Here is a 58607-nt window from a genome sequence, read left to right on the forward strand (position 1 = left end):
CTGTACTTCTTACTTCATCGTGCCTTTCTGCAACTCCGATAGTTGGCTAACCTCCCTCCGTGCTACCTTGATCTTAGCCTCTAGCCTCCTTCTCCATGGAGGGTACTGCCCCTTGTGGCTGTTCAACTTGTAGCCAAGCATCTCACTGATCACTGCTGCCGTATTGTAGATCAATGTTGGTAATCGTGGCTGTAAGTATCGTCCGTAGTGCTGCATTAACATCATCTAGCAGACCTTCTGAGGGTACTTCACGTAATCTTGGTAACCGGCTACGGGGGGTCCAAGTTTCAAGCTTGGCCATGATCCTATCTTTCAGGTCAGTTCCTCTCACACTCAACGATCCTTCTCCTATCCAATACCCAATCTTGGGTGGGGGTGATGATATCTCCCCCCTGACCTGGCGTCCTTGCTCCCCCTTGCCGTAGCATTTATGTTGTACCTCGTCAATCTCTAGCTGTGAGAGCAGTCCCTTCTTTCGAATGTTGGAACACTGAGCTACTAGTTACTAGGCCATTTATATGGATACACTGTAATAACATGGGAATGGTTGGTGATATTAAAGTCCTGTTTGTGGCACACTAGTATATGTAGGGAGCAAACTCCTCAAGATGGGTGGTGACCATGGTGGCCATTTAGAAGTCGGCCATCTTGGATACAACTTTTGTTTTTTTAATAGGAAGAGGGCCATGTGACACATCAAACTTATTGGTAATGTCACAAGAAAAACAATGGTGTGCTTGGTTTCAACGTAACTTTATTCTTTCATGAGTTATTTACAAGTTTCTCTTTGTTCACAGCCATTGACATGTCGAAGAGGTTAACACGTGAGGAGCGGATTGAAATTGTGTTGATATTGTGTGAACGCAGTAACCGGGTCATTGCAGCAGATTTCAATGCAAGACACCCTACGAGACCACCCATCTCACATGCTACAGTTAGCAAACTGCTTGCTAAGTTTTGTGAAACTGGTACAGTGTGGGATTTGCCAAAATGTGGACGCAAGAAAACTGTCACTAATGAAGAAACATCAGTGGCTGTCCTAGCTTCATTCAGCAAGAGCCCACAGCGTAGCACTCGCCGCATGTCACTGGAGAGTGGCATCAGTTGAACATCCCTTCGGCGGATATTAGCTACTCACAAATGGCACCCTTACAAATATCTTTTTTCTTTTACTACATCTTATTAATATTTTGCTCTTACTATTTTTTCTATTTATTTTTTATTATTTTTATTTTATTTTTTCTACTGTACCATTCTGCTGAGTGACTGTCTTCTACTCGTCAAATACATTTCATTGCGATGTTGACCCTGTGCTAACTTGCATATGACAAATAAAACTGAAAACTGAAACAAACTCCAGCTACTGCAGCATCTCAACGAGGATGACCCAGATCGGCACAGAATTTGAAGAATGGGCAAAACAAAAATTGGAACAGGACCCTCAGTTGACGCAGAAGATTTTGTTCAGTGATGAGGCACTCTTTTATGTGAATGGTGAAGTTAACAAACAAAACCACCGCTATTGGTCTGACACTAACCCACATTGGATGGATCCCTCCAAGACTGTTGGAACAACAAAAGTGATGGTTTGGTGTGGTATATGGGGTACAACGATAGGGGGTCCATTCTTCATCAATGGAAACCTCAAGGCCACTGGATAATTGAAATTGCTACATGATGATGTGTTTCCCTCTGCACTGAAGCTGGCACGTTCCCTGAGTTTTTCTAGCAAGATGGTGTGAAGATACGAGATGTGCAGCACCTGAAACTACGGATACTGGATGCCTGTGCTGGCATTTCTCCTGCGGTGTTGCTATCAGTGTGTGAAGAGTGGGAGAAGAGGGTTGCATTGACAATCCAACACAATGGGCAGCACATTGAACACATTTTACAAGTGGTCAGAAACTTGTAAATAACTCATGAAAGAATAAAGTTACGTTGAAACCAAGCACACCATTGTTTTTCTTGTGACATTACCAATAAGTTTGATGTGTCACATGGCCCTCTTCCTATTGAAAAAAACAAAAGTTGTATCCAAGATTGCAGACTTCTAAATGGCCACCATGGTCACCACCCATCTTGAGGAGTTTGCCCCCTCACATATACTAATATGCCACAAACAGGACTTTAATATCACCAACCATTCCCATGTTATTACGGTGTATCCATATAAATGGCCCACCCTGTATATTGAACTGTTGCACCTTTGCCTCACTGTAAATAATTCCACTGTCTTCTTCAAAGGAGGTTTGCATACGAGTCCTGTTTTACCACACCAACCATGACAATAACAGTGATGAGAGATGAGATAGCCTTTATTTGTCAGTTGCAGGTCTTTTGCCCACAACCGAGATGACAGACCTTGCCGACCATACATACAATACACAAACATCACATTGGGGAGACAGGTCAGGCTAGGTAGCGAGGAAAAAAAACATTGAAATGTGTAACACAGAAGGATAATACAGGAATGCACAGATATCAACACACCATAGCACAATAAACACAGACAGCAACATGGGAAAGAGTTTCAGTGTGTACATCTGATCTGGGACCGCTGCAATCTTTCGACTGCGCCTCCAGCTGACCCAATGTCCACATCAGAGGGGAGGTAAGCGTTGGAGGTGACGTTGGATCCGGGGTAGGGAAGGTGATGCGTCAGTGAGTGCTTATCAGCATCAGTATATGTATGTGTGTGCGTGTCCATAGTTCAGCTGAGAAAGTGTTCTTCGCCCTGCCAGGCTAAGTAAACAGTCTTCCAGCCAACCTAGGTGGCCTTGCATGGAATGGGAAGGAACAGACTCAACACTGTCGTTATCAGGGAGTTTTTGTTCAGCTCCAGCCTTGAGCCCACAGCTGGCGCCGAAGGGGTAGCCGAATTATGATGGTAATTTTTCTTTGCGACAACTCATGAGAATTTCAAAGCTGTTCTTTAACACTCCGACACTGGTCTCTCAATCTCCTGTTGGAGAACCGCGAGCTTCCCGATGATGGTATCAAACTTACTTTTCATTCTTTTGCCCAAACAGCCGATTCTGAGAACTCACAACTGCAGTGAGCTGTTCCGCAATGCAATCCAACTTTCGCTCAAGGGTGTTATTTTGAGCAGGCCTCTCCTTGATGTATCCCAATATACGTTCAGAGGTGTTATTCTGAGTATTTACGGCAGCTGTAAGCGTCTCCAAGGTCTTAATCATTCTGCTTTCGAGCCCGTTCTGAGAAGTCGCGCCTCGTCCCATCGTTTGAATCCCAGCGGGCAGCCTTGGGGGGGGGGGGGGTTTGAACAGCCGGTTCCGCTGTCTTAATTCTCCGATAAGCCAGGGCCAAGCCAGCTCCGATCAGCAAGAACCCTGTTATCATGGTTCCGAATAGGTAGATATCTTCAGCGTCCTCGATCGACAGTCCCGCCAGGCACACGACCCTCTATTTCTGCCACCCGTCCATCGTGTATCCGGCAGGGAAAGTCCCTCCAGGGCACTCAGGCTCTCCCGAGCCCAGACTTCTCATTGAGAAAAGGGTGTCAATAGCATTCAGAGACCAGCTGATCAAATCCATAATTCTCTTTAGGGTTTAAAAACAGACTGTGAGAGTGTGTTCCAGGGAAAGCAATACAAAAAAACACGAGACTAGACAAGGACATAAGCAAGGAAGATAAGGGAGAGGAGAAAAAGTGTGTCCGCCTCCTCCGAGAGCCAAAGAAGAAAGGGACTGGGCAGCTCTTTCCAACTTGCTGGGAAAGACACATGACACGTGAGATAAAAAAAAAAGTCCCTGCATGGTTGCATCTACCCACCCTGCCACAGCAATCCAATGAAATGCCAAGGTTGGCACACTGGCCGTGGCTGCACCACTGAGAACCACCAACGGCCAGACACCATATAATCACTGGGACAGGAGAGAGACCATAGAAGTGAACAAGGTGCAGGATGTAGGGTACTAATGTATTTATTCTCACTCTCTCTATTCAAGTACAGTGCCTTTGTACTTGTATTTAGTTTATCTATTCTGTATTCTGTAAAGTTGTATATATGTATAATTTAATTTTTCAATTTTAGTTTTACAGTTTGCACCTTTGATCCAGGAGGACAATATTTTATCCCACTGCATACTTGAGTATATATTGACAATAAAACTCAACTTGACCACACCAACCTCAAAACATTTGTCTTTATTTAAGCCAAAAAAAATGAAGCACACACTTAGTTTTACATTACATAACACACCTTTGACTCTAAAGTAGGAAAATGGGTTATAAATTTTGTTTTGTTTTTTATTTATTTATAAGCAAAAGGAATTCAGTCATTGTCTTTTGTTCAATTTTCATTATGAACTGTACAAATTACTGCTGAATGGGATAAAAGTTCCTATTTACATTGAAATTGGGGGAAGGGAGGGAAATGGAAACAGATGGGGAACACAAGCAGTAGACTAGACAGAGGGAAGCAAAACTGAACCCGCTGAACGCAGGGTGCAAAATAAAACAGGAAACACACTGAGCCGCAGACTAAGACACACAGCTTGACACTAGGTTCGTTGAAGAAACAGACATGGATTCACATGACATAGAGGGGAGAAGAGGAATGAAACACAAGGAGGGGAAGCATGGTAACAAAAGAGGGAGACAGAAAGATAGGACACGACTAAGAGCTGAAGGGCAAAGAAGACACACAGAGAGGGAGCGAAGGACACATAGATGAAGACAAAGGTAACCTCATAAACAAAAGCACATAAACTAGAAATTCGCAAACATACTCAGCAACGTAAAATGTAATACTAAATTGTATAAAACTAAATCATTAAATCATGTGAGCCAAAGAGCCAGAACCATATGAACAACATTTGAATTTGACCACAGAATGGTTCAGTTCATTCATACTAAATCAGCCTTTGAGCTCATTCCTGAAAACTAGAAACATAAACACTGATGCCGTCTCTGTGGAAATGTTTGTGTTGATTTTAGCTCTGTTTTGATTTCTGACTTGTGGTTTGCGAGGATAAAGGTCCATGACACTGGTTTTATCAACTTGTAAAACAAAATTGAAATCTAAAATGTACATTTTCACAACTAACTGGTTGAAGTCACTGGTTGTCATGTAATGATGTCCAGCTTGTCCCTCCTGCTCTCATTCTCCTCGTTTCTAGTTGCATGTTGGGCTCTCCAGGATGCCTTTCTGACCTTGTCCCAAAAAGTCTTACTGAGGAAAAAGTAAACAAGAGGGTCGAGGCAGATGTTGAAAACTGACACCATGGTGGTCACCTCCTTCAGGTAGAACAATACTGGACCTACTGAGTCATCGCTCCACAGAAACGTAAAGGGAAGACGAACCAGGTAAAATGGGACAAAGCAAAAACAGAAGATGCTGACCAGCACCAACATGTTTCTGCGAGACTTCACCAGCTTCTCAGAGCCAGAGGAGGCCAGCTGCTTCTGCTGTGCCTCCAGCACTCTGCGGGAGATGCTGTAGTAGAAGAAGACCATGGATATGAAGACTAAGAGGAAGATGAAGGCAGAGAAGGTGTTGATTATTCTGAAAAACAGGCTGACTGATGGACTAAACAGGTGAACGCAGCGGCTAGGATTAAAGGCCAGAGGTTTCTGGGAGCTGAAAAAAATTATGATATATACAATTGTTGGAGCGAGGAGAAAAACCCAGGTGATGACAGAGATGATTTGTGCAGTCTGCAGTGTCTGCAGCATGTGAGTTCCTGAAGGATGGATGATCCTTAGATACCTGGAGAGAGACGAGAAATAGGCAGAATACAACTTCACTAAAGGTGCCTAATCTGAAGAAGTCAGTTAAGTCAAAAGGATACATTCCTGCTTTTGTCAGGAGCACAGGGTAGTGGTTAACCACTTAATCTAGTTTTTACATTATCGGTAACTACAGCCTTAAATAAGTAAAGGTTCCTTACCTGTTGGCAGCGATGTACCCCATGAATAATATACTGGCACACATGTTGATGAAGGAGGCAGAAGCTCCAAAGCTGCAGTAAAGCCTACGAATGATGGGAGAGCTGCTGGCATAGTAGGTAATGCGGAGTGGCAGACAGAGGCAGAGCAGGAAGTCAGCAGCTGTCAGGTTCTTCAAGTAGACCATCAAGCTGTTGGATACCTCAGGCCAATCTCGACAAAGATAGACCTTCAATGTAAAGCCATTGAGGAGTAAACCCACCTGAAAATAAACAGAGTGGAAGGAAAAGAAAAGGATTGGTGCATACACCGGCACATAAACCAATTTCTAACAGAGCACAATTGGATAATTTGAAACTTACGAGGAACACCAGACTGTAGACCACCATAAAGTAAGGGTTCATGGATGTATCGTCATCGTCATAGGTCTGGTTCAAAGATGATGTCATGTTTTTGGGGGCAACCATGGATCTGGCACTGAAAATAAATCCAGTTCATTTTTGAAATGATTCACCTCCACGGTCTCTTGGTTTGTTGTGTTAAATAAATGTTGGATTCATTGCCAAGAAGCACAAGAACAAAGAAATAGTCAACCAAACACAAATTTATCCACTTATTGTGTAAAGTTTATATATATTAATATGTTTTACTTTGCTGTTTTCATTGCCTTAAAGAAATGTGAAGTCATATTGTTTCCTATGTTTTTGTTGCTTTTGACAAGCACATTAAGTTTACATGTAACAAAATGCGCTATATAAATAAAATGACTTTGGCTTTAAAAGCTCTTCATATCGGGGCAGGTCTGTTTATTTTGCATTTTTGATTCCTTATGTTAATTGACCCCTGCGTATTGGCTCCGTTTCATACCAGCATGTCCCAGCCTTGATAAGAAAGCATAGTTGTATTAGTTATTTCCTAACAAAACTTCAGGGATGTCATTCCCTCCAAGTACGAATAATGAATCAGAGACAACAACAGGAATAAACTGAGATAGATAGATAGATAGATAGATTTATTTTCAAGACAGTTAAAAAAAACCTTGTTTATGGACATTTTCTTTAATTTTTTGTCTAAAAAGAAAACAGGTTCTTAACAAGAAAGTTTTTGCACAAGAAAATTAAGCTCATTCTAGGAATATATATCAAATTTTTTCTTAATAAGATATTTCAGCTCACATTGAACTTTATTTACAGGTTACACACTACACTTCAAAAACAGCTCTGCTTGAAATAAACCAAATATTCTTAAATCAGACAAAATTGTCTTGTTGTTAGCCAAGCAACTTTTGCTCACCCCCATTGGCAGATTGTATTTTCTCAAAACAAGATGATTTTGTAAGATTTAAGACTATTTGCTTTATTTTAAATGGTAAATGGCCTGTATTTGTATAGCGCTTTACTAGTCCCTAAAGTGCTTTACACATTCAGGCATCCACCCATTCACACACAGGTGATGGCAAGCTACATTGTAGCCACAGCCATCCTGGGGCGCACTGACAGAGTTGAGGCTGCCGGACACTGGCGCCACCGGGCCCTCTGACCACCACCAGTAGGCAACGGGTGAAGTGTCTTGCCCAAGGACACAACGACCGAGACTGTCCAAGCCGGGGCTCGAACCGGCAACCTTCTGATTAGAAGGCGAACTCCCAACTCTTGAGCCACAATTGCCAAGAGAGCTGTTTTTGCACTGTAGGAATATAACAGGTGGTAACAGACTGTTTCTTTCTATATTCTCTCTATATGCTGGTTTGCTTGAGACAGTAGGTGCAGACCATTCAAGTTAAGTTCCACTGAGAGATGAAACCAGTAAAATTAGTGCCATGGATCATAATGAATGTTCTCAAACATTATCAACATATTTAAGGTAAGGTTGTTCGTCAGTGCACTTGGCACCAGGACACCTCAGCCTTAGTCAAAAGAACATTGGTAATCATATATTCACATTAGTTTCCTGAACACTGGCAGAAGCAGGCTGATTATTTTTGTCCTTTAAGTGAGGATAGGTTAAAAAACATCTATTTTTTTCCTAGCAGTAGAAGTATTAAAGATGTGAGAATGAGAAAGTATCAGGACTCACCTCTGGTTCTGCAGCTTTCTGTGAAAAAGCTCTAAAGCTGCTTCGTCCGTTCTCAGAGTGATGGTATGACTGTAGATCAGGAAATATACAGTGACTTCACACTGCACACTGACTTATTTCCTCTTTGTCTTCACTGTTAAACTGACAGAACATATTTCCACTAGAGATGAGTCATTTTCTTATCAGCTATTGCTACACTTCTTATTTTAGCGCTGACTCACTTTATTACCACTGATGGATTTTGTAATGTCCTTCATCACTTCATCACTACAGCTAACATGAGACAGCAACTTCAGCCAATTTAAATTACACTAGTGAAACTAGTGCCATGGATCTGCAAAAAAATGTATGCAGATGTTTTAGCATTAGGGATAATGGTATTCACTGGCATATGTTAGTATATTCGTTTTGTTTAACCTGTTTTGTTTAACAGGTAACAGATGAACTCAAAAGGGCCACTGACACCACTTTACAGTCTCCTGTCTCTTTCAGGTAGTCACCCTATGTTCCCTCCTCTTCTTCTGGCAAAATCCAAAAATGTCCTTCCACATTCCTCTTCCTAACACTACACCTACCAAACACCTCTTCAGCTCCAATCCTCAAAGTCTAAAGTTGTCTTCAGCACGATAAGTGTTGCCACCTCAGCATGAGCCCTTTGTGACAAAGTGGGTGAGAAGACCATTTGTCTATATTCTTAGTTAACATTCTTGTTTTGATTTAACCATATTTCACATGTAATCTGCAATAGGCAAACATCTACTATCCCGGGTTTGTTTATGTTTTGCACTTTTACAGGTTATATAATATAACATCTTGGTTTAAAACAATTCCTACAAGTTTGTTAAGTTAACATGTTCTTTATTTCAACTGTTAATTTGTATTGTTTAGAACTTACCTTACCTACCTGTCTTCCAGAAACAAAAGGAGGAAATGTGGTTTTACTTCCTGCTTTATACCTTTTGGGTTCATCTGAGGTCACAGGAAGAGACCAAGTGCAGAAGGGGAAGAACTCTTATAATTTAATAGAGCTGATTTTAGAGGGTTTATAAAGAAATAGATTTATTGTTGTGATATGTATTGATTACACCAGAGTTTATGTTGCCAGTAAAGAGGAGTAGTAGAGATTTGACTATAATCATGTTCATCTTACCTACCTACTGAATGGAATAGTCCAGAGGAGAAATTGTTTGATTAAGTGGACTATTTAAGCAGATGAACTCAGGTGTTTCGAGAGAAAGGTTCAGGTCAGTGTAGCTGTGTGCAGTTTGACCTTAATTTCTGTTGATTTAAGTTCAGTTATGTTTATTTGAACTGAGTTAATTATGGAGTTGAGTTTCTTATTTGTTTCTTTGCAAATATTGTTTGGGTCACAAAATGGTGAATAAATCACTTGCTACACTGGACAGCATCAGTCTCCGGCACTTCTTTGACCGCTTAAGTCGAGTCATACCACACCCTTGTACAGGAGTAGAAGTAAAAACAGGAGGCAAAGAAGTCACAGACACTCTTTTTGGGGAAATTCATCTTTTCAAGCTGTTACAACATCATCTTTTGTATAACCTGTGATGCTTTGAGTCACTGCACTGATCTATGATTTGAAAGACCAAGACTATCATACACTCGTCTCAACCAGGGTGTGTCACACTGTGCACATGCTGGGCGATATTTCTGCTACAGGCAGAATGATAGTTGCACTAGACTGGTGATGTTGCAATGAGCTGTGTGCAGTTTGACCTTAATTTCTGTTGATTTAAGTTCAGTTATGTTTATTTGAACTGAGTTAATTATGGAGTTGAGTTTCTTATTTGTTTCTTTGCAAATATTGTTTGGGTCACAAAATGGTGAATAAATCACTTGCTACACTGGACAGCATCAGTCTCCGGCACTTCTTTGACCGCTTAAGTCGAGTCATACCACATTTAGTGGCAGCAGTGGGATTCCAGGCCAATTAAGAAGGAGTGGGGAAGATGTCTACCCGAGCAAAGAGAGGGCTTGTTCCAGAATGTGAAGCAGATGATTTACAAGATGGCAGTGACCAACAAGGGGCAAAGGATGGCCATATTGCTGGACAAGAGAATGTGGCTGAATTGTCCAAACTTTTGCAAACTCTGATGCAACAGCAGGCTGAACGCGATGCTAAACTAGAGCAAGAGCACAAGCGCCAGGAGGATAGATGGAGGCAAATCCGGCATCAGTTTGCCCAGCTTCAACAGCAGGTGCAGCATGGCAATCTAGAGCATCAGTTACTTGAAGTACAAGCATCTACATCGGCTTCTTCGAGAGCACCTACTCCAGAACCATCTGCCAGCACACAAGAATCAAATAGGCTTGACTTGGAGCCGGTACATCAACACAGTGAGGCACAGCTTTCAACACTGGTGAGACATTCAGGCTGGAAGGGGCCAAAAATGCAACCTTACAATGAAGGTGAGGACATTGAACATTATTTAATCACCTTTGAAAGAATTGCTCATGCTTGCCAGTGGCCGTGAGATGAGTGGGCTCTTCACCTAGCACCACTGCTAGCTGGTAAAGCACGTTCCGCCTATGTAGCCATGGATATTAATGACACTATGGACTATGCAAAAGTAAAGTGTGCTGTCTTGCAGAAGTATGAAATAAGTGTTGACACCTATCGAATGAGGTTTCGTTCTAGTACCTTTGGAGCAGAGGAAACGCCAAGGGAGCTGCAGGTCCGCCTAAAGGAGTTGTACATCAAGTGGATGAATCCTGAAACAAAGACAAAGGATCAAATCGGAGACGCCATCATCATGGAACAGTTTCTCAAGGTTCTGAATCCTGATCTTCGGACGTGGGTTAAGGAACGTAACCCAAAGACTTCCAAGGAAGCAGCAGAACTGGCTGAAGCTTTCTTAGCAGCTCGTCGACCATCAAAAGACTTCACACCAGTTAAGTCAAATTCCAACATGCCATTGAACAAGTTAGGTGGTGACCCTGACTTGAAAGTTAAGCACACAAGACAGAACTGGTATAACTCAGATCCTGCCAGATCTGAGACAAAAAATAAAACCAATAAAGCATGTCATTTGTGTGGTCAAATAGGTCATCTTAAAGCTCAGTGTACAAAGATGTCTGTTAGTAAAAATTACATGTGTTCTGCTAGACAAACTAAAGTCAGTGAGAATCACAAAAATGAAATTGAATGTCAGCAACGTGAACCATCAATTGGGGTATTTGTTGAAGACAAACCCTGTGTAGCTCTGTTAGATTCAGGAAGTAATCGCTCTCTGGTTAGACAAGACAGTCTTCCTAGGGATGTGATCTTTTCAGGAGCAACAGTGGATGTGTGCTGTATTCATGGTGATAAGGTATTGTACCCAGTTGCCGAAGTTGCAATTGAAGTAGAAGGCCAGTGTTACACTCTTTCAGTGGGAGTGCTGCAAACTTTGCCTTATCAAGTGGTGTTGGGCCGTGATCTCCCAATACTCACAGAGCTAATAGCCAAGCATTCCTGTCAGGCTGAAGCCGTTGAAAGTTTGTTAGCAGTCACAAGGTCAAAAGCTAAGGAGCAACAGGTTAATGCTTCGGGTTGGGATGAATTACCTTTTGCAAATGAGGATGCACCATTGGACGAGTCTAGCACTCGTTCTAAACCAAAAAAGAGCAAGAGACAGAGAAGACATGAAAAGGTGAAGGGAACAAGAGTAGCTGAACACATTTTAGATCCTTTAAAGACTGAGTCTCTCCCCAGTGCTAGTCAGGTTGCTAGGCTTCAGAAAGAGGATCTAACACTTAAACCATTGTTCTCTAAATGTGTTCCAGAGTCAACTAGAGTTGAGGGAAGGCAGGAAGCGTTTGTGGTTAAGGGAGATTTGTTGTATCGCCGTAGCAAGATTGGTGACCAGTTGGTGATCCCCCAGAGTTTGAGATCTACCATTTTGAAAATGAGTCATTCCATTCCCTGGGCAGGACATTTGGGACAATCTAAAACATTTTCTAGAATGATTCCCAGATTTTACTGGCCCCAACAGTTCAGTGATACGGTACAATACTGTAAAGCTTGCCCACAGTGCCAGTTAACAGCTCCAGGCAGGAAAGCAGATAGAGCTCCGCTTATCAGTATGCCCATCATTGATACACCCTTTTCACGCATTGCCATGGACATTGTTGGCCCACTAGAACAGAGTAAAGCAGGTCACAAGTACATACTTGTAGTTTGTGACTATGCCACAAAATATCCTGAAGCCTTCCCCCTGAAGAAAATAAAGGCTCGTCAGATTGTTAACTGCCTGATTCAGTTGTTTTCCAGAGTAGGTATCCCAAAAGAAATCATCACAGATCAGGGGACCAATTTCACTTCTAAGATGCTTAAAGAAGTATACAGTTTGTTAGGGATCCAGGGTGTCAAGACCAGTCCCTATCACCCACAGACCGATGGCCTTGTGGAGCGATTTAACAAGACCTTAAAATCAATGCTCAGGAAGTTTGTGAATGAAACAGGGTCAGATTGGGACCAATGGCTCCCATTTTTGTTATTTGCCTACCGAGAGGTTCCACAAAGTTCTACTGGGTTTTCACCATTCCAGCTACTTTATGGGCATCCTGTCAGAGGTCCAATGGATGTTCTGAAAGAAGCTTGGGAGGGTTCGATGTCAGAGCAGAGGTTCAGTGAACTCTCACATGTCCTCAAAATGAGAGACAAGCTAGAATATTTCCAAGAACTTGCTAATAACAATCTGGCCCATGCGCAACAGCGGCAAAAACAAAGATATGATAAAGTGTCAAGAAGAAGAGTCTTCCGTGAGGGACAGAAAGTTCTTCTACTGTTGCCAACTTCTGAGAGCAGTCTTCTTGCAAAGTGGCAGGGGCCATATGAAATCACAAAGAAGACAGGCCCAGTCACATATGAGCTTCATTTGCCAGCTCGTCGAAAGAATCATCAAGTGTTCCACGTCAATCTTTTGAAAGAGTGGACTGACCAGCCACAGGACTCAACATCCATGTGGGCATGTACAGTTGTGGATGAGGAAGAGCCTCAGGAGCAGTACTTCCCTTCTTCAGCTGTCACAACTGTGTTTCCAGACTTAAACCATTTGCCTTTGGAAAGACGTCGGGAGGTGCAATCACTTATGACCAAAGAACTCTTCAGTCTAAAGCCAGGTCGTACACACCTCATTGAACACAAAATCACTTTGCATTCTCCAGACCAACGGCCAATTAGAGATACCACTTGCCGTATCCCAGCTAAGCTATTGCCTGAGCTGAAAAGTGAGCTGGAGGAGATGCTGGCTGCAGGAATCATTGAGCCATCGCACAGTGAGTGGTGTAGCCCTGTTGTGCTTGTACCAAAGAAAGATGATCCTAAGCTTAGATTTTGTGTAAACTTTTCTAAGTTAAATTCTGTGTCTGCTTTTGATCCTTATCCAATGCCGAGGGTGGATGAACTAATTGATCGTTTGGGAAATGCTAAATTTCTGACTACCCTTGACCTCTGTAAAGGTTATTGGCAGGTTCCCTTGACAGACTCATCTAAGGACTTAACAACATTCAGAGTGCCAAGTGGACTGTTTAGATTCACAGTGATGCCCTTTGGTTTGCATGGAGCACCAGCTACATTCCAAAGGTTGGTGGATCGAGTGTTGAAGGGTGCAGAACAATATGCAGCGGCCTACATTGATGACATTGTTGTTTACAGTGGTACATGGGAAGATCATCTGAAACATCTTGCTGATGTGTTTCGACGTATCACCAATGCTGGACTTGTCATAAATGCCAAGAAATGTCACATCGCCAAGCCCGAGGTGCAGTACCTGGGTTATGTAATAGGGGGTGGAGGCATTCGCCCTCAGGTTGGGAAAGTGGATGCAGTTGCTGCAGCACTCTTGCCAAACACAAAGAAAAGGTTGAGATCATTTTTGGGATTAGTAGGTTGGTACCGTCGACTAATTCCAAATTTTTCATCAAGAGCAGCTTTATTGACTGACATGACAAGAAAATCTAGTCCTACAAAGATCAGGTGGACAAAAGATGCTGAGAATGCATTTAATGATTTGAAAGACTGTTTGTGTCAGAAACCTGTTTTGCAGTGTCCAGATTTTAACCTTCCCTTCACAGTACAAACAGATGCCTCTGAGGTGGGTCTGGGAGCTGTTTTACTGCAAGGAGAGGAAGGGCAGCAGTTGCCTGTCCAGTACATCAGTCAAAAACTTTTTCCAAGGGAAATGAGGTATTCGACCATTGAAAAGGAGGCATTGGCGATTAAATGGGCTCTAGACACCTTACGTTATTATCTCATTGGGAAAGAGTTTGTTCTTGAGACTGATCATCGTGCTTTGCAATGGATTCATAATATGAAAGACACTAATGCCAGGATAACAAGATGGTATTTATCTCTCCAGCCTTTTCGTTTCCAGGTCCAGTATAGACCCGGACATAAGAATGTCATTGCTGATTTCCTGTCCCGTGACTCAGAGGAGTAACGGTCTTAAGGGGGGGAGTGTGACAAAGTGGGTGAGAAGACCATTTGTCTATATTCTTAGTTAACATTCTTGTTTTGATTTAACCATATTTCACATGTAATCTGCAATAGGCAAACATCTACTATCCCGGGTTTGTTTGTTTTGCATTTTTACAGGTTATATAATATAACATCTTGGTTTAAATCAATTCCTACAAGTTTGTTAAGTTAACATGTTCTTTATTTCAACTGTTAATTTGTATTGTTTAGAACTTACCTTACCTACCTGTCTTCCAGAAACACAAGGAGGAAATGTGGTTTTACTTCCTGCTTTATACCTTTTGGGTTCATCTGAGGTCACAGGAAGAGACCAAGTGCAGAAGGGGAAGAACTCTTATAATTTAATAGAGCTGATTTTAGAGGGTTTATAAAGAAATAGATTTATTGTTGTGATATGTATTGATTACACCAGAGTTTATGTTGCCAGTAAAGAGGAGTAGTAGAGATTTGACTATAATCATGTTCATCTTACCTACCTACTGAATGGAATAGTCCAGAGGAGAAATTGTTTGATTAAGTGGACTATTTAAGCAGATGAACTCAGGTGTTTCGAGAGAAAGGTTCAGGTCAGTGTAGCTGTGTGCAGTTTGACCTTAATTTCTGTTGATTTAAGTTCAGTTATGTTTATTTGAACTGAGTTAATTATGGAGTTGAGTTTCTTATTTGTTTCTTTGCAAATATTGTTTGGGTCACAAAATGGTGAATAAATCACTTGCTACACTGGACAGCATCAGTCTCCGGCACTTCTTTGACCGCTTAAGTCGAGTCATACCACACCCTTGTACAGGAGTAGAAGTAAAAACAGGAGGCAAAGAAGTCACAGACACTCTTTTTGGGGAAATTCATCTTTTCAAGCTGTTACAACATCATCTTTTGTATAACCTGTGATGCTTTGAGTCACTGCACTGATCTATGATTTGAAAGACCAAGACTATCATACACTCGTCTCAACCAGGGTGTGTCACACTGTGCACATGCTGGGCGATATTTCTGCTACAGGCAGAATGATAGTTGCACTAGACTGGTGATGTTGCAATGAGCTTAACAGAGTGGCAAAGTGGAAGTGATCTAAAGCTTGGATTAGTCACCAAACACTTGGGAACCAGACAGATGTGGGACTATAGAGGTTTCTTATTGAACTTACACATGAGCCTCATTTGTTCATACTTTTGAGGAAGCACAAATGGCGAAACAGCAGGAGGAAGTAGCTGGTGTGTTTCAACATATGAGAAACATACAAAAAACTGTAAGATATAAAAATGTTTTTAAAGGATGAGCTGACACACAGAAAAAAAAAACATCATTAAAATCAACTCTGAGTTTGATTCATTCAGGTTGTTCAAGGGTAGTGACCTGCAATTCCCAGTGCATGTAAGTTGGTGGAACCAGAGGTTTATACAGATTATCAAACAGTTTGGTTTGTTGCAACCGTGGAATTGCATTTCAGGGCTCGCAAAATTTCAAAATCCCTGGTAGCCCTTCGGGCAGGGACTCTTTAGTTTTTGGTAGCCTAAAATAAATGTAAGTAGCCCGAATAAAAAAAGAGAGCAATTTTTTGATTGATGTTTTGTTTCCTTTACAATATTATACATTAAAGTATAATATTGTAAAGGAAACAAAACATTAATCAAAAAATTGTTGAAAAACAAATTACAACATTGTATAAAAATTACAATCATCAACTCAAATACTTGGTTCTAATTGAACAGATATTTCTATGAACTTGTAAGAACTGTGTAAGACATGAATCAGTCTGTGTCAGATCCTGAATTTGAAATTTCCACTGAAGTCACGGGTAAGAGGCAAGTGGAACCAAGATCTAGGCCATTTGCTTTTTGAAGTTTGCAAAAACTGCTAAATTTTGCCAGTGGTAGTTCACTCTTTGCAACATAGTACGCTGTTCTAAACAGATTTTCAGGTTTATTTTTAGTATGTTATTTGCAATTGGTGTTTGTTCTGGGAAAGATATTGCAGACTGAGCAATAATGCATTTCTTGCATTTCTCATGGGTTCTAATGGGGGCCTTTCTTAAAATGACTGGTCCCAGTAACAAAGGCGCTTGTCGACTCAGAAATCGAGGGAAAACCAACAACACACCCGGCAGAACATTATGTTATTTACACGGGTGCACATAAGTGGTCCGCATGTGCGCATTCGCTGTCAAAATAAAAGACGCGCACCAGATAAGAAGTTGCAACGCGCGTTTGCGTCCATATAAAAGGCACTGTTTTTGTCCGCTAGAGTGGGATTTTCACGGCACATTCCGCACCACATCTCTGTGCGTTCATCATTTGTTTGAAGCCAGCTCACCTCCTGCAACCACTTTTCCGAGAATACGTGCTTCTTTTGTGGTTCGGACTCCTGACATTTCTTTGGAGGTGGAGGAAAACCAAAGTGATTGCTTAAAGGAGCTTGCTTCTTCGACATCTTTAAGAGTTCTAAACAAATGTCTGTCCTCCTCCAGAAAATCTTATGTACGCAAACACGCGTTGCAACTTCTTATCTTGTGCGCGTTTTTTATTTTGACAGCGAATGCGCACCTGCGGACCACTTATGTGCACCCCTGGTTATTATTTAGCTCGTCATATTGCAGCCACAGAAATTCTTTTGTCCATGAAACCATAAAGCTGCACTTTCTTTTTGCCTTATAGTCTGATTTGCCATAACTTTTCCGTTTTGTGGTAAGCTTTTCTTTGGCTGTCACTTCTTCACCCTGACCTGTCTTATTTGGCTCAGCAGAACTAAAATATATATCCTGTTGCTTTTACACACGCACTCACAGAACGCTCAGCGATTCTCTGCGCGATCAACCTCTCACATGTTTAAGCTTGCTGCGGGAGATTTCACTTCTCATGTTTGCATAGTAAGCTAACGATTGATAAGACGATGTCAGAGGAATTGGTGCGCAAATTATCGTCACTCACCAATCAGTGCTGTTGCTCTCTATACACAGTTCGTGCGATTGCAAAGTGAAAGCAAAAAAACAAGCGCACATTCAAACACGATTTAAATATGTCACATATTGACAGTGGCTCACCGATGCCAATGACATAATTACCCAGCTACATTTCCGAAAGAATGCAAAAGCATTGACATATATTTTTCCTTCCTACGATAGCCCGACGGGCAGGGCAGAGATAGATTTTGGTAGCCCGACTGGAAAAATCGCTAGCGATTTTGCGAGCCCTGCATTTATAGAATAGAATAGAATAATCCTTTAATTGTCCCACAAGGGGAAATTTGGTTGTGTCAGCAGCAAAAAAACACACATATACAAAAAGAACAGGACACAGAACAGAAAACAAAAAACACAGTTTGTACATATTTACATCATGGACAATAGTTACCAGAGCAGAGTACAGTACAGTTGTTAAAATTAGCGTACAGATAGCGTGCAAACATAGCAGGATACTGAACGATTTTTAAATAGTTCAGAATATTTAGAATAATTAGAAAAGTGCAGATTGTGTATTGTACCTGTGCATTAAAAAGTAGACATGTAACTTTCAATAAGTTAATGTATATATAAACTGAGAAAAGTAATGTGCAGTTATAACAGTAGATGTTGTTACAGCACTGAACATCTGTGTTTGTTGGGAGCAGTTCTGATTGTACAGTCTGACAGCTGCAGGGAGGAAGGACCTGCGGAAACGCTCCTTCATGCATCGAGGATGCAGCAGTCTGTCACTGAAGCAGCTCTGCAGTTCAGCAACATTTACATGCATGGGGTGGGAGACTCTGTCCATCAGAGATGTTATTTTGGCCAGAGTCCTTCTGTCTCCCACCACCTGCACTGGGTCCAGGGTGTATCCCAGAACAGAGCTGGCCTTCCTAATGAGTTTATCCAACCTCTTCCTCTCAGCTGCCAATAAACTGCTGCTCCAACATACAACACTGTAAAAAATGACAGATGCCACCACAGAGTCATACAAGGTCTTTAAAAGCGCTCCCTGGACTCCAAATAACCTCAGCCGCCTCAGCAGGTAGAGTCTGCTCTGACCCTTCCTGTACAGAGAATCAATGTTGTGGCTCCAGTCCAGTTTATTATTCAGGTGAACACCCAGGTACCTATAAGAGTCCACTATCTCAGTGTCTTTATTATTATTGCTATAGTGTTATTATATTAGATCTGCATCTTGGATATAGGCAGAAGACAGCTGTGGTTCTGAGGTAGCTGTGTGGGGGGAATATTTCAATGCTAAAAGTCACAAAATATCACAAAAAGTACAAAATATCTGAGGATGAGCAACCAGCAGGGGTTAGCAGGATAAGCTGCTTCTATCATTATATATATATATATATATATATATATATATATATATATATATATATATATATATAACCTAAGATATACGCTCTCAGCTTCATGACATAGCTGTAGATTAGGAAACACACAGAGACAACACAGTGAGCCTGCACTCTGTTTCCTTCAACGCAAAGCTTGGTCAACATATTTCAAACACAGAAACACAGACATGTCATTTTCTGATCAAACAGTTTTTGCTACATTGTCATGATGAATGCCTGCCGCTTACAATGCAGTTTTGAGATCCTTCTCCAGAGCTTTTGCGCTTTTCACTTCGTTTCCAGCAATAAAACTGCACTTTAAGTTTTACTCCTGCATTCTGAGTCCTGCATTTTGGATCCTCAACAACTGCACATAGCTACCCATGACAGTTGACCTTACTTTGTTAAGAGCACTCAGATAACTTGTGAATTACAACTATATGACCCAGTAGATTCAGATTCCTTTTCACCACAACAGTCCAACTCTGTAGCACTGCTAATTCATGAGCTAAAAACAAGTCAGTACAACAGTGCTATATGTACCAGAAAGTATGTTTGAGTCATGATGTGACTGCTTAGTGCTCAGGAACATAAATCAGTGTAGTACAACTCTATGATCAGATATAATTTGGATTAAGTTGTTGATCTTTAGGCCCACAGAAGCCAGATGCAGGAAGTTGATTTTTTTGCTCTCTTATTAAAAAGTCCTAATCTCTGATCCTGTGAGTCTTACACAGTAGATCATGCAGGGTTCAGCCGATGTGGGTGAGGGGACTCGCCGAGCACTATCTCAGTATGGTCCAGGTGTCTTCCCTGCTATCCCTGACATGTAGAAAACTGAATAAGCCTGCAGGTCGACTCCTATCAGTCCCACCTGTTGATGAAAGTGCTCCACATTGATCCTGTTACTTCTGGGATGATTTTAGTAGCATGGACAGCAGGGTCCAAGGAAAAAAAAATGTAATTGAATTTAAAGAATAAAACTCAGGCTTTTTTCTTTACTGTTTCAAAAACAAGGTTACAAGGCCAAAGTTAATTGCAGGAAATTTTGTTAAATTGATTTTCCAAAGCAAAAGTAAAATCAAATAATAAAAATCACAAAACAATAATAAAATCACTTAAACTATACTTATCCAATTTCATTACTCTGAGTTAATGTTGGTCTTGTTCTTATCTTTAGTGAGGAGAGGACCTGTGATCGTGGCTGCTGTCCGTGGTGCTGACAGGATATTGGAATGATGCTCATAACATTGATTATTGCTCCATGCTGATATTTCTGCATTTAGTCAGCATCTCCATGAATACTGACTGAGCAATATAAACATCAAAACACAGACCGAAGTGTTATTTTCTTTGCAGTCTTGAAATTAAAAGTCATGATGGAAACTGAAGTGAAAAAAAGAGTATTTATTCCTCCATCAGTTATGATGCAATAGATTTGAAAATGAAACCCGAGTCTGTGTGTAAAATTTTAAGATGTTTACTGAGTCAGACTCAATATAAAAGGTGATGTAAGCCGGCACGTTGAAGCTTCAGTGAAAGCTTGAGTGACCACTCTGATTGTGGTCACCTTCACCTCTCCAGACTCCGCCCTGTTCTCTCAGGAGTACCTGATAGTTCTGTTTCTGCCACCTGCATCTGACTGTGGAACACAGCATGAAAGAAACAGGAAGAAGTCAAGAAAGAAAACCTTTATTTAGAGAGCACATCTTAATCCAGGTGCAAATACAATCAAAAAAAATGCACATTTAAAGTCCCATGGTAAAGACATGAATTAAACAAATCAAAACAGCAAATATGAAGGAAAGAACACAAGGAGATAATCAAAATTAAAAAGACCTAAAAATAAATCCCTAAAACTCAAAATAAAACTTAAAACTGCTGAAGCAGCAAAAATGATTAGAACGATAAGCTTAAACTAAGAAAAAGCAAAGAAATTAAATCAGTTACGATGAACAAGAGGTCCACTAAACAGGCCCCACCAGAGTGTTTCAGTCATTTCTTTATCAAGATGACAACATTTAGGTTAAAACCAGAAGCAGAAAAAAGATATTTTAATCATTTGCCAAAGAAACAACTCCATACCCTTCATCCGTTTTCCTGCTTGGGCTGGACTGAGGTCAGTTTTGTCATCAGACAGTGAGTCTGAAGGTCGTTCCCACATGCCAGTTATTATTGGGGGTATGCACGTGCTGCAGGAGCAAAAGCTGAAACCTCTATGCAGACCATTGATTCCCAGCCTCAGTTTTCATTTGCATTGCTCTCTTGACCTGTTTGTCTCTCCACCTGTGACCAAGGTTGTGATTGTACAGAAGACGTCCATCAGGGAACACGTCCCTGCAGCGACTCCACGGGTACCTGGTGTGAGTGAGTTGATGCTCCTTCAGGATGTTTTGCCAAAAAAACATTTTCCTGCATGTTTCGCACCAGAACGGTCTCTCTCCAGTATGCAGACGCCTGTGGTGGTTAACACTGGACCGCTGAGTGAAGGTTTTGTTGCACTTGTCGCACCAGTATGGCTTCTCTCCAGTGTGTATACAGCGATGGCTTCTGCCAGTTGAGCAAAGGTTTTGTCACACAGGTCACATCTATATGGTTTCTCTCCAGTGTGCAGCCGAGGGAGCCGAACTCTGTTAACTGTTTGCCACATTCTCCACAAACATAGGGTTTCTCTCCAGTGTGAACACGGAGATGATTTGTCAGTGTATCTGAAAGTGCGAAGGCAGCGAAGAAACTTACCTTACATAACACATTTCGAATGTGTTTTTATCACTTTCTGATGTTTTATTGGTTATTGGTAACTTTATTGTCCCTAACGGGAAATTGATTTGCAGTATGTCCGTACAAACAAACAAACAGACAACCAACACATCACATACACACTCCAAAATAATATAATATAATATAAGCCTGAGAAAACAACCTAGATTTTTCATCAAAAAAGTGCAATGTGCAATGGCAACAACACTCATGGTTTAGTGTTATTAACTATGATAATAGCAGTAGGTACAAAAGACAATCTATGTCTCTTTGTCTTCACTGCAGGCACTTTATAACGACGACCTGATGGAAGCAGTTGAAAATCATTAAAGAGAGGATGATCTGAACACAACAGGACAGAGGTGGCCTTCCTCAGCACCTGCCTGTTATAAAAGTCCACAAGCTGGACCTGAGACCTCCCTGAAATTTTACCAGCCAATTTAACCAGGTTGTTAAGTCTGGTCTTATTATTCAGGGACATATTACCTTACCAAGCAATGATACAGAAAGTTAAAACAGATTCAATAAAACTTTTATAAAAAAAGAGTCATCATTTCAGATGAAACATTGAAACCTCTCAACCTCCTTAAAAAGTACAGTCTTTGTTGAACCTTTTTCACTGTAGCAGCAAGATGTGACTCAAAGGACAGAGTCTTATCAAGAACAACCCCCAAATACTTATAACTGTCCACCAGTTCAATGGCTGCACCATTTACCACTGTTAGTGCAGGATGGGGGAATGTCTTCCTGAAGTCAATAGCCATGTCCTTGGTTTTCAAGGTGTAATCATTAAGAAGGACTGATTACACCACGAAACAAACTCATCCACAACAGGTACATACCTACTCAAGTGTATTCCTTCAATTATAATTATCATTAAATCTCAAATAAAATCTATTCAGCTCATTGGCTAACTGAGAGTCTGAACTAAAACCAGGGAGACTTATCTTATTACAGTCACTGTAACAGTGACCAGTCATGTGTTTCATGCCTGCCCAGGCAACCCTTAAGTTATTGCTACCCATCTCCGCCTCTACCTTATCCTTGTATTTTATTTTGGCTTTTTTAATTTCTGATCTGATCTCCTTCCTAATTTCTCTAACTTTCAAGATATTCCCTTCAATAAAAGCTTTTTTTGCTTTCATGAATCAGCCTCATAAGAGCTTTTGAAGACCATGGTTTGTTATTAGGGAAAAAATGCACAACCTTTGAAGGAATAATCATGTCTCTGCAAAAGGAGATATAGCTGCAGACAACGTCAGTGAGTTCATTAATGTCTCTACATGATTCTATAAACACCGACCAGTCTGTACAGTCAAAGCAGCCCTGCAGGGCTAAAGAGGCGTCGTCACTCCAAACTTTTGTGCGGTGTTTCCTCACTTTCTCTCTTCTCAGTACAGTCTTGTAAACTGGCAGAAGATGCACCGTGTTGTGATCCGAGGATCCGAGGGCGGGGCCAGCCACAGATGTATGTTTTATTAATTAAACAATACATATATTAATTGTTGTGTTATCTATAGATATAATATTTATATATATTTATTTATAGTATAGCAAATATATTTAATTATTACTGTTTAAATGACTAATATGTGACATTAGTAGTGATGTGGTGCTGAGGATTAAAATGCCTTTTTGTCTTTTGGTAAGTAAGCAAATAAGACAGTAAAATTATAAGTAATTGATAAGGAATATTCACATTTTTCAGTCTCAGTCAAAGTCACTTAAAAAAGGGTGGATTCACACATTAATCACAATTTAATATTTAAAAACAAGTTCCGTCAAATTACATCTTTATCTTTGATGCTGTGCAAACATTGCTGATTCCTTTCTCTTCTTGCTCTTTATGAATGCGCACAAGTCTTTCCACAGCAAGGAACAGGGAGATCCAACGAGTCTGATTGGATCGAAAAAAAAAATCAACTTGCACTCACGTTCCTCATAAGCCATGATTGACCTGCTGGTTTTATTCCACAGAGCATGACATTTTGCAAAAGCAGAACAAGATAGTCCCTTGCATGTATTATTGGTAATACATACAAAAGGCCTTCAAGAAGTTTGAACCACTTTCTGTTTTCGTCCGGGTCACTTATTCTCTGATGTGATACTCTGAATGGATTTCTTCTAATGTTGACGCAAGAACATCAGATGTGTGTGAACCTTTAATAGGTCTACAAGCCAGTGCAGCAGAATGTCTTTCTAAAGAGATGTCATCTTTCCAATGACAAGTCACTCCTAAGGAGCTATTCTATCTGGCAGACCAGCGGTCTGTTGTGGTAGCAACATAGTTCACAGTGCTCAGTTTTTTGATTCAAATTCAAATTCAAATTGTATTTGTCACATACACAGTCATACACAGTCATCTGCCCTTTGGTTTCATCTGCACAAGTGCCAAGGTAGGTCTCCCCTGCAGAATTGGTTTTCCCTTCGTCGAGAGCAGCGCTGGGCTCTTCAAATCACGGACAAACAGGATCCCATATTCATGATTTTTAGTTCACAAACACTTGTAATGACTAACTACTCCTGACATTTTGGAGATGTTAGCTCTTTATACAGTAAAGTTGCAGTGGGATACAAATAATATCAGGCTGATCCTGCCACGATTTGTTCCCCGGTTCAAGTCACGGACAAACAGGATCCCACAGCTGTTTATGTTTTTAAGCCCATTTTGCACAGAGAGGCATTTTTTTAAAAATGTATTGATAGCAATGTTGAATATTATTACACAGGAAAAAAACAACTACACGTAAAATAATCACACCGTGACGCCTCTGCCTTTGTAAATGGAGGGACAGTAACTGCGTGTGTATATGTAAGCGTGTAAAACCTGCAGATAGTCAGATTAACAGAAACAGTATTTTGTCTCTATCTACCTTTCTGCAATTCATCTCATGTAAACAATAACATGCACACAGCGTGACGTGAAAAAAGGCACATACCTTTGACGTTGCCTGACGAACTCTGTATTCCTCGGCCACACGTAAACGCAAAAAAGGAGTTTTAAACAATCTCCGTTTTCAGTGATTCGAAACGCCGTTTACGTGTGGACAAAACAGCTGCATGTTCAAAAATACCCGTGTAGGTGCTGACGTAGCTTAAAAGAGTCAGTAGTTACTTTCTTACCACCTGTCATTTATTGCAGATTACTTGTATTTGCTTAATTGTTTACTAAATGTTTGAGATGTGAAATAAACCTCAATGGAGAAAAATATGGGTGTGTGTGGTTGGAGGATGTGTTTGCACATGTGCGGGGGGGGGGCATTTTTCATGTAAAACAAAGGGGGGCCTAGCAAAAAAACGTTTGGGAACCACTGGGATAGGAAATTAATATGAAAATTAAAATAAAGCGTAAATTTAACCAGGAAAGAAAAAAGTAAAATATAAAAATTAAAGTTAAAAATAAAATAACTGTACATCAAAATACGTAATATAGAAAATATACATAACAATAAGAGCAGCTGTACGAGTAATAAATGGTAATGAAAGAAATGCAATGTCCAGGGTTGTGCAATCCACATATTTAAGTGTCTTGTGATAGAGTGATTTGATTTGATGACCACACAGTGTAGTTGTGCAGTAAACAAATGTCCAGAATGTCCAATGTGTGTGTAAAAACCATATGTGTGGGTCAGTACTATGTAGTGGTGTGATTGAGAGACGTATCACCTCCACCACATAGTACTGACCCACACATATGGTTTTTACACACACATTGTCTCTTAGTGACGCTGAAAAACTAGTTCATGCATTTATTACTTCCAGGCTGGACTACTGTAATTCAATCAACTAATCAAGGCTTTATTCGCCACGTGCAGGTTGCCCTGCAGTGAAATAGGACCCCCCCCCCCGACCTTACACACACAACACAGACATCACATGGGGATACAGGTCGGAGATCGGTAGAAAAAAGAAAAAAAAAAACCACTGAAATATACACTACAATGGGAAAGTGCAAGAGGAAAAAAAGAGACCTCTACTCATGCTGGGCTCCTGGGAGGACAGCATGAGAACAGGAAAAAAAAAAACTCCTCTGCACAAAAAAGCACATAAATGTCCACAGCACAACATTATGGAACACGTGACAAGCCACAGGGTCGGGTGGGGGGTGAGTATGGGCTCAAAATGTGGTCATAAATATTTTGTACTTGTAAAAAAGATTTGTATGTGTAAAAAAGATTTGTGTGTGCGTAAAAAAGATTTGTGTGTGCGTAAAAAAGATTTGTATGTGTAAAAAAGATTTGTGTGTGCGTAAAAAAGATTTGTGTGTGCGTAAAAAAGATTTGTATGTGTAAAAAGAATTTGTGTGTGCGTAAAAAAGATTTGTATGTGTAAAAAAGATTTGTGTGTGCGTAAAAAAGATTTGTGTGTGCGTAAAAAAGATTTGTATGTGTAAAAAAGATTTGTGTGTGCGTAAAAAAGATTTGTGTGTGCGTAAAAAAGATTTGTGTGTGGACTTAGCCCAAAACCCCCTGCAAGTTACAAGTACGAATTTTGACCCTATTTTTCTTCCTTTCATCTGATTGGTCAATGTCATGTCAATCACAAATGTAACAATCCAATCAGAGAACAGATGGGTTTGGCTGTCGCAGGGGCGCTTTTTTTGAACTGCAGGTCTTTGAAGGGAATAAATGCCCTTTTACATGCCAACCCAGCATTTTCCTTCATCACCACGAAGGAAAACAGTCTGTGGTTGTCCGAGTTTGGTGATTTTTGTGTCACAGGTCTACGTGTTTAATACAGAGACTTCCACAGCCTTTTCAACAGCGCTGCGGACCGCGGGGTGGGGGCGGGCAGTGTTTTGGAAATGACAGTCTTCATTACAAAGCTTTCTTCGTTATGAATTAGCATACATGTTTTTATTGAACATTTGAGGAACCAGCAAAAAAAACAGAAACTCTTGTAGAGGACATAAAGTCAGAGATAGAAAAGACAAGGAGCAGGTGCATCTAGTACAGGTAGAGCTGCTGCAAAAACCCACAGAGCCCAGCAGCCAGCGCAACAAATTCTGGATCCTTTGCTTTTAGTTAGCAGTTAGCATTAGCAGCACATCCTGCGTCCGATGTGAAAGGACTTTTATGCTGCGCACTGTGACTCACAGCAATGGTCCCGGGTCAGCCCTGACTTTGTGTTAAACTAATCCTAAAGTAATAATGGTATTTCTAACCACTGATATAGCACAACTCTATCCTTTCAACAGCTGCTGAAAGCTAGGGGACCTAGCTGCTATCGGATATTTATATAGAGATCCTCCAGCTTCAAACTGTATTATCCTTCAAGGACCTGCAGTTCAAAAAAGCGCCCCTCCGACAGCCAAACCCATCTGTTCTCTGATTGGATTGTTACATTTGTGATTGACATGACATTGACCAATCAGATGAAAGGAAGAAAAATAGGGTAAAAATTCGTTTGTAACTTGCAGGGGTTTTTTTGGGCTAAGTCCACACACAAATCTTTTTTACGCACACACAAATCTTTTTTACACATACAAATCTTTTTTACACACACACAAATTCTTTTTACACATACAAATCTTTTTTACGCACACACAAATCTTTTTTACAAGTACAAAATATTTATGACCACATTTTGAGCCCATAGGTGAGGAGTAATCTGAAGCAAACACAGCAGCCATCCTGCCCAGCGCTACCATTCCAGCGTAAATAATCAGGCCCCATCTTGTAGTACCATATAACACCCTATTAGAGCACTTCGCTCTCGCTCTGCAGAACTACTTGTTGTTCCTAGGGTATCTAAAAGTAGAATGGGAGGGAGAGCCTTCAGTGTTCAGGCCCCTCTGTGGAACCAGCTTCCAGTTTGGATTCGGGAGACAGACACTATCTCTACTTTCAAGATTAGGCTTAAAACTTTCCTTTTTGCTAAAGCATATAGTTAGGGCTGGACCAGGTGACCCTGAATCCTCCCTTAGTTATGCTGCAATAGATGTAGGCTGCTGGGGGATTCCCATGATGCATTGAGTTTTTCTTTTCAGTCACCTTTCTCACTCACTATGTGTTAATAGACCTCTCTGCATTGAATCATATCTGTTATTAACCTCTGTCTCTCTTCCACAGCATGTCTTTTATCCTGTCTTCCTTCTCTCACCCCAACCGGTCGCAGCAGATGGCCCCACCCCTCCCTGAGCCTGGTTCTGCCGGAGGTTTCTTCCTGCTAAAAGGGAGTTTTTCCTTCCCACTGTCGCCAAAGTGCTTGCTCATAGGGGGTCATATGATTGTTGGGTTTTTCTCTGTACCTATGAAGTGCCTTGAGGAGACTTTTGTTGTGATTTGGCGCTATATAAATAAAATTGAACTGAATTGAAGTCTACACCCACACTGATTCAGCTGGAAGTGAAACATACAATACATACATAAATACATGTGCACTCGTTGATTGAGTAAGAAATGACACACACACCTATATCAAAATGCTGATTCACTGAGAAGTGATCCACACACAACATACACATCCACACGCTTGTGCAATGAAGAGTGATGCACACACACACATGCTGATGCAATGAAGAATGCTTTGCTAACAAATGCTTATGCTGATACGCAAAATGCTGCACACAAACATCCAAATACAGAAGTTGTTATTATTATTATTTTGTGAGTTCATGATTTAAGAATCAGCTCTTTAAACCAGGCCTGAAAGATTGAAATTTAAAGCTATGAAATATTCTTACTGGAAACAGTCGCAAAGTGTGTTTCTCCATGATTATAATGGGTTTTGGAGAAATTCACTTATATGGGACACTGATCACATGAGATAGTCCTGAGTCTAAAAGGATTGCAGCGAGTCAATCCAGTCCAAAATAACAGGGAAGTGTTTTCCTTTAAAATGATGACGTGATCTTGCTGTTAATGGAAAAACTGCACCGACCTTAGGATCAGTAAATGTCGACAAACAATTCACCTAGCAGGTAAGAAAAGGGTGGATGCATTGTTTTGTTTTGTTTTTGCAGGAGCAGGAGGACAAGAGAGACTCGAGGGGGAGACTGTAGCTTCACATGAGAGTGTGGAACTGCAGACTTAATCCTTTGGCTGCTAATTTTGAGTTACTGATGTTTGCATTAAGAAAATTGTGTTTTATTGGCTGTGTTTTGATTAAGGTATCAGATTATATTGTTGGGAATGCCAAATGCTACAGTGGAGAAAACATTTGATATCACTCATGACTGGAATATGTTACTATTAACCATAGCAGGCCACTGTAAAAGTTGATTACATTTTATAGAGGAAAATAGCCAAAACTTTAACAATATTTATGAATAAAAGGGGAAGGGTAGATTTGTCATGTTCAAAATAGAGATATGTAATAATAAACACTGGTCCATGTGATTTAGGTTCACCCTTAAAATAGTCAATAATTAAAAAGTAGAATACAACCGACAGGGGCATGTGCTAGTGTAACGGGTGCTCAGAAAGGTTGGCTTTTCACGGTTTATTCCTCACAGTGCAAACGCGCCTTGTGTTGACAGACTTACATTTTACTACTTGATAAAGATGGAAAATAATAATTTCTCCCATTTTACAGTCTATCACACTGAACTTGTATACAAAAAGAAATCTTATAACCCATAAAAATACTTTTCACAACTGTATAATCAAAAAACAGGATAACAGAAGTATCACCGGCTAAACATTTCCCTCTAGTGGACAAATTATGGTAGAGCACTAAACTTTCACATGCTTGAGCTTTACAGACAAAATGACCGTTAACAAGTGCACGTACCTGCAGAAGACATAGAACCCACTTAACATGTGTCTTCTGGTGGTACTCGCAATTGTAGCTCCTACAATGTAAAACAAACGTCACAAAAATCACAGAAAAAAGTAAGTCCAAACACATTTCTAGCTATGCGCAGGAACCACTAGAGGGCCGGCAAAAGCTTACAGCCAAAGAGCATAAATACGGCAGAAACACTGTTTAACAGCAACCAGCCTTTGTTTCGGTTATGCAGTAACATTCTAACATCAATACTAGTGATGGGGCCAGCAACACTGACGCACCGGCGCATGTACCAAGCTCACAGAGTGAAGCCTGTATTGGTGCGTGCATCGCTTTAAGACTGTCACGTGATCGATACAGCTGCTGTATCGCTCATTGCCAATGCGCCAAACTGTGTTTAAAAGGTACCGCATCCGTATCTGTCAAAAGAGTGAGTCGCTACCAAAAAAACCCACAAAATTACTCCCGCAAAGATAAATGAAAATACACATCTCTCCATAACAAAATGGAGCCTGAAAGAGAAAGGAAAGTTTCTGCTGTGTGGGATCATTTTGATCTTTTAACTGCAAATACTTTGTCTGTCTTTGTTTCAGTGTAATCTATCAGAATGGGAAAAAACAGTGACGTGCAGTGTAAATTATTTATTTCATTTTCTGCATTTCTTACACAAACAAAAGCACCTCCTCAGTGTTCAGGCATGACAGAGCCAAACATGAAAATGAGGAGACAAACACACTGAGAATGAACACAGTTCGGCCTATATTGACACTGAACAGCTTTATCATCATTTTTTTATTAATATGTGTTTTATGAATTTGGAGAGTGTCGGAGAGAAACATTCCAAGATCAGAGGATCCTTTAACGTACTGGAGGAATAGGAAGACATCTTATCAGAACCTTTTCCACCTGGCTTTACAGTTTTTGTGTACCCCAGCTTCATCTGTGCCTGTGAGTTTTCCAAAGCTGAGGAAATGGTGTAAAAAAACAAACAAACATTTAAGTAATTAAAAAAATATCCAGCAGGTGTCAGTATGGAGCAACACAGCAACACTGTGTCCGACACGGATGATCTGATATCCTCGTGTGGGTGTTGTTCCCACATCATCATAATAAATGTAATAAAAGTGACCAATCACATTGTTGTGACGTCCCCCTTTTGTGCCTTTGAAAAATACCACCTTAAAAAAATCTACTTCACTTGCGAGAAGAGAAACCCCTTCTGGAATTCTTTGCATTTCAGGATACTTTCCTTTAATAAACGGTAAGCATTATACATATTGTCCTTACAGAGGCGGTTTGTCTTCTCGCAAGTGAAGTAGATTTTTTTAAGGCGTTTGTTTTTTTCGAGGTCGTGGATGACGTCAGCAGAAGGTGATTGGTCACTTGCAATGTTGAACCTGGAACAACATTATTTGGCCTCATCTACCCAACACTAATCAATACAAACATATATACATCGACATGTACAACTTATGTGCCAACATTTACGCCAAAAACCATAATAATTTCAGAGCCTTTCATTACAGAACTTACCCTCACAGTGCAAACGTGCCTTGTGAGGAACGGAAGCCTTAGAAGCCTCAGACGCCAGAGTGAGATCCGGTTTCTGGGTTTCCAAAATAAAATACAACAAAAATGATAAATTCACACTTAAAATAATAATTAAGACCAGGTAAGTACATTTTTTTCCAGATGTATTTTTAACTCTGTTACACTAGGATGTAGTACTGCAAAGAAGAAGAGTAAAACAATGAAGAAAAAACCATTGTGTTTAGCTTTGATTAATTAAAAAGTACCATTACACTGCAAATTTTGCATGAAGCACATGACTAATAGTTGTTCTGTTCTGAGCTTTTGTTTCCTATAGCACCCACTTGGTAATTGCAAATGTTCGAGGGAGGAATATCACCAAAAGTGGGAAAAGTAAGCCCCGATGGGGGTGATAACACCATAAATGTCACTTATGGTCAAATTCCTAAAATTTGACACTAAGTATAAAATTCTCGAAAAATTTAGAGATGGAGAAGAGTTCTAGATAAACATAATTTGGCAAACCCCACGGGGGTGGAGGGTTTGAATGTATAATATTTTGAAATAACACCCAATAAAATGTTGACCATGTTGATTATGTTTATTCTAGTGTGCAGAGATTTGCTAATCTGACCAGGGAATGTAATAAACAGGAATGTCAGAACAGTAAGCGTTAAAGTCAACTTTGACAGTCCAGACTAGGATGGCGTTGGACAAAAGGGTTGGTGTGACCAAGGTGTGGTTCGGCTTGTTGTATGTACATTTCAAAGTGATACAGCTCCGGATGGGCCAGTTACCAGGGCATGGAAAGATGACAGACTTTATTAAATGAGGAGAAGGAATTTTCTGGGATTGAAGATCCTCTGCGTGAGTGGTTGACTAAAGCATGCATTAAAATAAACGCTTGATAATTGGCCATATTTACAGCTGTATTGACTTGTTGTGGACGCGGTCTATCTCATGTTTAAGGACTCTAAGTAAAAGATTGGAAAACAGTGACACTAAGAGAAGAATATGCAGTGCCACACTATCAGATGCCAGTGAAGGTTGGGCTCAGTGATGAATCAGGTGAGCTGGATTCATGGCTGAATCAAGACATAAATTCTCCTGCGGTGGTCAGTGAGGGAAAAACAGTGGGGAAAAAAAACAGAGTTGCAAATGTGAACTTCATATTAACACACAGGTTTTGTTTCTAGACAGTTTTGCGGATGCAGGCTCTGGGCGGAACCAGGAGTTCAACAGATCTAACATGATAATTAAACTGATTTCATTCCCTAACACAGGGCAGCAGGGCTAGAGCAACAATACTGGAGAGGAGAATTTCTGATGTTTTCTGAGATACGATGTCACTAACCTCTTCCTTTAATTTCTAGCTCCGGTGAATTGACACATGGGATTGTGTCAAAAAGGGGGAAGTCGAGTTTTAACATGAAACAATGGTTTCAATGACTTTATTTGTGTGTTTAATAATTTAGGTATGGTAAAACTTAAGATTATGACCCAGAGGTTCATGAGAACCAGTGAGAAGCATAAATCATCATTTTCATGTTTAAGCATTAATGATTGAAATAAACTGAATAGCGTTTAGAAGATAAAATGCCAGTGTTCATGAGAAGCTGAGTGTCACACTGGAGAGGAAACCGTGTGACGGCAGGCTGAATGAAACATATGCTTTTGTGAAAAGGAGGGAAAGAATTGAATTAGAATTGAAAATGGTTAATTTGTTTTTGATTTCTTTTACTTAAATAAGCGGTTATAATCATTTTCATACACACATTGCAAATAAGAGTTGACGCTCAGTCTTCTGAAGGTCATAAGCAGAGGGGTAAATGCAAACATGCTTACACATGTAGATATGATTAGAATAAGTCTCTGGGTCAGAGAGTCCTGAACATGATATTCTAAACCAAATTTGCATCACTAGAAGAACAATGCATAATAACATTAGATTATCAAGGCTAGGCAGAGAGGTGTTTTGGTTTTCTGCCTTACAGAGGAAGGAACAGACAGCAGACAAGGTCATGGAGATACAAGGACCCTTTGCAGCAGAGATAGACACAGAGACTGCCAAGACAGCAACTGGGGTCAAGTGTCATGCCGTTTGGGCTCCGGCTAGTCACCTCAAGAGGATGGATCCCATAAGCACACTAATAACCATGAAGGGGTTGGCGGAAATCCAGGAACACCAGACCAAGGAGGTTCGAAGAGGAGCAGAGAATCACCCGACTGGAAGAAACTCGTAGCTGCAGCAAAAAAATAAAGGTTAAAAGCTCCTCGGACAGAGGTTCTAGTCTGAGTACGTGGGAAAGGTACAAGGTAGCACCAAGATGAGGTTGGGGAAAACTGTAGCACCAAAATAAAGCTGTGGGAGAATGATGGGAGTGTCATCTGTAACTACTGTTGTTGTTGTAAATATAGTTTTTCTTGGATCTGAATTGCCCAAGCACAGAGGTCATCCCACATAAGGTCCATCCGTTAAAGGAGGACAGAGGGCCATAGGGGTAAGAAGAAATGGACCTCGCAAAACTGGATTATAAGGTGTAAGTGATCTCTTTAAAAAGAGATCAAAGGGGGAATTGTGAGATTATTATACTATCTTATGCCACGTTAAACCCCTAATTAAAGACTGTGAAATTATTATGTAGTTTTAGTTTGCATTGTTCTCCTGTCATGTTTTTAGTTGTTAGAATCTGATGAGCAATATTTTATTTTATTTTTTGATTTGTTGCTTTTATGTTTTCTACCTGAGGGATTGCCACATTAACGTGGTTAGGGGGTTTGCGTGCTAGACCAGCAGAAGCTTAGTCTTCAGGTGGGACACCCAAGTTGGTCAGGTCATAAGGTGGAGGCCTGATAAAGTGCAATCCAATTAAATGACAAAAACAAAGGAGCTTGCAAAGAAAAGCGTCTGGACCCGAAACTCTGGCTGATTGGGACCCACACCCAGTTTCACACCTTGGCTCAGGCGATTAGAGGATCATCAGGGGGTCCTTTTGTCCCTCTGTGGGGGGATACTCCCACTAGGTTTATATCTGGGACTCTCCACCATTTGACCTTAGAACTGAAGAAGCTTCTCGGATGAGAGGTGAAACGTCTTCAAGTAACTTAAAGAAGTCCAGACGCTTTTCTTTGCAAGCTCCTTTGACTACGATGACCTGGATGACTGAGAACCTTCACAGACAAATGACAAAAACAGTTCTCCAGAGTAGGGGTGCCACGATTAGTTGACTAGTCACTATTACGTCGACTATCAAAGTCGTCAATGACTAATTTAATAGTCGACGCGTCATTTGAAGCTTTGTAAGATCTTGAAAGATGCAGGAATAAGTACTAGGATTTAAGAGTGTAATAGCAGACTGAACGGAATACAGTTACTCATATTTTGTGCTTTAAATACGTAACGCCGGTACATGTATTCCATTACTCCACAACACTGCCCCTAATCCAGAGCACCCCACCCAACCCCCACACCGTTCTTGCTTCCATTGCCACCAGGTGCCCCCTTTACATTTCTGTCTGCCCCCTCATATATGCCTGTCTACAACCGGCCCAGGTACTGTCACTGGGTTCATACTCAAGGAGTGTTCACAAGAAATCATCAGTATCAAACTGTGACAACAAAAAATGTTCATTAAAGCAACCAAGAATGGGATAAGTTTGATGTGAATCTTTAGTAATGGATGGGGGAAGCTCTGTGACAATTTTATCAACAAATAAGGATTTCATCGTCTTCTGGATGTGATACCTTGGCCTCCAGTAACACTATGAGGAATCTTAGAGTCATTTTGACCAGGACTTGTTTTTCAATGGAAATATTAAGCAAATATTTAAGCCTGCTTTCTTCCATTTCTGCAATATATTTAAAATTAAAAATATCCTGTCTGGGAAGGATGCAATGGCTGTTTTTTTTTTTTATCCATGTGTGGATGCACCTGCCCACCTCCCAATAGTGATGGGATTTCCGGCTCTTTTTAGAGAACCGGCTCTTTTGGCTCTGAACCGGCTCTTCAGGTTGTTTTGTTGCTTTAATTAATTTATTACTAACAACACTATAAAATTATGCACAAAAGGAATTACTAATGTAAAAAAAACGTGGTTTTATTTATATATGTTTATATATAAATATATGCGGTGGCCCCTTGAGACAATACACGTACAAATTCCAAAACACATTTCTAGCATTAACTGAACTTCCAAAACAGAGCTACCTAGATCACTGGATCACTTAAAGCACAATTGAAAGCATATGTGTATTGTTTGTGTATTTATACACAAGCACTCATATATATTCAAATAATTTAAAAAAATGTTCATTTACCTGTTACTACCACACACTAAATCCGGTCGTTGATACTTGCTGGCTTGTGTAGCCACTAGGTAACAAAAGCTCAACACTGCGCCCTAGCATCCTGGAGCACTTCTGTTGTGTTTTGTACATGTTTTGGAGTTTTTACGTGCTTCGCAGTTTTTACGTGTTTTGGAGTTTGTACGTGCTTTGTCTCTAGGGGCCACCGTAAATATACTTTTATTTATTCACTCCACATAAAATGTAATAAATAAATCATATAATACAAGAACCAACTATTCACATTTCACCTTTTAACTATTTAAATTTTCAGCTTTTTCCTTTTAAACAAATTTAAAGTGAAACAACACAAAACAACAACCACAACACAATTAAATATAAATTATAATATGAAAACAAAAAGAATCACATTCTCTGTCATATGGACCTGCACGAATAAACTTTCTGAATCCTTTATCATCCGCAACTGAAAATAGTTGTGGATGATTACTATACCTTTCTAATGTGACGTTGTTGTCCCTGGCTCTCTTTCGCTCTCTTTCCCTCCCACTCTGTTCCTGTGCTACTGCGAGTGTAACTACCGCCCCTCCCCCCTCTTCCCAGTGCAAAGCACAAGGCTCGCATCCGGAGTGAAGCGGAAAAAAAGTGCGAGAGAGGGTGAGAGAAACAAAAAAAAACCACGGCTCGCGATAAGGAGCCGGCTCGCATCGTTCACGTCAAAGATCCGGCTCTAAGAGCCATTTCGTTCACGACCGACACATCACTACTACCCAAATACTGTACCTCCCTCCCTCCAACCACACTTCTTTAGGTTTGCCATCAGCCCTGCCTGCCTCATGGACTCCGGGACTGTGACCAACCACTGCACATGATCCACCGAGGTATCACTATGAATGACAACACCATCCAGGTAAGGAACAGCATATGTAGTGTGAGGATGCAGCTATCGCTCCATGAGGTGCTGGAAAATGGCCGGGCTTCAACCAAGGCAAACAGAAGTGTGACGAATTGGTACGAACCATACAGAGTAGAGAAGGACGTTTTTGTCTGTGGACTCTGCACACAAAGGAATCTGCCAGTGGGCGTTGGTTAAATGTAGCATAATAAAAAACCAAGCAGTGCTTATACAGTCCAGGTCAACCCGGGACATGGGATAAGCATCAAACCATGAGACCTTGTTCACTTTGTGACAATCATCACAGAACCGTATAAAACCCTGCGCTCACTTCTTAATTACCTGGAAGCACTTTAAAGACAACCGGCCCCTCTCAACAGCCGGACAGGCTGCGTTTCAAAGTGGTGCTCCGTGAGAGTCGTGCAGACGAGCAGGGGGGAGAACACATCTTCAAACCACTGCTGCAATGCAGGAACATCCACTTTATTGAAATGTGTGAGATGTTAATTACAAAGCATCTTAAACAAACCCTCTGAAAATTTAATGCCCACAGCACTTTTTTGAGAAAAATCAAACATTTTATGACCTTTTGGTCCTTGAAGATCATTTCTGAGTTTTTAATGAGCTGCAGGAACCCTGTTCAGTGTGAGTGGAGAACAGCCAAGTCGCCTCCTCTGATAAACCTTCACATGTACCACTGAAAACTGTTAAATTACTTTGAATCTGAAATCATGGCTCAAACTACTTGTTGTGAGACCATTTTTTTATTTTTCACACCAAACTGTTTAATAGGACAAACTTTACACAGAGTTCATTAAATATAACTAACGCTTTAACATTATCAGGATTTCATAATACAAACTTCAAATCAACAGGAAAACAGCTGCAGAACATGTGGATCAAAATTAATTCATTAAAAAACAACATGTGGACTTCAAGGATACAGTAAATACACTAAAGTGAAAGGAGGAGCCAAAAATAGAGGTTTAATAGAATTTGAAACAACTAAAAGTAGTCACCTGTGATCTTTAAAATGGTCTTGATGTGTGCTGCTGTTTTTAACTTTTAACACTTCTTTAAAATGAATACATTAAAAAAAGAAGTTAATTTTGGAAAAACTAAGAAAGTTCAAATGGAAGAAATTGACTGTTAAGTCTAATTGTTGAATGTTGTCATTGTGGTTCTTAAATTTGAGAGTCTTAGTTCAATCTATAGGTTCAAGACATTCCTTTGTCTCTGACCACCTCTCCAGCCACTCTGTGCTGGGGGAGGTTTTATTGCAGATACATCCTATCTGAAAGATCTGTTTCTTGTGTGGTAAGCTTCCTGCCCTTTGTATGGCTTCACTGTGTTATGCATGGTGAACCAATACAGGAATTGAACCATATATTGGGTGTGGGGGAGATTACCATTTTATGACTAAGAATGTTGTTAGACATAGTTGGAAGTCACGCACAAAGAGAGACACACATTCTCACATGCACACACACACACACACACGTTCTTGCACATGCATATGGGTGCTTACACATACACACTAATAGTGCCTTGTCTTAGAACCATTGGGGGGTTTTACGGTGGGAGGTGCTTGTGTTGTGTTGTATTGTGTAAACTGTAACTGTCATGCCAATAAAAAGGCTACAAGGACAGCTGCTCTTTGAAGGATTTAGGCTTCAAGAGCTGGTTCTTGACCAAAGCTTCCCTCATTAGCGAGTTAAAAAACCGGATGAAGATGATCTGTTATGTCTTGCGTTCTTCATGAGGAATAAGTCTCTAAACTAGCGGGGCATGTGGAAACACAGACCCAACATTGATATATATCCATATCTGTAATTTTGATACAATATCAGTTTGGTAAAAAAAGATATTTCTATAACTTTAATAATACAGTAACAAGTACAACTACTAAACACTACTGTGTCCTAAGGGAACAAAGATTAAAATGTAACAGAGATAACATTTTAGAGAATTAAAATCCCTAAAAGGAAAAATAATAAACTTGATATGCATATCTATACATGCAGGTTCCTAAACGTAACATTCAGGATTATTCACTGCAGGTCCAGAAATCAGAGCTACCTCATCAGACCCAAGTGTGACATCAGCTGACACTCTTTACAGGAGATTCCATCTGAACTCTGTGGAGCCTGATCTCAAGGTTTTTAAGTCTGACCCTGAAACCAGAAGAGGATCTTTCTCTCTCTTCAGATTCATTGTGATCCAGTGATTTCAGTCCTGCATGATCAGGCTGATGTTTGATAATGAAGTGAAGGTTTTTGCACATTGGTAACAGTGAAACAGTTTATGTACAGCGTGGGATCGTTTGTGTTCGGAGTATGAACTGAGATTCCTGAAGCTCTTGTCACACTGGTCACAGCTGAAGTTCACTTCCATGTGTGTACGTTCATGTTTGTTACGATGACCTGATTGTGAGAAGCTTTTGTCACAGTGTCTGCACTTGTATGGTGTCTCTCCTGTGTGGATTCGTTTATGCTTTTTCATTAAGCTCATGTCCAGTGTTGAAGGATGACCCACACTGGTCACAGATGTGCTTTTTGACCCCACTGTGGAAGAGTTCATGTATTTTTAATGTACTTGGTGAGTGGAAGCCTCTCCCACATTCTTTGCAGTAGTTCATTTTGTCTCCAGTGTGTCTACGTTGATGTGGTTTTAGGTCCCGTTGATGATTGGAAGTTTTTCCACAAAGGTCACAGAAAAACGCTTTCCCACCACCACAGTGACGACAGGGTTGAGAAATGGATCCATGTGCGTCGCTCCACTTCTAAACAAAGACATTGTAAGTCAGGGAATTCCTTCAACGTTTTTATCCTGAACGTTGCCTGAAATAAAGAGCATCTCTGCCAACGTCCAATTACATTTTACTGTTTACATTACAACACTCAGCTTACTGAGTGAAAATGACTCTTTTTCCAAAGAGTTCATTCAGTATAACTCCATAAGTTTACTGATCAGACTTTTTCCAAACAATCAGGTTACAATTACAAGCTAAAAAACTAAATACATACCTAACAGTAACTGCACTTGTAGAGTTACTTTCTTGTGTGGATCTGTTGGTGTTTTTTCAGCTGATGTGGAGATTTAAAAGTCTTCTCACACAGGTCACATTTGTAAGGTCTCTCCTCAGTGTGGCTAAACATATGTAGTTGTAACTGTGCACCTGTTGCAAACAGTTTCCCACACTGATCACAGCAGTAAACATCATTTCCAGTGTGAATCCGTAGGTGAATATTTCGGTACTGTTTGTCGCTGAAACTTTTTCCACAAACGTCGCAGCTGTACGCCTTAATTCCAGAGTGGGTAACTAGATGTCTCTGTAAGTGTTCATTTTGAGCAAAAGCTTTACCACACAACTCACAGCTGTGTGCTTTAAATCCACTGTGGATGATTTGGTGTCTTTTTAAGTTTTCAGCCCGGGTAAAAGACTTTCCACACATCTCACAGCTGTAAGGTTTAAATCCACTGTGGATGAGTTGGTGTGCTTTTAAGCTTCCAGCCTGGGTAAAAGACTTTCCACACATCTCACAGCTGTAAGATTTAACTCCACTGTGGATGAGTTGGTGTCTTTTTAAGCTTCCAGCCTGGGTAAAAGACTTTCCACACAAGTCACAGCTGTAAGGTTTAAATCCACTGTGGATGAGTTGGTGTGCTTTTAAGTCCCCAGCCTGGGTAAAAGACTTTCCACACATCTCACAGCTGTAAGGTTTAAATCCACTGTGGATGAGTTGGTGTGTTTTTAAGCTTCCAGCCTGAGTAAAACACTTTCCACACAAGTCACAGCTGTAAGCTGTAAATCCACTGTGAATGAGTTGGTGTGTTTTTAAGTCTCCAGACTGGACAAAATCTTTCCCACACTCATCACAGCTGTAGGTTTTCTCTCCCTTTCTTCTGTGACGTTTGTCGGCCTCCTGAGAGCGCTGACTTCTTGCTCCATGTTGGTCCTGCAGTGACAGAGATACAAACAGAGGCAGTGAGTGAAATGCAGTCGTGGAACAAACTGAAACTCCCTCCATTAGTGGAATCAGACATGTAAAAAAAACCCAAAAAAAACCACATTGTAGGTGTGTTACCACCACCTTCTGTGCTACAATGAGAGTTGTAATGAAAAATACATATTGAAGAAATATTGATCAGCTGAGAAAATCTTTTACTCATAAATGATCTTTGTATTATCTTATAACCTCTGAGTTTTTTGTTCGTGAATGTAGATTGTGAATGTATGGAGGAGCCCAGGATGGAAAAGATAATGCTGCTGTTAACAGGTTTTTAAAAACCAACTAGCTGTGCAAACAATTTCAATAACAGAGTAACTGTGATATTTTTCTTACCTTTTGTGTTGAAGTCATTGTTTCCTCTATAGTGGCTGAGCTGAGTCCAAATGGCTGAAATTGCTCCTCTGCTGCTCCACCAGACTCTTCTCCACCTGTTACTCAGCTAGGACACAAAGAGTAATATGTAATGTAATGTAATGTAATGTAATGTAATATATATATATATATATATATATATATATATACATACATACATACATACACAGGGCTCTAGAGTGCGACCAATTTGGTCGCAAATGCGACCAAATTTCTCCATGGTGCGACTAATAAAAAATACTTGGTCGCACCGGTGCAACCAAGTATTTTCTCGGAAAAAAAAAAAAGTTTCAGCAACCCTGAAAGTCTCCGTGTGTTCAACAACAGACACACATTATGCCCATGTCGTGTTCTAAACCAATCAGAGATACTCAGAGGCGGGGACCTCTGTGATTGGCTGTGGTCCAGATATTCCTTCAGACCTACTTGTGTTTACGTTTGAAAGTGCAGGCAGATAGAGAAGGGTGAGTAGCCCAGGTCAGAAGTGTATGAAGTTGGTATTGAGAAAATATGAAAAGAACAATTGATAACTTTTTCGTTAAGTTAAGGCCTGATCAGTCCAAAATTCTGAGCCAGCGCTCTGACACGGAGCCATCAACCTCTCTGTTTTTGTCAAACACTGGTCCGGAGACGGCATTAGAAAATGAGCCACATACGATCGACTCCCAGCCGGAGTCCACTGAAAGTAAAAGTGAGAGAATGTATAAATTTCGAATCGAGTGGCTTGACCAGTTTCCCTGGCTAAGATACAGCCAAGCTGACAATATGATGCACTGCATTTATTGTCGCGAGTGTGGAAAGACCATGGCCGGCAACACTGCATTTGTCACTGGTGCTAATACGTTTCGACTTGAAACGCTGAAAAAGCATACAGCATCGAGAAGACACATTATATGCCGCGATAAATGCACTGCCAAAATGTCCCCGCTCCCCACTTCCTTTCAGCGGCAGGCAGGAGTAAACAGGTCATCGGAGGAGGCCGAGATGATCATTAAGTTTAACATCGCCTACAATACTGCAAAAGAAGAAGTTCCGTTTAGTAAGTTCAAGTCAGAAATAACTCTTCACAAGAAAAATGGCTTGGACATAAACCCCACATACAGCAATGATGTTGCGTGTGCCCAGTTCATAGGCGTAATCGCTGACACACTGAAAAAAAAGACGTCAGTGGAAATTGCGAACAGTACATACATGGCCTTCCTGATCGATGGAGACACAGACATCGCCACAAAAGAATGCGTCATTGTGTACGCTCGTATCTTGCAAAAAGGAAGACCAGCGAATATACTGATTGGACACATTGAGGTCGAGCATGCCCATGCCCAAGGTAAGCCATGTCATGTCACGTAGCCTATGTATATGATTAATAATATTACGTCGTGTTACTGAATTAACCATATCTAGCATATTCTTATCATTGAAAATTAAACATAGCAATAATACATGAATATAGAAACTCAAACTGAAAAAGACTGCATTGTAAACTCTTGATCTGATAAGTAAATGGTATTTTTTTTTTTTTATTTGTTTAGGAATTTATGCTGCCTCAAAGAAAGCATTTGCTGCTCTTGGGGACCAGTGCAGTAACTGGTTGGATAAAATCATTGCTATGGGGGCTGATGGAGCTGCTGTTAATTTGGGCAGCAAAGGGGGTGTCATAGCCCTTCTGCAGCAGGAGGCAGGTGACCACATTGTGCCCTTCCACTGTATGCCTCACAGGTAAGACTAGAAGACAAGAAATGACTGACACTCTAAAGTCACTGTGTGGGTTAATTTCTTTTATAGAGCAGATATATCTACATTTAAAAGTTTACTATCTTTTCAGATTGGAATTGGCAATGTTGTCAGTTCAGAGGGACATTCCAATGATCAGGCAGTTGTATGACCTTCTCCATTTAATTTGGAAGACGTATCATTTCAGCCCAAAATCAATGAGAGAGCTTAGGGTCATTGGGGCTGACTTGGGAGTAAATGTGCTGGTGCCCAGTGGGGTGAAGGGAACAAGGTGGCTCCCACATGTTTCAAGGGCCCTGGAGACCTTTCTGAAACCAGGGCAGTTCACTACTGTGTACCGCCACATGGACTATTTGGCAGGTTCCTCTTCTAATGCAGACATTGCAGGCTGAGCTACGAAGGTCAGTGCATTATTTCTGAATATTCTTTTTATTTTAGCGAATTACGCAATTGTTATTGACTTTATATTTTTTAAGAATGTAGTTCATCAATGTTCTAGGTGACTAATTTTTATTGTTGTATCATACAGGTTAGGAAATCAATGGAAGATGCCACTTTTGTGGCCTTTTGCCATTTTATTACAGATGTGTTCAGTGGCATTAGTAAGTTTAGCCTCCTACTTCAAAGGAATGATGTCATCTTACCACAGGTAAGTGAGATAAAGTGGGATGTGTAAATATGAACTGTGTTTGTGGTCATCTTCAACTTTTTAAAAAAATACAGCACTGTTATACCCAAACAGGTCGTTTGCAGCCTGGAACAAATGCTGGTGACCACAGAGATAATGGTTGCAAGACCCAAGCCTCATGGAAGACTGTCAGAGTTCCTGAATGATATGAGGCTGCAGAGGAGGCAGCAGGATAAAGAGGGTGAAATGGCAGTCTACAAATTCCAGGTAGGCCTACATATAGCTGTGTCTCATATTTAAACAGAGAACACTATTTATTATTTTATTATTATTTTTTATTTATATTTGCACACATATTTCTAATATCAATATCACAATCTCTATTTATCGTTTATGCAATACACAGACAATAACACTCAAAGGAGATGCATCAACTCTGGCTGAAGATGGTGTTGCTGCAACTAAACTTAAAAAAAGTAATGGATGCAACAATCAAATCCACTGTGAAAAATCTGAAAGCAAGATTCAGCAGTCTCCTAGGCAAGTGTATTAAATACATGTAGATAAGAAATATTTTTATTATTGTTAACAGCATTGTTATATTTTTATTTTCATTTATTAAAATGTATTTGTTCTTACAACAGAGGATAGTGCTTCTGAGTCAGCCACAACCAAAGCTGTCAAATGCTTCAACATTTTCAATCATGATAGCTGGCCAGAGAACAAAGAGGATTTAGTGGACCATGGTGCTGATGACCTTGCTTTTCTCTTGGATCACTTCTCCACAGTCCTGAGAAGGTAGCTGGTGGATTGCTACGATATCATGTGTGCTGGTCATAGATATGTTGTTTATGTGAACACTGATTAGCTGTGTAAACCACATCATTTTCAGAAATGGTGTAAACGCAGAGCTTGCAAAAGAAGAGTTTGTAAGTTTGAAGCTGTTAATTGCCAGGATGTTCAAAGACAAGACCTACCTCAGCCTTTGGGAGCTCATGTTGACCAGAGAGCCGTACTGCTCAGCGTACAAGGTCAGTTTTGGTTGATGTTCTTTCCTAAGATTGTGTGAGTTTTGCTATCTAACACAAATTGGTTCAACAAATCTCTTGAATGTATTTTTCTCTCAGAACATCCTGCATCTTGTACACATTATGCTGGTCCTACCTGTCTCAGCTGCGGTATGTGAAAGAGGGTTCTCTGCACAGAAGAGAATTAAATCAGACACAAGAGCATCCCTTCATTCAGAGACAGTGGATGACCTGATAAGAATCAGTGTGGAGGGGCCAAGTCTGGAAGATTTTGATGCTAGAGAGAGTGTGGCAAGCTGGTTCACCCAAGGCGAAAGATCAAGAAGGCCAAATTACAGGAGCTGGCCATCTGAGGGGCATGTGACTGCAATGGAGGACAATCCATAAGATGTCAAGTTGTTTAGATATTGAAATGTTCAGTTTGAAGCCTTTGACACTTTGAGGAACTTTTTAATTTAGATTTTTTTTTAAATTTAATATATCTTGAGATGTTTTAAATTTGTTTAATGTTGAAATTTCAGCTCATGAAGCACTTTAAGCACAAGCATTTTTAAGTAATCTTTCTTGTAGAACTTTGCTACAAATAAAGAGCTTTGTGTTGAAAGGTTGTTAGTTAATCATTTACAAATCAAAAAAAGGTGAACATGTAAAACTGCGGTGTTAAGTAATGCAGTTAAAAAATTTGGGTACGCCTAACGTTTGTGCTTGTACGCCTAAATTTTGTGCTGGTGCGCCTAAATTTTATTTTTAGGCGCACCAGTGTCCATGGTGCGCCTAATATATATATATATATATATATATATATATATATATATATATATATATATATATACATATATATATATATATCAGCCAAACCCATCTGTTTTCTGATTGGATAGTTAAATTTGTGATTGACATGACATTGGCCAATCAGATGAAAAGAAGAAAAGTAGGGTCAAAATTTGTACTTGTAACTTGCAGAGTTTCACACGTATTTTTTGGCTAAGTCCACAGACAAATCTTTTTTACGCACACACAAATTCTTTACACATATAAATCCTGATTTAGAAGTACAAAACTGATTAACAAGTACAAAATATTTATGACCACAATTTGAGCCCATAATTGTGGGATACATGGGACCACAAAGCGTGCACCGGACCATCCGGACCATGCTTGATATTTGGGGAAATCGACGGCGCATTTGGAGTACGCATTTGGAGTACACTTTGGATTGGGACAGCCGTCGTCGCGTGGTGGTGACGTAATCGCACTCAAAATGCGTCACGAGACGGGGCGTGGCCAAGCGCAAGCGAAAGATGACCGAAAACACGCGAATAACACCCGCTATGGTTCGTACTTGCTGTGCGGTCGGTTGTAATGTTAGATCGCACGGCCGGCAAGGGAATAAGGTTGAAAATGGTTTATCTTTTCATTCTTTCCCCACTTGGACGCAACATAAGGCAGCTCATGTATCGGATGTTACCAAAAGAAGGCGTCTAGTCTGGATAGCAGGTGTGAGACGAGCTAATGTCCAGTTCTCTTCCATCTCCAAATATCTGTTGGTGTGCTCCAGACATTTTCATTCCGGTAAGTTATAGATATGTTCATATCACTCTTTATCCGGTCTTTAAGTCTGACGTCACTAGCCGTGTCTGGGTTCAAACTCCGCTGCAGGTCCATGAATCACACGATCACTGTGGCATCACTGAGAGTTGAAAAACTATCTAAAGTCTTTCATCCGTAATAAAATGATCAGCGTTCTTAATGATCGGCAAAGTGTGTTTCTGGAATATTGTGTTTTTGTTGCTGCAAGTGGTATTTATGCAATTTTTGCAAAGCTATATGTGGAAGTAAACCGTGACCCTGGACAAGCTGATGGCTTAAGATGTAAGTACAACTCCTCCAGTTTCATATGCAAAAAAAAATTATTGCGCTAGCTTACGTGGTTGCAGTTCTACAGGGATTTAGAAATAGTTACACAAAATGCAGCGTGCCCGCTCCAATCGGCTTTAAAGGGTTAAAGAAAACAAAAATATTAAAATCATGATGAACATTTGGAGTGGTGATTTCTATAACTTTGTGTATATAATTTGGCATTTTTTACTGATGTAAGCAAAAAATGAATACATGATATAATTTCATTCAGTTCAAAGGTTTATTTGCAAGATGCACAAACAGACACAATAGAAAGTTACAAATGTATCGTGCATGAAAATGAATTCAGACGTGGTGCAGATGTGTGTCACAAGTTAATCTGGCTATAAGCTATGGCACTTGGCCGGGGGGGTGCTAGTTGACTCGAATCTAGTGGTGTGTGATACTGCATATTTTGGTATAGACCCGATACCAAGTAAATACGGGCCAGTATCGCCAATATTGATACCAATACTTTTCAATAAATAAGGTGGATGCGCCATTTAATTGCTAAATCTCAATTAATTTTCATGACTGTAAGTGTTTTTTGTGATGTTTCCTTTTTTTATTATTAAATAGTGAAAACTAGTGGTGCAAAGGATCACGGTTGATCAATAACCCGAACCGAGCCCACTCCACGGTTCAGCATGCACGTGATCCGAAGATTCGAAAAAAAAGTATGTGTATGGTAGTCAGTCTGTCAAGTGGTAGTTATGGCCAGCGCTAGTGGTCCAAGTGAGGAGCAGAGGAGTTTGCGGTATTTTTTCAGCCCTTTGCTGCCCAATTCGACCGGGCTAAAGCTATTACAAAAGCTATTGGGGTGTTTAGCTGCAGACATGAGGCCGTACTCCATTGTGCAAAACAAGGGGTTTCAACTAAGATGAACGTGCTTGAGCCACGCTATGATATCCCATTGCGCATCCACTTCAGTGATAAAATTGTTCCAAGCATGTAAGAGCACAAGTTTAACATTATGGCTGAACTGTCCCAGGCTTCTTCTGTTGCCCAAACTACAAATGGGTGGACCGCCAGGGCAATGGAAAGCTACGTGACCGCTCATTATATCACAGCGGAGTAGTAGACATAAAGCCCTGTACTGCCCTATATTGCACCTTAATTTGTTTTTATATAAGTGTGTGGATGTCTGTGAAGGTTCTCAGTCATCCAGGTCATTGTAGTCAAAGGAGCTTGCAAAGAAAAGCGTCTGGACTTCTTTAAGTTACTTGAAGACGTTTCACCTCTCATCCGAGAAGCTTCTTCAGTTCTAAGGTCAAATGGTGGAGAGTCCCAGATATAAACCTAGTGGGAGTATCCCCCCACAGAGGGACAAAAGGACCCCCTGATGATCCTCTAATCGCCTGAGCCAAGGTGTGAAACTGGGTGTGGGTCCCAATCAGCCAGAGTTTCGGGTGTGTTCATTGTGAAACCTGGCCCCACCTTATCATGCAAATTCCTGAGGTCAGATGGCCCAGGATGTGAGTGGGCGTTAAGGCGTCTGGGAAGGGATCTCAAAACTGGATTATAGATGGCAGAGAGTTGGTGTCGTAAACCCCCCGCCTCTGTTCAAAGATGGTCGCTCACATCCACCCTGGATCCAGATGAAACCATGGTGTCCTTTGATGTAGTCTCTCTCTTCACTTGCATACCCACCACGGAGGCCGTGGAGACTGTCAGAAAACGACTACAAGAAGACAGCTCCTTGGAGGACAGGACCAACTTCACACCCGATCAGATTTGCACACTGTTAGACCTCTGCCTCACCACTACATATTTCAAATACAACGAAGGCTTTTACAGACAAAAACATGGCTGTGCCATGGGCTCCCCCGTGTCACCTATTGTAGCCAACCTTTACATGGAGGAAGTGGAAAGGAAGGCTCTTGGCTCTTTCAAAGGAAGAGTACCCAGCCACTGGTACAGATATGTGGACGACACCTGGGTCAAAATCAAGACACAAGAAGTGGAATCCTTCACTGCGCACATTAACGCTGTGGATAAAAACATCAAGTTCACCAGGGAAGACACAAAGGACAACTGTTTGCCTTTCCTGGACTGCGCTGTGCACATTGAAGAGAACGGCAAACTCAACATCGAAGTTTACCGGAAGCCCACACACACGGACCAGTACCTCCTCTTTGACTCCCATCACCCTCTGGAACACAAACTTGGAGTAATTAGGACCCTACACCACCGGGCAGAACATGTTCCCTCTAAGCCTGAAGGAAAAAAGAAGGAACACACATGTAAAGGAAGCACTCAAAACGTGCGGCTATCCTAAATGGGCGTTCTTAAAGTCAGCAAAGAGGCACAGAAAAGAAGACCAGACACCATCGAGGGAGGATAAGAAGGACAGACGCAACAACATTGTCATCCCCTATGTAGCCGGTGTATCAGAAAAACTTAGGAGAGTTTTCTCCAAGCATGACATCCCGGTGCATTTCAGACCCAGCAACACGCTCAGACAAAAACTGGTTCACCCGAAAGACAAAACGCCAAAACACAGACTTAACAATGTGGTGTATGCTGTACAGTGCAGCGAGGAATGCCCAGACCTCTACATTGGAGAGACCAAACAGCCACTTCACAAGCGCATGGCACAACACAGAAGAGCCACCTCCACAGGACAGGACTCAGCAGTCCATCTGCATCTTAAGGATAAAGGACACTCTTTCGAGGATGCCAATGTTCACATTTTGGACAGAGAGGACAGATGGTTTGAAAGAGGAGTGAAAGAAGCCATCTATGTCCACTGTGAGCGACCATCTTTGAACAGAGGCGGGAGTTTATGACACCAACTCTCTGCCATCTATAATCCAGTTTTGAGATCCCTTCCCAGATGCCTTAACGCCCACTCACATCCTGGGCCATCTGACCTCAGGAATTCGCATGATAAGGTGGGGCCAGGTTTCACAATGAGCTCACCCGAAACCCTGGCTGATTGGGACCCACACCCAGTTTCACACCTTGGCTCAGGCGATTAGAGGATCATCAGGGGGTCCTTTTGTCCCTCTGTGGGGGGATACTCCCACTAGGTTTATATCTGGGACTCTCCACCATTTGACCTTAGAACTGAAGAAGCTTCTCGGATGAGAGGTGAAACGTCTTCAAGTAACTTAAAGAAGTCCAGACGCTTTTCTTTGCAAGCTCCTTTGACAATAAGTGTGTGGAATGAGTCTTGAGTTGAATGCTTTTTAATAGGCAAATAAATACCTAAATAAGTAAATGGTGAGTCAGATTTTTGTCGTTTTTTTCTTTTTTTGCTGATCCGAAAATTGATCCGATCCATGACTTAAAACCGTGATCGGATCCGAACAGTGAGATTTTTGATCCGTTGCACCACTAGTGAAAACCCAGGACATAATAAGGACAAAGTGTATAATTAAAAAGAAATTGCTTTATTAGTATAGCTGGTCTGTAATGCTGTTGCAGGTGAGATGGACTCACCAGCACCACCCTTAAATGACAGGGGATTTCTAAGAATCGCCCCACAGTTCTTCAGCTGAGACACCTGAGTTAGAAAACACAAACACTCCAGTTGTCTTTACTCGCGAGGGCAGTCACAGAGCGCTCGTCCTCGCAGGAGGCACTCACGGACTCACGCTCTGTCACTGTCTGCGTTCTTTATTTGTACAAGCTTGTTACATGTGTGTACAAAGATAACAAAGTTATTCCAAGAAGTACCTGATGATTAAGTGCCGGCCATTCTGGCTACCGAGGGAATTTACAGCAGTGATTATTACGGCTGTTTACATTCCCCCACAAGCCGACACTGACCAAGCACTCAGGGAACTGTACAGCGCGATCAGCAGTGAGGAAACTGCACACCCAGAGGCGCCGTTTATCACAGCCGGAGACTTTAATAAGGGAAACCTGAAGAAAGTTTCACCAAAACTCCACCAACACATCCATTTCAACACTTGTGGAGACCGGCTACTCGACCACTGCTACACCTCTTTCCGGGATGCGTACAAAGCCCTCCCCTGCGCCCCGTTCGGCCAATCAGATCACCGCTCCATCCTGCTCCTGCCCGCCTACAGGCAGAAGCTGAAACAGGAAGCTCCAACCATGAGGGCGGTGCACCATTGGACGGACCAATCTGAGTCTGCGCTGCGGGACTGTTTTGATCACGCGGACTGGGAAATGTTTCACATGGCTGCTAATGACATCGATGAGTACACAGACTCAGTCTGCAGATTCATCAGGAAATGCGTGGAAGATGTCGTCCCATTCAGAACAGTTAAATCCTTCCCAAATCAAAAACCCTGGATTAATAGCGATGTTCGCGCGACACGGAGCACCGCTTTTGCCTCCGCAAACACATCGGACTACAAACACACACATTACCAACTCCGGAAGACGATCAAAGCAGCCAAACGTGAGTACAGGGACAGGGTGGAGCAACAGTTTGACAACCCCCGGAGTATGTGGCAGGGACTAAACACAATCACAGACTTTAGAGGGAAACCCAGCACACCGCAGACCACGGCCTCTCTGTGTGAGGATCTAAACGTATTCTACGCTAGATTCGACACAGCGAACACCATGAGACTGGACAGTGTGCGCACCGCGGATGACGTCAGTGCGCACACTGTGTCTGAGGAGGATGTGCGGAAGTGCTTCAGGAAGGTGAACGCGCGCAAAGCTACTGGTCCGGACGGGATTCCCGGCCGAGTCCTTAAGTCATGCGCGGCTCAGCTGGCTGGAGTGTTTACACACATCTTCAACCTTTTCCTCTCTCTGCCTGTAGTCCCAGCCTACTTCAAAATGGCCACCATCATCGCTGTACCCAAATCCTCCACCATCTCCTCATTAAACGACTGGCGACCTGTAGCCCTGACCCCCCATCGTAAGCAAATGCTTCGAGAAGCTGGTCAGGGACTTCATCTGCTCTGCACTACCCGACTCACTGGACCCTCTACAGTTCGCATACCGCCACAACAGGTCCACCGATGATGCCATAGCCCTGACACTACATACTGCCCTGTCACACCTGGAGAAGAGAGACACGTATGTGAGAATGCTGTTTGTAGACTACAGCTCAGCATTCAATACCATCGTTCCCTCGAAGCTGGACAGGAAACTGCAGGATCTAGGACTGAGCAGCTCCCTCTGCAGCTGGATCCTTAGCTTCCTGACTGACAGACGCCAAGTGGTCAGGCTGGGCAGCATCACCTCATCCCCCATCACACTGAACACTGGTGCACCACAGGGGTGTGTACTGAGCGCTCTCCTGTACTCACTCTACACCCATGACTGCACGGCCACCAACAACTCCAACATCATTGTGAAGTTTGCGGATGACACTACAGTGGTGGGTCTTATCACCAATGGTGATGAGACGGCCTACAGGGAGGAGGTCAGCGCCCTGACCCACTGGTGTCAAGACAACCATCTCACCCTCAACGTCGCAAAGACAAAGGAGTTGATAGTGGACTTCCGGAGGTGCAGAGAAGTACACACCCCCATCACCATCAACGGTGCTGCTGTGGAGAGAGTGAGCAGCTTCCGCTTCCTTGGTGTACATCTGGCTGAGGATTTTACGTGGTCAGTACACATAAACAAAACAGTGAAGAAGGCGCAGCAGCGCCTCTTCTTTCTCAGGAGACTGAAAAGATTTGGCATGAGCCCCCACATCCTCGGGACCTTCTATTGCTGTGCCATTGAGAGGATCCTGACTGGATGCATCACCACCTGGTACGGCAACAGCACCGCTTACAACCGCAAAGCTCTCCAGAGAGTAGTGCGGTGCTCTGAACGGATAATTGGATGTGAGCTTCCCTCCCTCCAGGACATCTACAGGAAGCGGTGCCTGAGGAAGGAGGGGAAGATCATCAAGGACTGCAGTCACCCCAGCCGTAAACTGTTCAGACTACTTCCATCAGGAAGGAGGTTCTGCAGCATCCGGTCCTGTACCAGCAGACTGAGAGACAGCTTTTTCCACCAGGCCATCAGACTGCTGAACACTTCATAGACACCTCACCTCCACTACTGGAACTTCAACATTATGCACTACATACTGTACATTAATGCCACTGTTTTGCACAATATCCAACTACAAACCTCTGTATATTTTATATATTTAATTTTATTGCTTACTCTATTTAATTTGTAAAATATGTATACACACACACACGTAGAAAAACATATTTAGTATACACATCCAGTAATGCATATACTATTATATATTGTACATATATTTATTAGTCTCAGATTTAGCCATTCTTATATTTTGCTTGTTTTATATGTTATTGTATTTTTGCACAACTCTGCTGCTTGTGAAGCTCGCACACAAGAATTTCACTCGCATGTACTGTACCAGTGTACCTGCACATGTGATGTGACAATAAAAGTGAATTGATTTGATTTTAATATTACTCTTATTATTCTTTCTGGGTCACAAAATAAACTATTAACATATTTTCAGGCGAGAATGTAGCTGTGTAAACATCAAATATCTGCTCAGTTTATCAAGACACCACATATTTTCAAAAGCGCTCCGACGTTTTCGAGACGTCTGTTACCCACCAGCTCGATAGCTAACCGGGGTTCAAGGCTCACTAGAGCCGGTGAGAACAGCGGACTCCTGGCAAATCGTTTTTAAACCCACCGCAGTCTTTCGCTACTCAGGTTAAACATGATACATAAGTCACTTAGATAACTGTTATTAATGTTAATAACAGATAAATGTTATTGTTTGGCTTTTTTCAATATTTTATTTGTTCCTGAGTAAATCGGTTTGGCTGAGACTAAAGTTATAGTTTTTACACAGCTGAATAAACGTCAAGCAGACAACTGATTATCAGAATTGTGAGATGCTTGAGAATATACTCCGGTGTCCTGTTATATTTTAGATAGCAAGGAGTTTATTAAACTTCACCGAAACAATCTGCAATGTCATTAAAATTTAATAAACTATCATCTTGTCTTTATTTTTAGTTAGCACATACCCTAAACACTTAAAGCTGTAAGCTAATGATAGTTATATAAGAGCAGATGCATGCTGGTGCAATAAGCTGTACGTTTTACGTCCAATGGATGCATGATCTGATTAGTCGACTAATCGCAAAAATAATTGGTAACTAGTCGACTATCAAAATAATCGTTTGTGGCAGCTCTATCCGATACCAATACTGATATCATAAATTTGGATATCTGCCGATACTGATATGAATCCGATATAGTGTATTCTATAATCAATAAAACTGATTTTTTTTTTTTAAATCTTGCTGCCGGAGTAGGAGTAGGTTCAGCCGGATGGTTCCCCGGGCTCAGTCGGGCGAAGGGGGTAAGTGGTGGGGTGTGTTCAGAGCCCTGCATGAAAACAAGGACACTAACCATGGTGGACCAAGCTCAGGTAAGATTTTTTAGGTTGTAAGGATACAGTCATGTGCAGTGTTGGGTAAGTTACTTTAAATTAGTAACTTAGTTACATTACTTGTTACTTCTATCAAAAGTAACTCAGTTACTTCAAGTTACTCATTACTTTCAAAGTAACTAGTTACTATGGAAAGTAACTTTGGTTTTACTCAGAATTCTCTTGTTAATGTGTTGCTTCTGTAACTGGATACCCAGCAAGACTGCCAGTCTTCTAGCTTGCTTACTTGCCACAAGTGCACTGTGCCACCTACCAATAGAAAGGAAAAAATTATGTGCATTTTTCTACGATAGAAATCCCACGCCTGGACCGTTGTTGACCGCCGCCATGATTCTAGCCTATGTCACAGCGTCATGTTTTTACATACAACACAAAAACTGCAGTCGTGGTGCTTTCGATTGTATAAAACCAGAAATTCTGCCTTCCGAATAGGAAGATGTAGGTAACACCAGACTCCAGAGGAGCTGCATACAGGGCTGGGCTGGGACACTGGGACAGACCCGGGCATTTTGACTACAGACTGTCATAAAGCCTTTGAATGAAAAGAAACGCTGATGTACACAGTTCTGATGGTATATATGCATAAATAGATATTTTAAATGAGAATAAGTCTTACACGCCCCTCTGCAGCTTCTCTCCTCCTGCTACCCCCCCCCAAAAACCCATCACCATAGAGACTGTGTCAGCTTCCAAAAAGACAAAAAACAAACTAAAAACCAGCAACAAACAACTTAAACATAAACAATTACAAAGAAAGAACAATACAGTATCCACATCTGAACCAAAGAGTAAAACAGTGAAATGTGGATTATTAAATATTAGGTCTCTCTCCTCCAAGTCTCTGTTAGTACATGACTTAATAATTGATCAACAAATCGATTTACTCTGCCTTACAGAAACCTGGTTGCAGCAGGATGATTATGTTAGTTTAAATGAATCAACACCCCCGAGTCATTCTAACTACCAGAAATCTCGAAGCACAGGCCGAGGGGGTGGTGTGGCAGCAATTTTTCACACCAGCCTATTAATTAATGAAAGACCAAGACAGACTTTTAATTCATTTGAAAGCCTGATGCTTAACATTGTCCACCCCAGCTGTGAAACTCAGAAACCAGTCTTACTTGTTATCATCTATCGTCCACCTGGGCCTTACACAGAGTTTCTGTCTGATTTCTCAGACTTTATATCTAATTTAGTTCTGAGCTCAGATAAAATAATTATTGTGGGTGATTTTAACATCCATGTAGATGCTAAAAATGACAGCCTCAACATGGCATTTAATCTGTTATTAGACTCAATTGGTTTCTCTCAAAATGTAAAAGAACCCACCCACCACTTTAATCACACTCTAGATCTTGTTTTAACATATGGCATAGAAACTGAACATTTAACAGTGTTTCCTGAAAACCCTCTCCTGTCTGATCATTTCCTGATAACATTTACATTTACAATAATTGATTACACAGCGGTGGAGAGTAGACTTTATCACTGTAGACGTCTTTCTGAAAGCGCTGTAACTAAGTTTAAGAATATAATCCACCCACTGTTATCATCTTCAAAGCCCTGTACCAACACAGAGCAGAGCAGCTATCTGAACGCTACTCCAACAGAGGTCGATTATCTTGTTAAGAATTTCACCTCCTCACTACGTACGACTCTGGATACTGTAGCTCCAGTGAAAACTAAGGTCTCTAATCAGAAGTACCTGACTCCGTGGCATAATTCTCAAACACGTAGCCTAAAGCAGATGACTCGTAATCTGGAGAGGAAATGGCGTGTCACAAATTTAGAGGATCATCATTTAGCCTGGAGAAATAGTTTGCTGCTTTATAAGAAAGCCCTCCGCAAAGCCAGAACATCTTACTATTCGTCACTGATTGAAGAAAATAAGAACCCCAGGTTTCTCTTCAGCACTGTAGCCAGGCTGACAAAAAGTCAGAGCTCTTTTGAGCTTTAACCTTAACTAGTAATGACTTCATGAACTTCTTCACAAATAAAATATTTATCATTAGAGAAAAAATTACCAATAATCATCCCACAGATGTAATATTATCTACAGCTACTCTTAGTACCATTGATGTTAAGTTAGACTCTTTTTCTCCAGTTGATCTTTCTGAGTTAACTTCAATAATTACTTCCTCCAAACCATCAACGTGTCTTTTAGACCCCATTCCTACAAAACTGCTCAAAGAAGTCCTGCCATTAATTAATTCTTCGATCTTAAATATGATCAACCTATCTCTAATAATCGGCTATGTACCACAGGCCTTCAAGCTGGCTGTAGTTAAACCTTTACTCAAAAAGCCATCTCTAGACCCAGCAGTCTTAGCTAATTATAGGCCAATCTCCAACCTTCCTTTCATATCAAAAATCCTTGAAATAGTAGTTGTCAAACAGCTAACTGATCATCTGCAGAGGAATGGTTTATTTGAAGAGTTTCAGTCAGGTTTCAGAGCTCATCACAGCACAGAAACAGCTTTAGTGAAGGTTACAAATGATCTTCTTATGGCCTCTGACAGTGGACTCATCTCTGTGCTTGTCCTGCTAGACCTCAGTGCAGCGTTCGATACTGTTGACCATAATATCCTATTAGAGCGATTAGAACATGCTGTAGGTATTACAGGTACTGCACTGCAATGGTTTGTATCATATCTATCTAATAGACTCCAATTTGTACATGTAAATGGAGAGTCCTCTTCACACACTGAGGTTAATTATGGAGTTCCACAGGGTTCAGTGCTAGGACCAATTCTGTTTACATTATACATGCTTCCCTTAGGCAGCATCATTAGAAGACATAGCATACATTTTCACTGCTATGCAGATGACACCCAGCTCTATCTGTCCATGAAGCCAGATAACACACACCAATTAGTTAAACTGCAGGAATGTCTTAAAGACATAAAGACCTGGATGGCCGCTAACTTTCTGCTTCTTAATTCAGATAAAACTGAGGTTATTGTACTCGGCCCTGAAAAGCTTAGAAATATGGTATCTAACCAGATTCTTACCCTGGATGACATTACCTTGGCCTCCAGTAACGCTGTGAGGAACCTTTGAGTCATTTTTGACCAGGATATGTCCTTCAACGCACATATTAAACAAATATGTAAGACTGCGTTCTTCCATTTGCGCAACATCTCTAAAATTAGAAATATCCTGTCTCAGAGTGACGCTGAAAAACTAGTTCATGCTTTTATTACTTCCAGGCTGGACGACTGTAATTCATTATTATCAGGATGTCCTAAAAACTCCCTGAAAAGCCTTCAGCTAATCCAAAATGCTGCAGCAAGAGTACTGACAGGGACTAGAAAGAGAGAGCATATTTCTCCTGTTTTGGCTTCCCTTCATTGGCTTCCTGTTAAATCCAGAATTGAATTCAAAATCCTGCTCCTCACATACAAGGTCTTAAACAATCAGGCCCCATCTTATCTTAATGACCTTGTAGTACCATATCACCCTATTAGAGCACTTCGCTCTCGCTCTGCAGGCCTACTTGTTGTTCCTAGAGTATTTAAAAGTAGAATGGGAGGCAGAGCCTTCAGTTTTCAGGCCCCTCTTCTGTGGAACCAGCTTCCAGTTTGGATTCGGGAGACAGACACTATCTCTACTTTTAAGATTAGGCTTAAAACCTTCCTTTTTGCTAAAGCATATAGTTAGGGCTGGACCAGGTGACCCTGAATCCTCCCTTAGTTATGCTGCAATAGACGTAGGCTGCCGGGGGATTCCCATGATGCATTGAGTTTTTCCTTTCCAGTCACCTTTCTCACTCACTATGTATTAATAGACCTCTCTGCATTGAATCATATCTGTTATTAACCTCTGTCTCTCTTCCACAGCATGTCTTTTATCCTGTCTTCCTTCTCTCACCCCAACCGGTCGCAGCAGATGGCCGCCCCTCCCTGAGCCTGGTTCTGCCGGAGGTTTCTTCCTGTTAAAAGGGAGTTTTTCCTTCCCACTGTCACCAAAGTGCTTCCTCATAGGGGGTCATATGATTGTTGGGTTTTTCTCTGTCTCTATGAAGCGCCTTGAGGCGACTTTTGTTGTGATTTGGCGCTATATAAATAAAATTGAATTGAATTGAATAAGAAAGAAAAGTATTTCTTTGTGCCCCCCTCTCCCTGTTAATGCCCTACCTGGCCCCCTGGCAAAACTTTGCTAGACTCGCCCCTGCACAGTTACTAGCTGTCAGCTACATAAAAAAAAGGATCCTGGTGTTATTTGTCTCTCAGAAACAGTTCATAACTTCCCTTCAACTCATTCATGTCACCTAAAAGGTAAACCCATTTCTCCATCACCTGTTCAGCTCTGATGATTCAGTAAGGACATCTCCTGGTTTCATCTTCACGTTTCCCTCTCACCAGATAACCAAACCGATATCATGACCAGCACTTTTTTACAGCTGTGGCTCCAGCAAACATCAGCTGATACTAGAAATTAATATTAAATAAATTCTAACAACAGCTGATCAAGCTTAAAAAAGTGCTGCTGTTGTTTAGCGCGACCTCCGCTGGTTTCCTCTTTCTGGCGCAAAGTGGGCAATAAACAAACAAGAGAGAAAAGCCAATCAGCTGATCATTGATCAGTTTCATGATTGAAGTAGAAACAGGAGAGGGAGGGGGAGAGAATGAGTGAAGAAGAGGCAGCTGTGCAGCAAAGACATAGAAAAACTCCAGCTTTGTCTTTTTCATTGTAGCTGAAGTCCAGGACAAATCACGTCCCTTTTCAGCTCAATATGAAACGCGTAATATTTTCTCTGAATACGAGACGATTCCCTTTTTAGGGGATGGTTGGCAACTCTAATAATGAACCTTATCAGTAAAATCATAGCACCCACCCACGTGTATAGAAACTCCGTCATGCTAGCTAGTACCCAGTACGAAAAAGTCAGCACAACAAAAATAAACTCCACCTAAACTTGGTTTATATCTGACCCAGACAGACTGCAGGTCATAACTTCTTACCTGAAATTGAGTTCACCTGACACTCGGAATCCTCGGGTCTCTCCTCCTGTCTCCCCTTTCCCTCATCCACCTGCTGGCCTCCACCACTTGCTAATGTTACTGAATCTGTGGAAGCTCCGAGATAACCACCACACGAAGTAACGAATAACGACCCTATCTAAATCCCAGTAACGATTAACGCATTCCTGATTTTGTCATAATAACTAGTTACCGTGCTCGTTACCACAATAATAACGTAGTTACTGTAACATGTTACTTAATAACGCGTTGGTTCCAACACTGGTCATGTGATATATTTATATTGCCCATGTCATTCATTCCTATTTGGGCTGTATTTACTGATATATGTCATTTCTTAATGTTCTGTTTGTTTTATCAGGGGAGAAGAATGATGTGGATGAGGCCTTGGTCAACATGGCGATAGAAGATTCCCAGCCCTTCACTATTGTGGAGGACAGTGGGTTTAGAAAGCGTGTTAAAGCTTTGAACACTAACTATGTTTTCCCCACAAGGCAGGTGTGTATCTTAAAATATGAAGCATGTTTCCATTTTGCCCATATTTCCATATTAAGACCAGCACTTTCTTTTGTTTAGGATTTGAACGCTATGGTGGTCCAAAC

The 58607-nt window shown here is 41.1% G+C and overlaps 3 protein-coding genes and 1 pseudogene across 3 annotated transcripts; 1 reads left to right on the plus strand and 3 right to left on the minus strand.

Annotated features, from left to right (window-relative positions):
• Nucleotides 1–4149: 4149 nt before the first annotated feature.
• LOC146389690 (P2Y purinoceptor 14-like) lies at nucleotides 4150–8643 on the minus strand. The gene is made up of 5 exons (XM_084923036.1): nucleotides 8563–8643; nucleotides 7988–8056; nucleotides 6274–6388; nucleotides 5914–6173; nucleotides 4150–5732 (listed from the first exon to the last, which is right to left on the minus strand). Exons 3-5 carry the CDS (start codon nucleotides 6376–6378, stop codon nucleotides 5090–5092), a joined length of 1008 nt encoding a protein of 335 aa, XP_084779162.1. The 5' UTR covers nucleotides 6379–6388; nucleotides 7988–8056; nucleotides 8563–8643; the 3' UTR covers nucleotides 4150–5089.
• Nucleotides 8644–20968: 12325 nt separating this feature from the next.
• On the minus strand, nucleotides 20969–22276 carry LOC146389691 (uncharacterized; annotated as a pseudogene).
• Nucleotides 22277–39006: 16730 nt separating this feature from the next.
• LOC146389692 (uncharacterized) lies at nucleotides 39007–40416 on the minus strand. The gene is made up of 2 exons (XM_084923037.1): nucleotides 40321–40416; nucleotides 39007–39933 (listed from the first exon to the last, which is right to left on the minus strand). The coding sequence occupies exons 1-2, from the start codon at nucleotides 40336–40338 to the stop codon at nucleotides 39025–39027; spliced, it is 927 nt and encodes a 308-aa protein (XP_084779163.1). The 5' UTR covers nucleotides 40339–40416; the 3' UTR covers nucleotides 39007–39024.
• An 861-nt stretch (nucleotides 40417–41277) lies between these two features.
• LOC146389693 (zinc finger protein 862-like) lies at nucleotides 41278–44136 on the plus strand. The gene is made up of 9 exons (XM_084919421.1): nucleotides 41278–41686; nucleotides 41892–42078; nucleotides 42185–42476; nucleotides 42623–42742; nucleotides 42836–42988; nucleotides 43128–43197; nucleotides 43366–43519; nucleotides 43614–43752; nucleotides 43849–44136. The coding sequence occupies exons 1-9, from the start codon at nucleotides 41278–41280 to the stop codon at nucleotides 44134–44136; spliced, it is 1812 nt and encodes a 603-aa protein (XP_084775547.1).
• Nucleotides 44137–58607: the final 14471 nt, after the last annotated feature.

Source organism: Perissodus microlepis, chromosome 3, assembly GCF_051167445.1.
Source record: "Perissodus microlepis isolate ML-2025 ecotype Zambia chromosome 3, ASM5116744v1, whole genome shotgun sequence".
Lineage (NCBI taxonomy): Eukaryota > Metazoa > Chordata > Actinopteri > Cichliformes > Cichlidae > Perissodus > Perissodus microlepis.

Coding starts and splice junctions, on each gene's coding strand:
- LOC146389690 (XM_084923036.1), bottom strand. CDS start 6,378: ATGGTTGCCCCCAAAAACATGACATCATCTTTGAACCAGACCTATGAC. Junction 6,174..6,273: donor TCTACAGTCTGGTGTTCCTC/GTAAGTTTCAAA, acceptor GTTTATTTTCAG/GTGGGTTTACTCCTCAATGG. Junction 5,733..5,913: donor GGGTACATCGCTGCCAACAG/GTAAGGAACCTT, acceptor GTCTCTCTCCAG/GTATCTAAGGATCATCCATC.
- LOC146389693 (XM_084919421.1), top strand. CDS start 41,278: ATGTCCCCGCTCCCCACTTCCTTTCAGCGGCAGGCAGGAGTAAACAGG. Junction 41,687..41,891: donor CGAGCATGCCCATGCCCAAG/GTAAGCCATGTC, acceptor TTATTTGTTTAG/GAATTTATGCTGCCTCAAAG. Junction 43,753..43,848: donor CGTACTGCTCAGCGTACAAG/GTCAGTTTTGGT, acceptor TTTTTCTCTCAG/AACATCCTGCATCTTGTACA.